Source organism: Equus quagga, chromosome 9 (genome assembly GCF_021613505.1).
Source record: "Equus quagga isolate Etosha38 chromosome 9, UCLA_HA_Equagga_1.0, whole genome shotgun sequence".
Classification (NCBI taxonomy): Eukaryota; Metazoa; Chordata; class Mammalia; order Perissodactyla; family Equidae; genus Equus; species Equus quagga.
The window spans coordinates 14,094,341-14,150,698 of NC_060275.1; the positions used below are offsets into that span (position 1 = coordinate 14,094,341).

At 39.4% G+C, this 56,358-nt stretch overlaps 2 protein-coding genes across 2 annotated transcripts; both read left to right on the forward strand.

Moving 5' to 3' along the window:
• The first annotated feature begins 14,596 nt into the window (after positions 1-14,596).
• Positions 14,597-23,121, forward strand: LOC124244878 (serpin B3-like). Its single transcript, XM_046671870.1, has 8 exons — positions 14,597-14,633; positions 15,893-16,083; positions 16,702-16,758; positions 17,995-18,123; positions 18,867-18,984; positions 20,076-20,215; positions 20,492-20,647; positions 22,280-23,121. The coding sequence occupies exons 2-8, from the start codon at positions 15,919-15,921 to the stop codon at positions 22,685-22,687; spliced, it is 1,173 nt and encodes a 390-aa protein (XP_046527826.1). The 5' UTR covers positions 14,597-14,633; positions 15,893-15,918; the 3' UTR covers positions 22,688-23,121.
• Positions 23,122-48,197: 25,076 nt separating this feature from the next.
• On the forward strand, positions 48,198-55,990 carry LOC124245088 (serpin B3-like). The gene is made up of 8 exons (XM_046672238.1): positions 48,198-48,245; positions 48,848-49,038; positions 49,636-49,692; positions 50,953-51,081; positions 51,841-51,958; positions 53,063-53,202; positions 53,500-53,655; positions 55,162-55,990. The coding sequence occupies exons 2-8, from the start codon at positions 48,874-48,876 to the stop codon at positions 55,564-55,566; spliced, it is 1,170 nt and encodes a 389-aa protein (XP_046528194.1). The 5' UTR covers positions 48,198-48,245; positions 48,848-48,873; the 3' UTR covers positions 55,567-55,990.
• Positions 55,991-56,358: the final 368 nt, after the last annotated feature.

Genomic DNA, 56,358 nt, shown 5'->3' on the forward strand with positions numbered 1-56,358 from the left:
GTGTGTGTGTGTGTGTGTGTGTGTGTGTGTGTGTGTGTGTGTGTGTGATTCTGCAGAGGATAAAGCTATCTCAGGACATAGGAACCCAGGGCCAAGCCCTTCCCTTCTAGAATCTTAACATCTAAGACTATCCTGTCTCTGTTGCTGATAATTATCTGCCCGGATGTATGGAAACCAGAAACACTCATAATCCAAAATATTGCCCCAAATAATTCATGTTTCACTTGAGACTAAGAATGCAAATGCTTCCTCCCCAGGAAGAACTTTTTTACCTATATTTTTTGTCTAACACTCATTTTAAGAAAAACAAAAGCAGCCATTTTTTTAGTATGCTCTGAGTTAAACATTGATCAGACTAAAGTGAAGTTCAAGGTTAGATAAACTGCACATGACAGGTGGAGCGATGTCTGCATTTTCACCTCCTGGAAGTGATGTTCATGTCCATTCCCAGGGTGGCACATCAATGACCTCAAAGGCCATGCCAAAGCAGCTATTGCACAGGATCCTAGCATCTCTCTACTTCTGCCACTGGGGATCTCTGCATCCCAACACCCAAGATCCATGCATCCCAACAGCCCTGATTCCTTAATCTCCAGAGAAAATCCCCGATTACACAAATGGTGATGCTGGGGAGGTCAAGCTCTCCATCTCAAGGCCCCATCTTCCTAATGCACATCTGCAGAAATACAGAGAGTGAGATAAGTACTCAGAGGTCCTGGGACCTTCTGTTGACCCCCAGAGGGGGACATTGAAGGGAAGTTTGTACATATGTCAAGTTTAAAAACACTTATTCTGCTGACACCTCCTGCAGTGACAGACTTAGGGTGCAGCAATGAGTGCAGACTGCCTCACAAATATAGCATCATAAGTGATTATTTTCAAACCCCAGAAGATTGGTGTGCACAAGCTTAGGAGCCAGAACTTTTGAACACCTTTGATGGGCTTAATGCACACATTGGTGTACAACTTCCTTGAGCACTCAGTCCAAATACTGACACGAGACATAAATCAAAGAGGGAGAAAAATGCCTCTCTGACCTGGAATCCACCAACATTTTAGAACTGATAAAATGACAGCTTAGATTCTAATATGGTGGCTAAGGACAGAATGGCCACGATTTGGTTTCCAAGCAAAGTTAGAGAATGATGCTGTTGATAACGATAACGATGATGATGACGATGATATTGATGGTGGTGGTGGTGGTGGTGGTGGTGATGTGATAGTGATGGCAAAGAAAACAGCAGATAACCTCTTGGATACATACCTTGTTCCGATTCTTTAATAACCACATACTCTATTTATCCTCACATAGCTCAGTAAAGAAGTAACTCTTATAAAACCCACTTTTAAAATGAAGAAACCATAGGGCCAACCCACTGATGTAGTGTTTAAGTTGGCATGCTCCGCTTTGGTGGCCTGGGTCTTGCAGGTTCGGATCCCAGGTGAGGACACAGCACTGCTCGTCAAGCCACACTGTGGTGGCATCCCACATAAAACAGAGGAAGATTGGGACAGATGTTAGCTCAGTAACAGTCTTCCTCAAGCAAAAAGAGGAAGATTGACAACAGAGGTCCGCTCAAGACAAATCTTCCTAACAAAAACACAAAAACAGAAACCAAGACTCAGAAAGATGAACTACTCAAAACCATATATCTATTCCCAAAGCCCAGATTGATATTCAGTTTGTCAAACTCTAAAGTTGGCACACAGGAGGAGGCTTTAGACATGGAAATGAACAAAATTGGTTTTTCTTGCTTACGTTTTGGACTGTAATTCCCTCTTTATTTCTGAATCAATTATTTTCCATTATAATTAGATAGTGGATCATTTCATAGGGAGTAGCCACCAATAGAATGTTAGAAGTGATAGTAGAGATCGTTTATACAATTCTGTGCTCATTTAAGCAGCAATAAAACAAAATTCCCAAAAAATTAAGTATCATCTTTTCAATCACAGTTAGGTCAAGGCAGAGCTGGGATAGAAACTCCAGCTTCCTGACTCCAGGCCTGCTGTTCTTCACTTTGCTTCCTTCCCTCCACCAGGTTGATGAATTTAATGTTGCATGTGATGCTGCCCACTCAGGTAATGATCTGTCATCCTCAGAAAGCTCTGACTGCAGAGGCCGGGGGTACCCATTCGCCGATCACTGCCCTTTGGCCATTGTCAACAGACCCACTGCTGATTGCACTGCAGTTCATGACTCACTGATGATGTGGGAGCTACACATTTCCACTTCCCTTAGGACAGTTTTATTCTTCATTGATAACTTGCCATTAGATGCTATCTCCTTGCTCCTCCAATAAGTTGGTGTATAAAACACTGGATATAAGATGCGGTGGAATGAGGAACTAATCAGACTTTTGAGCACTTGCATTTCCAGACATTGATGTAGATGCTGAGCATGCAAAGATGACTATAGTTAGTAGGGGAGACTCTTATAAACAGAAAACATCATTACAACATAGTTAAGTATGAATGAAATTCACCAAGCACTCTGGGATGACTGGACTGGGTGAGACATATTGGGAAGGGCAGAAAGTACTTCCTGAAAGGGGTTTCATGTGACCCAAACCCAGAAGTGTCTCATTTATGTATTTCAAATCAATCATGTCAATGTATTTGTTTATAAATTGAATCATACCATAAACTGTGTCTAATTGTACCTGGGAACTCCTTCCTGTTGCTGAAGTTCACAGATCAAGCTGTAGATGAGAAACTTCCTTGGTCAATTAAGGAAAAGAAAAAAATTAAAGAGGGATTTCCCACATGAAAATGGCTCTGTTCTCAGTATCTTTCTCCTCATTCTCCTTTGCAAGTCATAATAAGCAAATAAAAATATCTCTGTGCATTCCTTTTTCAGCAAAGTTCAGAGGCAGGTATAATTCATGGTCTCATGATTCATGGCAAGGCTGCCAAAGGTGAAAGCAGCTGGGGGTGAGCAGGAAGCCCTGGAGGAAGAGAGGAGAAAAGCAAGAAGAGACAGGAGGGCTCAGCAGCAGAGATTTCAGAAGGCTCAGCAAAATTACATGTCTCACAGGAAAGAACTTCACCCTGAATACAGAAAACAGCACGTCTTCTCTGGAAATAACTGGACCTGGGCACACCAGGTCAGCATCAGGCAGCTTCCGGGACCTCAGGGGCACAGAGGGGTGAGTCACCCAAGGGGTCACACAACTTCCAGCTTCTGCTGTGATGGAGAAAGCTGGAAGAGTGCTGCTCCACTAACAGAAAAATCTGGATAACACGCAGATTCTTGATGCCATCAGAAGGCCATGGTTCCAGGGACACCACCCAGCCTGAAATCTAAGGAAAGACAAGGCCCTCCAAGAGGAGACAGATTGAGCACTGACTTATCTGGGGCAGAACATGGAGGAAGACAGGACCCCAGACCAGTGCTGAAGGTCAAGTGAGGGTAGCACAAGCGTAGAGAACCCTGGGAGCTGCAGACACAGGGGGAGGTTATACACACTGAGTCTTCTCCACACAGGTTCCTTGGGAGTTCAAGAGAAAGACTGGGGGCAAGACATCCTCAGTGGTATGAGTCTGGAGGAGAGAAGGGGTGGCCAAGGCAGAAAAGGCAAGAAGCCCCACGTGATTCTTCTCCACAAGAAACAAATGACCTTAAATGCTGAGACATGGTAGTAACCCTCTCTCCCAAGGCAGAGGTGATAACACGTGACCGAGTAAGGGACAAACTAAACACCCTCTTCTCCTTGGAGACTGGCATGAAACTCTCCCAGGCCCCAACCCTGAGAAGAGAGACAGAACAACTCCCCTTCCCTCAGCCCAGGCTAACCCCAAAAGCTCCAAGCAGGCAGAAAGGGCCCCTCTGAGGTCAAAGTGCATAAGGAAGGCTGATAGTTGAGGGTGGAGCAAGAACATGGGGAAAACCGTCCAGCAATCAGGCCTCTACCCTACACGAGGTAACGCTAAGGAGTTAAAGCCAGGACCACATTGAAGGCAACCATCACAACAACAAAATCCAAACACAGCTCAAATCCCATCTAGAATGACTCTGTATCCCACACTAATTGCAGAGCAGAAGATGGTGCCTCTTTACGCTGCGCAAAAGGAGCTGGACAGAAAGAGTCCATATTAGGCAATGCCACTTATATAATGTCCTAGAACAGGCAAAACTAGCTTGTGGTAACAAAACTTGTGATAACAGAAAGCTGATTAGTGATTTCCCAAGGCTGGATTTGGGGAGGAAATTGATGGTAAAAGAGTCCAAGGAAAATTGCTTGTTGCAATGAATGCTTGACAACTTGAATGAGTGGCGGTCACAGAGCTGCTTATATTTCTCAAAAGTCATTGCACTTTTATAATGCAATGTGTGGAAGACAAGTGCCTCCAGAGGAGAGACGCAAGCACTGACTTGCTTGGAGCAGAACATAGAGGAAGATAGGGCCCCAGACAAGCACTTTATGCTTTCATGTAAATTACACCTCAATCAAATTGATAAAGAATCAGGAAGAGGAGAAGATTTGCATAAAGCACACACAGTACCTATTGTCTTTGAAACAATGTGGAGGGGAAACATTGTTTATTAAAATCTATTTTTAAGAATAATCCCATACTTAGGAAAAAATTTGAAAAGATGTATTATTGCATTATGTATCATTACCATTTCAACTCACCTAATTTTAAATGATGTGTACTCAAAGGAGAGATTCAAATAAATCTTCAATTAAATGTTTTTACTAATTCATAAAGGACGTTAGTTGAAAATGGTGTGTGTGTGGGGGTGGTGGGTAGTGGAGAATCCATATACAGATATGATTGGGGGCCACAACCTTGATTCATGCTAAATTTCCAGAAGTTTTAGAAATCATTGCTTTTGCATCACAATGTCTATCTCAACATAGTGGGAAAAGCAAATAATGTCTTGGGTTATTATGAAACTGGTTCTGACCCTGTGGTCTGGCACCACCCGGGGTCTGCAGATGACTCAAGAAGAATCCTTTGTTCAGATATGATCCCTGGAAGAGTCTACTGGATTAGGAATTCAGAAAGTCGATAGGGAACTTAAGCAAAAACTATGCCCTGAAAATATTGAGGAAGAAGTCAGTTTGCAGTGGGTGAACAAGGAGAAATATGGAATATAGGCTCTCAGAAATTTGAATGTCAAAAGAAGATTATATGTATGGAGTGACTAGCAGAAAGTGATTTGCTTGCTTGCTTAAGAATGAGAGAGAGTTTCAGTGTATTTACGCCAGGAGAGCGCTCCACTACAGTTAGAGAGGTTCATCCGGAAAAAGTGTGGCATTAATGAAAGTAAGGTTCTAGAAAAAAATAGAAGCTGGAAATAAGAGGACAGGGAAAAGAAGGAAGGGTGAAAGGGCATGTAAGTCTGAAGTTTAGAGGATGGTGAAAAGTTGAAGTAGAAAAAATTTTTCTGTTTTTCTTTAATTAAATAAGGAAAAGACATTAATTGAAAGTGATAAAGCCACAGCATCAGAAGAGATTTTGATAAAGGAAAAGAAAATTTAAAGAATCTTTAAGGGGAATGTAAAAGAGAGTTGACCTAACATAATAAAAAGAAGAGTTTAAGTCAAAAAGCATGGCTGTGTGTGTGTGAGAGTGCTAAAATATACACAAGATGAAATTTACCATGTTAATCACGTTTAACTCTGCAATTCAGTGGCATTAAGTACATTCACGGGCTGTGCAGCCATCGTCAATACGGTGGTTCCTCAAACTGCTTTCCACAGCTGCTACACCATTTTACATTCCTATTAGCAATGCACAAGGGTTCTGTTTTCTACACATCTTTGCCACACTTATTTTCTTTTCTAGGAATTTGTAAATCTTCTTTGGAAAAATGTCTATTCAAGTCCTTTGCAATTTTTCAATTCAGTTTTTCTTTGTTGTTGTTGAGCTGAAGGAGTACTTGATATATCATGGATATTAATCCCTCATCAGATACCTTACTTGCAAATGTATTTTCCCATTCTGTGGGGTGCTTTATGCTTTCTAGATAGTGCCCTTTGATGCACAAAAGTTTCTAATTTTGATCAAGTATCAATTCCTCTTTGTTTCCCTCTTTTCGGTGGCATATCAAAGAAATCACTGCCAAATCCAATGTCATGTTTTTCCACTATGTGTTCTTCTAAAGACTTTACCATTTCTGCTCTTACATTTAGGCTTTCCATCCATTCTAACCTAGAGTTTGAATATGGTGTAAGGTAAAGAAAGGTCCAAGCTGATGCTTTTCCATGTAGAAATCCAGTGTTACCAGCACCATTTATTGAAAAGACTGTCCTTTCCCCCATTGAATGGTCTTGGCTTCCTTGTCAAAAATCATGTGACCATGTATGTAAGAGTTTATTATCAGGTTTTGTATCCTGTTGCATAGGTATATAGTCTATTTCTATGCCACACTGTTTGAATTACTGTAAGTGTGTAGGAAGCTTTGAAGTCAGAAAATGTAAACTTCCAAATTTGCTCTTCTTTATCAGCATTGTTTTGGCCACTGGGGATGCCTTGAGACTACACATGATGTTTTGATGGCTTTTTTCTATTCTAAAAAATGAAATCATTGACATTCTGACAGAGATGGCATTGAATCTGTACATGGATTTGAAAAGCGTTGTCATATTAGCAATGTTATGTTTCCAATCCATGAACACAAAATATCCTTCCATTTCTTCATGTCTTCTTTAATTTCATTCATAAATGTTTTTTCGAAGTTTTCCATCTAGAGATATTTTGGCTACTAGTTAAGTTTATCCTTGGTATTTAATGCCTTCTGATGTTATTGTGAACAGATGTGTTTTTCTTAATCTCTTTTTCAGATTTTTCTGGTTTAGGTATTAAAATACAACTAATTTTTGTTTGTTGATTTCCCACCTTAGAAACTTCCTGAATTATTTATCACTTCTAGGAGATTTTTTGTGGAATCTTTAGGATTTGCTACATATGAGAACATGTCATCTGTGAATAGACATCATTTTACTTCTTCCTTTCCATCTTGAATTCGTTTTATTTCTTTTTCTTGTCTAATTTCTCCGGCTAGAACTTCCAGTACTATGTTGAGCAGAAGTGGGAAATGCAGGCATCTGTTCTTAGGGTAACTGCTTTCAGTCTTTCACTATGGAGTGTGAAGTTGCCTGGGATATTTCATAGATATGCTTTGTCATGTTGAGGAAATATCCTTCTATTCCAAATTCGTTGAATGTTTTTATTTAAAAAGAAGTTTAATTTTGTCTAATGATTAACTACGTCACTTGAGATGATCACATGGTTTTTGGCCCTTCATTCTGTTACTGCGGTATAGTACATTGATTGATTTTCCTATGCTGATCTATCCTCGTACTCCAGAAATAAAACCTAGGTCATGAAATATAATCCTTTTAATATGCTGCTGAATTCAATTTGCTGGTATTTCATGAGGAATTTTCTATCATATTTATAAGAGACATGGGTGTGTAGTTTTCTTCTTATAGTGTCTAATCTTCCTTTGACATCAGGGTAATGCTGTCCTCACAGAATGAATTATTCATCCCTATTACTCTTCATTCATTCATATTCCTCTTCAGTTTTTGGAAGACTTTGGAAAGACTGGTGTCAAGTTTTTACATATCTGGTAGAAATCAACAGTGAAGCCATTCTAACAGGACTTTTTTGGTGGAGGAGAAGTCATGACTTTTTAGTGAATACAAAAGAATACCACATTCCTTTTCACAATCAGATGAAATGAAATCTATTCACCACCCTGTCTATCAAAGATGGTATTCTCTTCCTGGGCCCTCCCTCTCTTAATAAATACAAGAACCCAGGATATTTATCCAGTTTGGGTGTGGAGAGAGATAGTCAGCCTTCGACTTGCTTTAACAAGGAAAAGCCAGCCATCTATTTTGTCCCCAGGAAATCTTGTACTACCAATTGCTGTTGCACCCTTGGCCACACAGTGTCACTAGCACTGTGGCCTGGATGTGCTGCACTTGGTAGCACACAGCAACACCGTGGCCTGGATCTGGACCCATGAAATAGGGATCTCCAAACCCTTTGCTCAACTATAACTCCTAACTTTTGTTTAAACCTAACACGTTTTTCAGTTGACGTCTAAAATTTTGTCCATAAGATAATTAGTTATAAAGGATATAATTTATGTCATGAGTGTTGCTATGTTCAAATAAGCTGTTACATCACTCTTTTAAATGCATCCTGTGAAAATAACAATATGATACACATTATCATCCCTTTTTAAAACACGCAAACAAGCCCTTCAACTTTTGGATATTTTACAGCATTCCTTTTTACATGGAAATTATATTTCCTTTCCACTTTCTCCAGGAATTTCACCATAATTCACTATTTTTATATATGAAAGCCTTTTATTGATAATTTTGTCATCCTTTGCTCCAGAAAGTGTTTATAAATTTAAAATATGAAATATTCTTATTTCCCATCAACATATTGCTCTACATGTTTAAAGCCTCTTTTGGATTGAGTTATCACTATACTTACTGTTAGAATAAAATTGAAAAAAATCAAAATAAATACATTAAAAATTTGATAAGTAATTATTAAACTCAAAAGCTAATTTTTTATTGGAGAAGCATTTCTTAATAAGAGGAATCAGAGCAAATTTTCTCTGTGTTTTTTTAATTAAGATAAATGTATACTACTAAAAGTTCATGGGTTCTGCGTGTAACATAGAATTTGTTTGGATTTTGTTAATAGCACCATTAAACACTTTTAGAGATGAAATAAAATGAGGAGTCACTTTCACAGGAGGATATATTCATGACGAGATTTGATCAAATAGATTTTATAAATTAATTGAGTCAACTACATCAAATCTGAAAAATTTCATAGGTGTTATTCAATGTACCTTAAAAATATACAACTCACTAAAACATCCCAGTGATTTCATGTCTCCTTGTGCCTGGGATAAGTATTAGGAGTACCGGAAAAGAATTTGTCACATGTAAATTCATGAGCAGAAAAATCATAGTGTTCAGTAGCCTTTGAGATGCTTTTCTGATCTAATCTCCAGAAAAACGAAATCTTTACGATAGTCAAATCTTCAAAGAGGCTATGTTATTACTGAAAAGTTGGCATTATTCTCATTACCACATTAACTTGACTTATATATATTTGTAATTCAGGACAACTTAATATGAGCTAAAAAAAAAATTCCCACCTGAAATTCCATCCTTCACAGTTTACAAGAATCAGTATAAAATGGGAGAACACAGAAGTCTTCTAGGTGGACCTGTAGTATCTTGACTAATCATTAAATGTGAGTTTGTCTTTGTTGCTCCTGGGCATCTCACTGAAATAAGATGAGGTGGGTGACAAATTTGCTTTTCTTTCCTGAAATGTGGAAGAATTGGGAAACCTGCCACTGTGAACACTGGATATTTTCAGGCAGATAAATTTTGGAGAAGAGAGCATATGCGTTTGAGATTTAGATATTCTCATACAATGGGACAGTCTCTGTGGACACCTTTAGCTTTAATCTAATTTGAAGGTCACTGTTTTACTGTCTTATCTTTTTTTCTGCTGAGGAAGATTTGCCTTGAGCTAACATCTGTTGCCGATCTTCTTCTTCTTTTTATGTAAGCCATTGCCACAGCATGGTCACTGACAGATGAGTGTTATGGGTCCACACCAGGGGACTGAACCTAGATCGCTGAAGTAGAGCACACCAAACTTAAGAACTAGGCCACTGGGGCCAGTCCAAGACAACCGTTTTCTTAGAAGATGTTTAGGTTAGAAGAAGCTTCCCTTCCCCAGATACACTCAGCTATAATGGTTCCATGACCCACCATCCACTTAAGTGGCATTCATGCTCTCTTTCTCTTTGTTCCTGTCTCTCTCTGTCTTCCTCTCTTCCACACTCTATCACACTCTCTTTATCTCTAGCTACCCTCCTAACTTTCCTCTCTCTGTCTTTCCTTCCCTCTCTACCTCCCTACCCTCATCCTTCTTCCTAGTCTTCCTCCCCACCTCTCTCTCTATATATAACCACACACACACCATCTGACCAATGGGGCTGGGTCAGAAGTGGTCCACAGCAAATCCACACCCATGTAATCAAATTTCTTTATCCCTCTAGAACTTTGCATCTCCACTGACACTCCAGAGACAGGCATCCACAATAACTAATATTACCTTTATATAAAGGGCATATTCAAATAGATAAGGAAACATCATGGATCCAGGGAACAACAAGAAAGAGACCTGACAAGATTTTCACAAAGGAAGAGATTCAACTAAAATAGAGATGTAAAATAAAACAAGAATTGAGTCTATTTGTTTCCTATGAAATGAAAGTTTGAAGCCACCCAGCATACTGGAAGCAGTTAGGATAAAGAGGAAAACCATAAAAGGATGGAGAGACAACAGATTACCTAGTGAATATTAAGAAGCAACACACAAGATGGTAAGTAGGCACATGTAGTATACTCCCATGGCCCCAAACTTAAAGCAGGGCACTGAAGACAGGGAAAGAACAACGGTAAGAAAAGTCAGTGGGAATAAAAGAAAGAGAAAGCCAGTTCTCCGGCTTCACAGTGTGAAAATGTGGGAGTGAGTTGCTTCCCCTGAGAACAGATCAACAGACACACAGTCATGGGGAAAATCCGTATTTCAGATAAAGCAAAGAGAAAGAGGGAGAGTTCTAGGAAAAGAGATAGCCAACAGTGGTCTTTCTCAGCAAAAGAACAGAAATGCCAACGTGGATCAATTGAGGTCGGGAAGCAGTTATAAAAAATCAGTAAGGAACAGCGTTGGATTTGGTTGAGAGCATCAAGTACAACTGTCCTGCCTGGTAGTAGAGGCAAGGAATGGGGGAAGGGAGTAGGTAATATGAATTTGTCTCGTTCTTCCATGATATACCTACATACGAGACCAATTTACTAACATCTTTTTAAATCTTCATGGAATGGCTTCCCCCTGTGAAAATTAAAAAGAAATACTAATTAACCCCATTCTCACATTATTCAATGCATGCATACCTATATCTACATCCATACTTGCAGGAAATACGGTAATTGGATGATATTCTATTATTGGATGCTTGAAGGATCTTCTGAACCAAGCAGTTTCCTTGTACACAGATACAACCACATACTTTGTAAGAAGGAAGGAATAAAATGCCCCCTAGGATTCGCAACTCAAGTGCTGACAGATCCTCACACACTCACAAGGAAGTATGGTTTGGGGAAACCAAGGAGATATTTCTTAACCAGTAGCAGGATGGTTCCTGAAAGTGCAATTTCCTCTTGAGTTTTATTGGGTGTCTGGATTCCCAGAAAAATTGATGTTGGTGTATATTTAGCAATACCCAAAGACATAAATTGGCAAGGATTCACTAGCAAAAATTTCTCAAAATTCTGAGTCTTCTGTGACACTGTATGACATCAGGATGTCATAATCCTGCCTATTACATGCCAGGAGCACTTTTCAGAAACAGAAAAGAACTATGAAATGATTTCTCATTGGAACTAACTCAAGCTCTCTCTAAATTTTAGCAAACTCCTGGTCTTTATCAATGAGTGCATTTTACTCAAAGTCAATCAATTTAAGCATAAGAAATCTTGGTAGCATAGTCTCAGGAGAATTCAGCCTTAGTCAGAAGTTCCTTTGAAGGCCAATTTAGCCTAATTTCTCACTAAATGTCTTCTTTCTGTGCCCAGGCTAAGCTTCTTGCTTCAGTCCTATAGGGGTCAGGTCCCTCTCTCTTTGAGTCCAAAGAAACTCATCCTGCCACTGCTCTAGGGACTTCCACTTCTATCTTGTTGCCATGGCCTGTGATGCAACCTAGACTGAGAAGCTCCTATTCCTTTTGTTTCTCATTTTTCGTCCTGCATCTTTTCTCTTGTTGTGCTCTTCTACCTTTGGATGTATTCCTTCATCAAATCTCCAGTAGTCTACGTCCTGCCTTACCCCCACCTCGTCTCAACTCAAGGATCTTTCACATACCAATCTCATTCAGGGATTCACAATACATATATTGATAGAAGAGATCTAACAGCAGCATGGCTGGCGGGTGAGTTATCAGACAGAAAATATCTTCAGTTTTACTTAGAAAGATCTCCTTCACCGTCCAGCTCTTACCTCCATCCTCTGTGCTTCCAGGAACTTGTAGTAGGTGAATCTTCCTGTGAACACATGATGTGCTAAGACAAGAGACCGTACTCATGACAGGTGTCAAAAGACCCAAAAGAGTAACAAGAGCTGGAAGGGGTAGAGAAATCAGACTTTCATACATTTTCCCATCATATGCTGGAGGGAACTTAAAATGGCCCAGCCACTGTGGAGAACAGCCGGGCAGTTCTTCAAAATCAAACACAGACTTACGATATGACACAGTGATTTCACTCCCAGGTATGCACTTAAGAAATTAAAACTCATGTCCACACTGAAATTCCTACATGAGAGTTCATGTCAGCATTTTCACAATAGCCGAAGAGTAGTCACAACCTAAAGGTATGTCCACACATGAATGGATAAAAACAAAGTGAAATACCATACAAGGGATTATTATTTAGCCACATAAAGAAACAAAGCATGGACACATGCTGAAAAATGAGTGAACCTTGAAAATATTATGCTAAGTGAAAAGAGCCTGATACAAAAGGCCACATACTGTGCAAATCCATTTGTATGACATGTCCAGAGATACAAACCCAGAGAGACAAGAATTAGATCAGTGGTTTCCAGGGACTGGGTGGAGGGCAGGACTGCGGAGGGGGCTTTTTGGGGGAGCGATGAAATTGTTCTGGAATAAGACCATGGTGACGGTTACACAACTTTGTCAATGGACTAAAAACTAGTTACTGGTACATTTTAAAAAGGTGAACCTTATGGTGTATGAATTATATCTCAGTTAGAAATTCGGTCCCCAGTGCACACACCCCTACCCCTGTGGTAGGGGAGATAATAGGATGGATGCCCTGGAACAACAGCCCTCTCCCCAGCCACAGCCAGGCCTCACGGGAGAGTGCAATGTGAGGAAAGACACCTCCTCTGTCCACCTCCGTTCCCTCTCAGAGTTTCTCATTTACTCAACCCCAGCTTGATAGAGCTGTTTGGGAGAATGGAGGATTGGGCATGATTTCACACTCTCTCTGAGCCCCACACTCAGAGGAAATCAGCCCAAATCCACTCCCACTCACAGTTCTTGTTTTTCTCAGGATGGAGCCCAAGATGGTACCTGAAAGGCCAGCCTTCCATCCTGGTGACTGTGGGACCCACAGAGGAGAGTTTGGGGGGGCTTAGCATTTGACCCATTCCCACCCCTTTGGATTCTGTCCAGGAATCATCTCTACTGAGAGTGCAGCAGAAAACAGTTCTCTGCATTTAAACATAAGGAGATGTGTCTTTGTAAACCCAGAGTCTGTCTGACGCAGTTGGGGTGGTGGATCCACATGCAGGGTCCTGAGCCAGACTGTCTGCCTGGATATCTCACAGTGCAATTCACCACAGTAGAAACCTGGGCTTCTGTCCAACTGTATTGTGCTTCACTTCTGTCATCTGTGAAATGGGGATAACAAAGAGACCTGCCTCAATGAGATGTTAATAGTGGAATTGGGTGAATACATATCCCTGCTCAATAAAAGTGTTTTTAATATTTTTTTAAATATTATTTTTTTAATATTTTTTAATATTATTCTGCCTGTGGGAACACTATGCCCATGAAGAGAATGAGGCCACAGGGATAGCAGAATTAACCATGGCATTCAAACCACACCTGGTTCTACTGTTTCTCACAGACATTTGACTATAGTGTCCATTCCACGAATCTGGGGATGTTGTGCTAAAGAGCAGGGTGGCAGAGAAACGCCATGATTCTGGAGCTGGAACAATTTATTTTTTAATTCATATTTACACCAAAAATACAATGTGGCCATGCAAAATGTCACTATCTGAATCAATTGTTGTTCTCATTGTGAGCTGGTTAACACTGCAAGGTGAATAGTTTCCCACTCATTCAAAAACGGGGCAAGTCTGGGATTGGCTGCAAAGATGCAGGGGAGCTAACAAGGAGGACCAATGTCAAGGTACAGCCTTTAGGGGAAAGCAACAGATTCCTGTTCTCCATGTACTGCTGTGACACCTCGTCAGTGTCTCTCTAGACTGAGAATTTGAGCTCTTTTCCTAGTTATACACAATAATTGCTAAAGAAATCGACAGGTTGAACAAGTCGTTTTAGAACATTAAGTAGAAATATAAGCTTTTTAATTGTTTGTGTGTTAAGTGGGCCTTAAAGACTATTCAACATCTAGGTAAGAAAGATTTCCTTAAGGATTATTTCCTGGTGAGTGGAGCCTGGAGCTGGGCAGAAAGTTGGATTTTACCTTTATTCTCATTGGTGTTAGAAAGGCGCCTCCATGCATTTCATATGAGTCAATGATTGCCAGTGACTGCAAGTCCACAATTTTTTCTGAAGGTGAAAAGGAAGTACAGGAATAGAACAATAAGCATTTTTTTCCTCATAAATATTTCACATTCATGGAGTTGACAGCCTGGTTAAGAAATTAAAAGTTGATTTACTTGAAATACCAACCGCACCAAGCAATGGGAGGTGGCAAGAGAGAGGTATATATTCAGGATCTCACCAGTCACCACACACAGGCTTACAGGCTCCCTGCCCACCTCTGCTTCCTCCAGGAACACAGGTAAGCACTTCTCGCTGCTCCAACTTAACAACATGAATCATTATTGAAAATAATAGTGATGTCTTGTATATCATGAATCTGTTCATTCTGTTCATTCTGATTGTGATATTGAACCTCATGTGAGTTCACTCACCCATCATGCAGGAAACCAATCTTTGACACTGGATGTAGTGGAAGAAAGTAGGAATTTTATTGCAAAGCATTGAGCAAGGGTAATGGGCAGCTAATGCTGTAATCCTGAACTCCCTGAGAAGCTATAAGCAAGGGGTTTTGTTTGGGGTTTTGGGGTGGGGGAGCATGTGGCCTTGCTGGTTGGCACTTTCCCATCAGCCTGTGTTTGGTCTTGTGAGGCTGCTTGTAGGTAGGAGGAGGCAGAGATAAGAGAATCTGCAGAAGGATGTCTTTGGTTGTTTGCCTCCATGATGGATGGTGGATTCCAGTATCAGGAAACTGAGGAGTTGGGCTCTGGGAAGCTTACGTTTCTTGATATTCTCTGGATATCAGTTTCCCTGGAATAAAACTTTAAAAGACCCATAACTACCCAAAATATTAGCATGAAGCCACCTTGGTTCTAACAATTTGTAACTTCTGTTGGCCTCCTGAAGCTCAGGGATAAAAAGGTTTAACATAAAAATTAATATTTACAAGTTAATGTAATTTAGAGAGGCAGGGGAGGGGGCTGAGTGCTTTTCGGCTTTAACCCCATATGTGCTCGGTTTGATGTAGGGGAACTGATAGGGTCGGTATCAATTGTATTTTACTTCTTACGCCAGGGAAAAATTAAAACACATTCTTCATCTGATTTATCCTTTTTCTAACGTACTTAGTTCTGATGAAGCAAATGCTCCTTTAGGAGCACATGTGGTGGAGGAGAGGGTGTCTGGCACTACAGAGACTTGGAGGAAAAGGCAGAGAGGTGCCTCATAGGAGCTGGTTGCTTGTGATCAACCTGGGTCACGGTCTTGTTATCTGTTATAAGACATTTTCTGCCCCTACCTAGTACAGCCATTGAAGAAAGAAAGATGAAGATGTTCCATTAACTTTTCACAAAAGTTTTTTTAAATAGTAATTTTGATAATCTTCTAAGGATGAAATGTATACATGTACATTGAAAAAGGCTTGAAAAGTAAAACAATGAAAAATTTTAGCTCCCAGAATCCCATAACCCAAATAAAAGTCATTTCTTCTAAGAAAATTTCATTACAGACTAACGCTCCCTTCAGTAAACTCATTATCCAATGAACCTGATGCTTTTGCAGGAGTTCCAGATCACACCAAGGCCGCCATGAATTCACTCAGTGAAGCAAACACCCACTTTGCACTTGATCTGTTCCAACAGTTCAAAAAATCAGAGAAGGACAACATCTTCTATTCCCCTCTCAGCATCACATCAGCATTAGCCATGACGTACTTAGGGGCCCAAGGAAATACTGCGCTCCAAATGGGCAAGGTAGGTGTCAGCTCCCTTTACATTCACCTGTTTAGACTGATTTCTCTGTTGGCTTGTGTGCAGATGCTCACAGATCTGGTTGTCCCCAAGGGTAGCACAGGGGGCTGAGCAAGAATTTCCATGACTGAGTGAGCACTTGGCTGTGAGAGGCATGTGCCCTACCCCCCTGCTCTGCCCCATCTGCTTCCCTGTGCCTAGATTTCCTTTGGGAGCTGGGATCAACTCCTACAATTGCCCAAAACCAGAGGTGAGGCTTAAATGCCAGAGCACTTGCAGAAGTGATGCACTGACTTAAATCCATGGGAAACATCTTCACATGATTCCTCTGCCGTGAATGAATAATGAATTAGGATTCTTTGAAGTGGCTGGTGATCAACGGGTGTTGCTGCAGTTTTTCAAGGAACAAATGCTTACACTGAAGTTTTCTTTTTTCTTTTTCCTTTATTTCTTTAGTGTTTTTTTTTAATTTTGGATTGCTGGGGGGGGGGGCATTGTTTTGGTTTTTTGTTGAGTTTCTTTCTTTCTTTCTTTCTTTTTCTTCTTCATTCTCCTTTTCTGATTCCTCTGAAAGACAGACTTTTTAAGTAAAGTTTTCTTGTCCCACTCCCTCTCTTCCAGGTCTTTCACTTTAATAAAGTTGCAGACAACACAAGGGAAAGATCTACAACTACTCACGTGAGTCACAGAGCACTCGGGTCCAGAAGCAGAATCACATATCCAAGAGGGTCAGAGTTTAAACTGGCAATTTCAGTGAAAAGTCTAGTTTTAGGTGAAATTTTGGCAAAATGCACTGGACAAGCAGAGTTGTTTCTCATTTCATCTTACATACTTATTTATTTCATATTTTTGTTTCCTGAGAGAAGATCAGCATAGAGACTAACAGCATGGCTTCTGGAACTGGAAGACTAGCTTTAAATTCCTGCTCTCCTCTTCACAAACAGGGAACATGGGCAAGCACAACTGCTCTGAGTTACACCTCATACCAGTAAACTGGCAGTAATAAAAGATCTGCCTCAATACATGTAAATACATGCAAACATTACAACAGTGTGTGAATTCCTGCAAACACTGAAAATGTTATGTGTTATTATTATAGAATAACAATATATATTAATCAAAACAATGTCAATAATATAATAAAATTTTAATTAAGCCATAGATATTAACAGAAATAAGTACACATCCAAGTATATTCTGCAAAATAGTTTTTTGAGCTATACAGTTTAAAGCCTTGATAGTCTAAAATTGTTTAGCTAGCAAGAGGAAGGTTCTGGATTCAAAAATTGGCTCTGCTACCTTGTATTTCTTTGGAGAGGTAATTTAATTCTCTGGGCTTTCTTGTTTTCATTTGAATTCAAATGAAGACTTACAGATACCAATGCGAAGCCTTAGCAGTGTACCAGGCACACACTCTTCCTAACTGGGAGTGTGACTGTTATGAGTGAAGAGACATAGATAACAGTCGACAGGTCTCACCTGAGAATACCACCGAGGAACGTACTGGGCTTCATGTCATGACATCATTGAAATACACAAATTCAGTGTTCTCATATCATTGATGGCTGTTAAAATGAAAATGGTTCTAGCCCTTAAGGAGCTTAAGTTTAGCTGGTAAGCTTAACCTAACCATATGTACTAACTGGAAGACAATCCAATGATGGAATGGTGCTGCATCTGTAGCTCAAAAGAGCAAAGACGGAATAATTTAGAGTGGAAACAAAGAATTTCTTGGAAGACATTAAATGTAAAACTTTTGATGATTATTTGAGGGAAAATACACCAATATCAGGGAATAATGACAAATGTCATCTGCAGGGTTACCAAACTTTAGGTACAGATCTAACAGATTTATGTGGATTTAGTATTTACATTGACAGAGAATGCAATGAGCTCACTTTTTGATGTTTGAAGGTTGAAAAGTTGGGAAATGTGCATGACCAATTTCAAAAGCTTTTGACTGAATTAATGAAACCCACTGATGCCTATGAGCTGAGCATCGCCAACAGGCTCTATGGAGAAAAGAAATTTCAATTTCAACAGGTAAGTTTCACTGGCCTGCCACACGTTTAATCTGCATCCTAGGTCCCCTGTCTCCCAAACACCAAATGGAAGAGAGGGAGCAGATGAGCCTGGCTTACTCCCGTGGGAAGCATTTACCCAGGGTGCAAGGCTCCGTTGCCACAACTATACACAGTGAAGTGTTCTAGAGCCTAACGCTCCCCCAAGAAAGTGTGGGTTTAGAGATTACTTTATGACCAATGGGCAGGTTCAGTAGCAAAGTCATGAGTGCCCCAATCATCTCACACCCTTCAGTGACACAGCGCAATGACCCAAGAAATATATGGTTGATGGGATACTGATGAGATGGGAAGGCTTGATGTGTCCCAGGGGTAAGCTGGGGAAATACCAGGGAATGCTGAATGCCCACAATGTAAGATATAAGCAAATGTCAGAACCATAGGGTGGATATTACTGGAGAGGAGTCTCAGAAGCACACCATCTCATTCAGATCAACAGCTTTGCAGTTTGCAACCTACAGCTTTTTCTATTCCCACCTTTGTCAGATGGTATCACATTTCAGAGACCTCAATCTTGTGCCAGCCTGTACTTCCCTTTCAGATTACCCACAAGCACTTGTATTAAAATACGCAGGGGAAAAAAGTAGATTTCTTAGGAAGCTGGATGCCTGTGCTATATTTTCTTAAGATTGGAAATAACTAACTTGAGAATACATAGTTAATAATAAATTACTCAATTCCTCCTTTCTTCATCCCATGTCAAAGGAATACGTAGAAAATGTTAAGAAATTTTACCTTGCCGGTGTGGAATCTGCTGATTTTATAAATGCTGCAGAAGAAAGTCGCAAGAAGATTAATTCCTGGGTGGAAAGCCAAACAAATGGTACAGTATGGGAGACCACTTATAAAGAAATACATAGAGTCCCCCCTGGGCATACACCCTGTGCTTGAGACTGCATGGAGTGCTGAGAGGGCTAAATGAAAAGAGTTTGCTGACAGGATGGAGGAGGGCACTGTAGATGGTATAATGTTCCAGGTCAATGTGGAGGGAACCCAAGAAACATGGTATGGGTCACAGACCAGCTATGTGGAAACACAGCTGGGAATCTGTGTTTGCTCATGTCCCTGGATAACAGGATTTTTATGGACCCCAAGTCTCTGCTCAGACCCCATCTTGGGTTCACATCCTTTACTTTAAAACAGAGTCTTAACTTCTGTATGTGGTTCCATAAGGGAAACATTAGAAAGGGTTCCCATCTCCTTTGTTAATTGGCTAACAAGCAGCTCTCCTATAAACTCCCCTCCTTGCCACCTGCAGCTGGAGCTGCCTGCCCACTTCTCCATCCCCCATCCTGCAGGGACTTTCCCAGCTGTCTTCCCCATCCAGGGCAGAGAGCTTGACAAAGTCTCCATCCTATGAACCCCTATCCTACCTCCCACTCCCTTTAGAGGCCAAACCCAGAGCTATTCAAAGTGGAGAAGAAAGAGGAAGACATCCCAGGGAGTGGGGTCTAGCAGTTTCTGATAATAGACTTTGTGCCATTTGTCCTAAAGAACAGTCAAGGCCTACTTCCTGTGAGTAGTGATTCCAAAGTTGAAAAAACAGAAAGGAAGGGAGGGAGGGGGAAGTGAGGACAGAGGTATGGAAGAACAAAGGAGGGAGGGAGCAAGGGAATGGATTTGTGGAAAGAGTGTCTGAAATCCATTTGTCAATATTCAGTGTGAGAGAGCTGAAGACCCTCACAGACAGACTCTGAACACCTTTCCAATGAGATGAAGGGCCATCCCTATCAGGGGTAACTCCATCTGGCTGGTGCCTTGAGGAAAGGGGCACCTCGTGAGCTATTAAGATCATGGAGTCCCCACAGTTGTGACTTGTGTGAATAATTAAAGATCAGTTGTAACTTTCAAAGCATCTTCCAGACAAACCACTTGTACTTTCATGACAGACCTTTGCTTTTCTTTCTTTTGCAGGAAAAATCAAGGATCTCCTTCCCTATGGCTCTCTCAGCTCTGCCATTCTGGTTCTGGTGAATGCAGTCTATTTCAAAGGGCAGTGGGACAAGAAATTTGATAAAAAAAGAACTGTGGAGGAAAAATTTTGGCTGAACAAGGTATTGTCTGTAATTTATTTATGATAATGTAGTTATACCTGGAATGTTCATTTAAACTCATATCTTATAGAATGTACAGCTGCAGCTAGAAAACATAATTTGTTGGCTGTATCTTCTTGTTTCATTTTTGGACTTTCTTTAGTCAAGAATACTTGAAGAAACACTTCCTCTAGTTCACAGACTTCCAAGATCATCTCATAGAAAGAAGATGTATTTGGTGTCTCAACAGTATTATCTTTCTTTGATTTATGCCTCACTTGGCATTTGTTACTGCAGGATACCAGCAAATCCGTGCAGATGATGAAACAAACCAGATCTTTTAACTTCACTGACCTGGAGGACATGCAGGCCAAGATCCTGGAAATGCCATACAACGGTAAAGATCTAAGCATGATATTGCTGCTGCCTAATGAAGTGGATGGTCTGAAGAAGGTAAAGTGCTGTACCTCCAATTCTTCCTTCTTTTGCCTAATTTCCTAGTTAACACAATGCTTGTATGCATTGTTTGTGGAAGCAGTACTCACAGGTGGTGGCTGGCAGAGCTCAAGTACAGAGTACATCATTTCTCTCTGCATATAGCCTAAAAGAGAATTGTTAAGGAGAACCTGGCAATATGTCATATTCCAAAAAATAAATATCCTATGCATCACAGTGTGATATGGAAGAAGATATAGAAAATCTTAACATCACAGGTCCCATTAACATTCTGATGGAACTATGCAATGTGACTTTCAGAAAAAAAATAAACCTAGGCACACACATTATATTTTGCAACCATAAGAACTTGTGATATATTCCAGTGTTCATTTGAGGATAAGGAAATTAACACTCATGTGTAGGTGACGCGTGGAAATATTTGCAAGCTCACTCATAAACAAGACAAGAAAATTAAAACAACAAAGTCTACAGTGGACAAATAGATTTATCTTGATGCCTACTTTTCAATTTAGAAGTATCCTGTAACAATTAGCTCAAAGGTCACTCGGACTCTGATTGCTGGGAGTCAAACAGCAAAACAAAACAAAAAGGAATCAGAATTTTCCCCTTAGCATTGCTATAATAGTTAAAAGTAATAGGTAAAAATACCAGTAACAATATCTGGCGTATTAAAGACATTCCAAAAATAGCCATCTGCAATTATTATAATAGTTGATTATGATGCTCAAGTTTCACTGAACTTGCCTCACTCAAAATATATATTGTGGTAACCCTGAAAATTGGAGATCCCCGGTGAAAGTAATGTGGCAACATATGTGAAGGGCCATTACAATATTCGTACACCAGCTCAGCAATCCTAATTGTCAGTGACACCCCAGGCCTGGGATTGGATCCTAAGCTAACTAATGTAAACAAGGCAAAAGCTTTTGGACAGAAATGGCTCAAAATAATGAAAAATTCAAAACAAGGAATAAAGCTGCATCTTTGTATCACCAATAGTTTTACTTAGGGATTCGCACAGAGTCAATGCTTAAAGTATATTAATTAAGTAAAGATATACACATTGAATATTAATTTAATACTAGTACTATGTAACTATTTAAATTTGATTAGAGAAATATATATCTATATGGTGAAAGTTTACAAATAAGTCAAGCAAGAAAAAGAAGTAAAAATAAAGTTTATGCCAAAATTGAACTATGTAAAACATTATGCACACAGAGATATTAACAAGAGAAGTCTATCTGAAAAGGGAGCATGCAGTAGGCAAGCAGCATAACTAATGGAGACATATATGTCATCTCTTACAAAATAATTTTATTTAATGATTCTATAGTTGCACATATATGTATGCATACATATCTATACATCTTTGCCTATATATTTATGTATACATATATGCAGAAAAATAAGAGTCATGAATATATAAGTGCATTCATTTGATTGTATGATGTATATATTCATGACTGTTATTTTTGCCTCCTCAATAAAATCTAATAAACTGAATCTTCTGCACTTACATTTGCTATTAATTAAAGTTTTCCCACATGATTCAGTCAAATGTTAAAGTTGTGTTCAATGTCCACTGAGACTCATGTCACTTGTTCCTTTTTTCCATTTTTATAGCTTGAAGAGAAACTCACTGCTGAGAAATTAATAGAGTGGACAAGCACACAGAATATGAGCAAGAGACTTGTGAATTTATATTTACCTCGGTTCAAATTGGAAGAGAGCTATGACCTCAAGGATATAATGATGTCGCTGGGGATGCTGGATGCCTTCAGTCCACAGGATGCTGACTTCTCTGGCATGACTGGGAGCCGGAGTCTCGTGGTGTCTAAAATCCGACACAAGTCCTTTGTGGAGGTGAATGAGGAGGGCACAGAGGCTGCAGCTGCTACGGCCATAGGACTTGTTACTGCAACATCAACATCAAGTTATGAAAGTTTCCACTGTGATCACCCTTTCCTGTTCTTCATCAAGCACAATAAGACCAACAGCATCCTCTTCTTGGGCAGAGTCTCTTCCCCATAGATGCAATTAGCCTGCTACTAATTTAGGAGGAAGTTCCCAGTAGTGCCAATATGTTGATTACTGGAAAAAGACAAGTTCTCTTTAATTCTTTGTCCTTTTCAATCTTATAGTTATCACTAAGAACATAACGGTTGAAATTGTATGACTGACTATCTCTCTCTTTCTATGAACACATGTAAACCTACTTTATTTCTCCATGACAATTCCCCCTTGGATAAAATGTTCAAGGTAAGATAAAAAGATATTTCAACACTCTATCTTCTCCTAAATTTGAAATATCATATCTGTTATTTCAAATACTATATCTATTAATCAAACTTATTAACCTAGACAACCCCATTTATTTGAATTTATGTGATGTCTGGGACCTTACATCTCTAAACTTTCAATTTTATGAAATACATTATCAATAAAGCAATGACTTTCTCATATTATTTCTTGATTTTCCTCTTTTTTTCTTTCTCTTCAACAAGTGGCCCACCACATACAGGAAAGATAATTCAGAAATATATTACACATATAAAGAAAATTCAAAAAAGAATTAGGGCATGATGAGGCTGAAGAGTAGGCTGGTACCAGAACATGAAAGACTTTGTAGCCCATGTTAAGAACGTTCTATTTTATCCTAAAATAAATGGAAAACCATTACAGCTTTTGTTCATTTATTGTCCAAGGAGGAAACTGAGATCATCAAGTCTGCATCTTTAAAATATATCTCTGGCTATCATGGTGTAAAATGACTAGAAGAAAGAGCAGTGTGGACACAGTGAGATTAATTTGCAAACCATTAGAGTGTCAGGAGTGGAGACTGAGAGAAACAGATACCTGTGAGAATTATTTAGGAAGGAAAATCCACAGAATTCTGGCAACACATTATATATGACAGAAATGAGAGACAGAAGCCAAGAATGATGCCCAAGTTTCTGGCCTAACCAATCAGTTGGATAGAAAAAGATTTTGTTTTGGGGAGAAAAGGAGACCCTGGGTTTAGGTTTGTGTTGGTTGAATTTTAATTTCTTTTGAGACGTCCAAATGGAGTTGTCTGGTAAGCACTTGAATATATGAGTCTAGAGTGCAGATGCAGGATATGATCTGAAGCTCTAAACTTGTGATGCTAAATATGAAAGTTTTAGAATTATTGAATAAATGTAGTAAATTTAAAAAATTGGAGGAAAAAATTTAAAAAGTGGCTAAAAGTAAGAATGAAATCCTAGAGAGAGAGTATAAAGTGATAAGAAAGGAGCACCCAGAACTGACCTTGAAGTATGTGAATATATGAAGGTCAGGAATTGACGATTTTTATTTTCTGGAACACAGCTTTTCTTAGGGGACTGTATTCATTCCACATCCTTCCCAGTCAGTCCTAAATTCCTGCTGATTTCATAAACCTTGAGTTTTGGAGGACTGGAGCAAGGTTCAAATTTTCTTCATCAGAATTCAGCAGCCCAAGAACAGAGAAGAAGAAGGAGATGTTTCAACATGTAAGTGTGAGACTTGGTCAAGGGAACTGACAGACTGGCAAGAGAGCGGATAACATGAGTAAACCATGCAGTGAACAGGCTGGGAAGGGAAGACAAGGCAGGAGGCAGTTGCCTGATGAACAGAGAGGCAGTGGGGTAGTTAACGAGGTTGAAGAACAGAAATGATGGGAATGAGTTTATGAGAACAATCAGAGGTTCAGAAATTTAGCCAGGACCTGGGGTTTTGAAGCGTATTTTAAAATAGAAAATTATAGGTAGTAAATAAGCTCAGAGTGTCACTATGGGTATGAATTAATTTTTATTGTTCAATGAAGTTGAACCTGGTATAGAGTTTTGGAGGTTTGAAGAACTGAGTGTTAGAATGCCTTTAGATCATAACTTTCAACTACTTGTTATTTTAGTTGGGTTTTCAAAAGGAACTCTATAAAAGCAAACAAGTTAAGACAAAGGCTCATGGACATTTGAGTCATATTAGGTCGAGGAGATGGTTGGCATCTACTTCTGAGAACTGAAAAACTTTGCCTGTGTTCTGGGCCAGTCAGAGAACCAACTACCCCTGCACTGTGGCCACATGTAAGAGAAATTGAAGAGAAATTCAAATTTGTATCTTTATTTGTAAAGTAATAGACTATATCATTCAATAAAACTGAATGCAATGAGTCCACACTGATAAAATAACTAAATGACTAAACTAAAAGTCTTTTAAAAAATGGATATTTATGTGCTTTCAATGTTCCTCTGCACAGAATACCTCTTACATCTATTATAGTGGCCAAAATTTAAATGTAAAAGCAGTTTAGAATCTTAAAATAAAAAATTTTTTAAAAGACTGGCCATATCAAGTACTGGACGGAATGTGGAGCAACAAGAACACTCATCCACTACTGTGGGAATACAAAGGGTGCGACCATGTTAGAAATCACTTTAGTAATTTCTTTGAAATTAAACCTTTACTCACCATATGATCCAGCAAATCCACTCCTTCATATTTACCCAAGAGAACGGAAAACATGTGTCCCCAGACGGACCTGTGTACCAAAGTTCATAGTACCTTTATTTACAACGGTCAAAACCGGGAAATAACTCAAATTTGCATCAGCAGGGGAATGCATAGACAAACAATGGAATAAGACTCAGCAATGAAAGGGAAGAAACTCCTGAATCCTGCAGCAACATGGATGAACCTCTCAAACACTATTCTGTGCAAAGAAGCTGGACAGAAAGAGAACGGATAATAGAATTCCACATATATGACATCCTACCTGTGGTGACAGAAAGCTGACTAGTGCTCTCCTGGGGCTGGAGGTGGAGAAGAAACTGATTGCAAGAGTCCAAGGGAAATTTCTGGTTGAGATGAAGGCTCTACAACTTGATTGAGTGGTGACTACACAGGTGTTTACATTTGTCAAAAGTCATTGACATGTATGTTTAAAATGTGTGGATTTTGTTTTATGTAAATTACACCTCAATAAAGAGGACAGGGAAGAAGGAAGGGGACAAAGAGGAAGAGAATTGTACAAATCGCCCATAGTCACATTGTCTCTGGAGATATTTGAGCAAGAAAAACTTCATTAAATATGTTTTTAAGGGAAACATCATTCTTACCAACTTCTGGCCAATCTTCAATTTATTCATATACGTTTAAATACATTGAATAATGTGTTAATAATATGTCAATATCCCTGTCATATGGAGCAAGAAGCATCATGAAACTGCACATTAAAAAATAAAGTTTTGTGATGTGATCTACCAAGTTGTCTTACTGATTAAGATGTTAAAAATTACCATATTTAAAATTTAGTTTGAGATTTGAAAGAGTTCAACAAGAAAATTCATTACCAGATATTTTTCCACTAAATGTCGCTGGATAAAATACAGTATTTAAAGCTACTTTTATGTCAGTTTTTGATATAATTTTCAATAGACAAAATGAAAGCCAAGAGGCCAGCCTCAGTACCTAGTGGTTAATTTCAGCACTCTCCATTTCAGGGGCTTGGGTTCACAGATTCAGATCCCAGGCACTAACCTACACACCACTCGTAAGCCATGCTGTGGCAGTGACCCACATATAAAACAGAGGAAGATTGGCATAGATGTTAGCTCAGGACTAATCTTCCTCAAGCAAAAAAAAAGAGGAATATTGACAACAGATGCTTGCTCATGGCTAAGCTTCCTCGACAAAAAAATGAAAAAGATGAAAGCCCAGCCTCACAAACTATATGTGTCGTATAAGTGGAAGGATAGACACTTTCTTTCCCTATGAAACAACATTTTCCTTTTCTGGGGAAAACCTTCAATGTATAATCTGTTGGCTCCATCTGGCTCTGTCAGAATCATTTCTGTTGTATACCCACAGCACACACAGGTGGCCAGCAACTGTGTGAAGAATAAATGATTGAGTCATTCCCTGTAAGTCACATAGGAGCCTATGGTTTGTCTTATAAGAACTCATTTGTATTTCTACTATAAAAGACATGCCAAACATCCAAAAGTGCACTATTGGCTTCACTGCGTGTAGTGTAGTGTGAGCCATAAGAACATTTATTCTGCACCTACTATGTGCAATGCTGGATTAGGCAGTGACTTCTCAGATATAGGGTGACAAAAAAAACCTAAACAAACCAAGCATCCTGAATACCAGAAGAGGGGAACCAAATTCGGAACACAAGCAGGCCAGAACGTGGAAAAATGCCCAAATGTTGATGGTCGAGGCAGACTTCAAAATCTGGAACGAGAGTAGCATTATATATGCAATATACACATGGAAATACCTGAGATCACTCAAAAAACAGCTGAGTTGGTGGGCAGTCAGAAAACTAGAAATCCACAAAACTTAAGGATCCCAAAAAAGAGGGAAATTCAGAAATTCAGCAAGGCATTTGAAATAGACACAAGAGACCAGAACTCACTGAGGGTCCCACCTTCCTAGGAGGCTGTGTGTGTGTGTGTGTGTGTGTGTGATTCTCCAGAAGATAAGGCTATCCCAAGGCATGGGAACCCAAGGCCAGACCCTTCCCTTCTGGAATCTTAAGGTCTAATGCTATACTGTCTCTGTTCCTGATAATTATCTGCACAAATAGTGGAAACCAGAAACATTCATAAAACAAAATATTGCCTAAGGTAATTCTCATTTCGTCTGAAACTAATAATGCAATTGCTTCCTCCCTAAGAAGAACTTTTTACCTATATTTTTTTGTCTAACAATAATTTTAAGAAAAACAAAAGTTGCATTTTTTTTAGTACACTCTTTTAGACATTGATCAGACTAAAGTTAGGTTCACCTTTAGATAAACTGCACATAACAAGTGGAGCAATGTCTGATGTTGATGCCCATTCCAGGGGTGGCACATCAATGACTTCAAAGGCAATGCTGCAGCAGCTACTACACAGGATCCTTAAGTCCCTCTACTTCAGGGATCTCGGCATCCTAACACCCCCAAGCCATGCATTGCAACATCCCTGATCCCTTATTCTCCAGAGCAAATTCTGGATTGCACAAATGGTGATGCTGGGCAGGGGAGGGGGGGGGGTCATCCTCTCCATCTGAAGCCCCCATCCTCCAAATACACATTTGCACAAATATGGACAGTTAGATAAGCTCAGAGGTCCTGGGACCTTCTGCTGACCCCTAGAGAGGGACATGGAAAGGAAGCTTGAATGTATGTCCATTTTAGAACCCGTTTTTCTGCCAACACTCCTGTGATGACAGGCTTTGAGTGTGACAATGAGACAAAATTGGCTTGGAGATAAAGAATGCATCACTAATGGAGGATCATAAGTGAATATTTGCAAACCTAGAGAATTCCTCTGTCCATGCTTACTGAGTCAGAACTTTTGAACACCTTTGATGAGCTTAATACAGCTTTGTGGAACACTCACTTCCAAAGACTGACATGGAGACATAAATCAAACAGAGAGAAAAATGCCTCTCTGACTTGGAATCCACCAATTTTAGAACTGATGAAATGACAGCTCATACTCTAATATGGTGGCTTAGGCAGGATGGCCATGCTTCGGTTTCCAAGCAAAGTTAGAGGATGCTGCTGCTGCTGCTGCTGCTGATGATGATGATGATGATAACTTTGATGATGGTAGTGGTGGTGATATGACAGTGACAGCAAAGAAAATGGCAGCTTACATCAATTGAAAGTGGCACCATGTTGCAGATTCTTTAATAAGTTCACATTCTATTTATCCTCACAACAGCTTAATAAAGTAGAAACTTTCATAAAACCCATTTTTAAAGAAAAGAAACTACATTCAGAAAGATGAATTAAACTACCCAAAACAATATATCTATTCCCAAAGCTCAGATTTACACTCAGTTTATCTGACCCTCAGGCTGGCACACAGGAGGAGGATTTAGAAGTGGGCATGAACAAAATTGGTTTTTATTGCTAAAGTGTTTGACCTTAATCCCCTTCTCTATGTCAAAACTAATTACTTTCCATTATAATTAGATAATGGGTGATTTCATAAGGAGTAGCTGCCAATATGATGTTAGAAGTGATAGAGATCATGTATACAACTCTCTTCATTTAAGAAAAAAAAACAAAATTCCCAAGAAATTAATGGCCATCTTTGAGATCATAATTAGGTCAGGGCAGAGCTGGCATAGAAACTCCAGTTTCCTGAAAACAGGCCTAGTGCTCTTTGCTTTGCTCCCTTCCCTCCACCAGGTTGATGAATTCAATGTTACATGTGATACTGCCCACTCAGGCGCTATTCTGTCATCCTCAGAAAGCTCTGACCGCACAGGTTGGGGGTACCCATTCCCAGATCACTGCCCTTTGGCCATCGTCAACAAGCCCAGTGCTGATCGAACTGCAGTTCATGCTTCTCAGATAATGTGGGAGCTACACATTTCCACGTTCCTTAGGACACTTTTATTCTTCTTTGATAACTTGCCATTAGATGCTGTCTTCTTGCTCCTCCAATAAGGTCGTTGGATAAAACACTGGACGTAAGATGTGGGGGAAGCAGCCACTGATCAGACTTTTGAGCACTTGCCTTTCCAACATTGGTGTAGATGCTGAGCATGCAAAGATGACTACAGTTTGCAGTGGAGACTCACATAAACAGAAAATATAAATACAATATACTTAGTACTATGAATGAGTTTTACCAAGCACTCTGGGAGGACTGGATTGGGTGAGACACTTTGGGCAGAAAATACTTCCTGAAAGAAGGTTTTAAGTGACTCAAACCCATAAGTGTCTGATTACATATTTCAAGTCCAGGATGTCAGTGTATTGATTCGTAAATGGAATCATACCATAAACTATGTCAGTTATCCCCAAGAACTCCTTCCTGTTGCTTAAGCTCACAGATCAAGCTGTATACGAGAATCTTGCTTGGTCAATGAAGGAAAAGAAAAAATTAAAATGGGATTTTCAGCATGAAAATGGCTCTGTATGTCAGCATCTTTCTCCCCATTTTCCTTTTGTAAGTCATAATAAGCGAATAAAAATATCTCTGTGAATTCCTTTTTCAGTAGAGTTCAGAGGCAGCTATAATTCCCAGTCTCGTGATTCATGGCAAGGCTGCCAAAGGTGAAAGCAGCTGGAGGTGAGCAGGAGGCCCTGGAGGAAGAGAAGAGAAAAGCAAGAAGAGACGAGAGGGCTCAGCAGCAACAGATTTCAGAAAGTTCAGCAAAAATACATGTCTCACCGGAAAGGACCTCACTCTGAACACAGAAAACAATGTGCCTTCTCTGGAAATAACTGGCACAGGAGCTGGGCACACCAGGTTGGCAGCAGGCAGCTTCCTGGACCTGATCTGCGTCAGGAGCACAGAGGAGGTGGGTCACCCAAGGACTTACACAACTGCCAGCTTCTGCTGTGATGGAGAAAGCTGGAAGACTGCTGCTCCACTCTAACAGAAAAATCTGGATAATACGCAAATTCTTGAAGCCATCAGAAGGCCGCCGTTCCAAGGTGACCACCCAACCTGAAATCTATGGAAAGACAAGTCCCCACAGGAAGAGACACACAGGAGTGCTGACTTGCCTGGGGAAGAACACGGAGCATACAGAGCCACAGACCAGTGCTTTATGCTTTTATGTAAATTACACTTCAATAAAGTTAATAAAGAATGAGGAAGAGGAGAAGATTTGTATAAAGCACATATAGTAACTATTGTCATGGAAGGATGTGTTCTTCTAAAAATTCTAGAGTTTTAGCTCTTACATTTGAATCTGTGATCCATTTTGACTTATTGTTTGTATACAGTGTAAGGTAAGGTTGCAAACTGGTTCTTTTCCATGTAGATATGCAGTGTTACCAGCATCATTTATTAAAAAGACTGTCCTTTCCCCCATTGAATTGTCTTGGCGCTCTTGCCAAAAATCATCTGTCCATATATGCACAAGTTGATTTCCAGGTTTTCTATTCTATTCCACAGGTATATAGTCTGACTCTATGCCAGGCTGTTTGAATTACTCTATGTTTGTAGGAAGCTTTGAAATCAGGAAATGTAAACTTTGAAATGTGTTCTTCATCAACGTCGTTTTGGCTGCTGGGGATGACTTGAGACAACATGTGAATTTTAGGATGAGTTTTTCTGTTTCTGAAAAGAAAGTCATTGGAATTTTGAGAGGGATTGCATTCAGTCTGCACATGCATTTAAACAGCATTGTCATATTAGCAATGTTACGTTTCCAATCCATGAACACAGGATATTCTTCCATTTCTTTATGCCATCTTTAATTCCTTTCATCAACATTTTAAAGTTTTCAGTCTACAGGTCTTTTGCATACTAGTTAAGTTTATTCCTGGTATTTAATTCATTCAGATGTTATTGTAAATGGATACGTTTTTCCTAATCTCTTTTTCAGATTTTTCTGGTTTACAGTATTCAAATCCAAAAACTATTTGTATGTTGATTTCATATCTTGGAAACTTCTTGAATTATTTATCAGTTCTAGGAGATTTTTGTGTGGAATCTTTAGGGTTTTCTACATAAAAAATCATGTCATCTGTGAATAGAGACCATTTTATTTCTTCCTTTCCAGCTTGAATGCCTTTTACTTCTTTTTCTTGCCTAATTGCTCTGGCTGGAACTTCCAGTACTATGCTGAGTAGAAGTGGGAAATGCAGGCATCTGTTGTCAGGGCAACAGCTTTCAATCTTTCCTTTTGCAATATAGTGTTACCTGTGTGTATTTCATTAATATCCTGTATCACATTGAGGAAAATTCCTTCTGTTATTAATATGTTGAACGTTTTATCATGAAAAGTGTTGGATTTTGTCTCATGATTTTCTACATCATTTAAGATGATCTCATGGTGTTTTCTCCTTCATTCTGTTAACGTGGTGTAGTGCATTGATTGATTTTCCTATGTTGATCTGTCTTTGCATTCCAGAAATAAATCCTACTTCATCATGAGGTATAATCCTTTTAGTATGCTGCCGAATTCAGTTTGCTAGTATCTTAAAGGGAATTTCATACCAACATTTATAAGATACGGGTCTGTAGCTCTCTTCTTGTAGTGTCTATCTGGCTTTGACATCAGGGTAATGCTGTGCTCATAGAATGAGTTAGGAAGTGCTCCCTCCTCCTCAACGTTTTGGAAGAATTTGAGAAGAATTGGTGATATTTTTAACTATCTAGTAGAACTACCCATTGAGTCCCTGTAGCCCAAGGCTTTTGTTTGTTGGGAAAAACATGACTTTTTAGTGAATACAAAATAAGACCTCATTCCTTTTCATAATCAGATGAAATGGAATCCATCCATCATCCTGTCTATTAAAGATGTCATTCTCCCTCCCTGGATCCTCTCTCTCTTAATACGTTTAAGGACCCAGGATGTTTAGCAAGTTGGGATGTGGAGGGGATGATCAGCCCTATACTTGCTTTAAAGAGGCAAAGCCAGAAATTTTCTTTGTCCCCAGGAAACCTTGGACTACCAAGTTGTTCTTGCAGCCATTGCCACACAGTGTCACTACCAGTGTGGTCTAAATGTGCTGTACTTGGTAGCACACAGCAACGTCATGGCCTGTTTCTGGACCCTGCAACAGCAATCTCCAAACTTTTGCTCAAAAATAACACATAACTTTTGTTTAAATTTCACACATTTTTTAGTTGACATCTAAAATTTTTCCAGTAATATAAATCGTTATAAATAATATAATTTATGTCATATGAGTGTTTCAATTTTCAAGTAAACTTTTATCACTCTTAAATGTATCCAATGAAAGTAACAATATGGAAGCCACCATCACGCATTTTTAAAACACATGAACATGTCCTTTAACTTTCGAATATTTTACATCTTCCGTTTTACATGGAGATTATTTTTCCTCTCCTCTTTCTCCAAAGAATTTTATGCTAATTTAATAGTTTTTACATTGTAAAGTATTTTGTTGAAATTTTGTCAGCCTTCTTTCCAATGAAAATGATTATAAATTTAAAGGATGAAATATTCTTATTTCCCATGATCATATTGCTCTAAATGTGTAAAAGGTCTCGTTTGAATTCAGTTATCACTACACTTACTGTTAGTATACAATTGAAAAGATAAATGCATTAAAAATTCGATAGTTATTAAACTCAAAAGCTAATTGTTTTATTGTATTCAAGTGACATCTCTTCTCTTTTTTTGCCTGTAAACAAAGTTTTATTAAACCATGATCATTCATTTTCATATCATGGCCACTTCTGCAGACTTGAGTTGAAGCCATGTGTTTCTCTAAGCCTAAAGTATTTACCACCAGGCCTTTTACAGAAAAAAATTTACCCTTCTCTGTAGGATAAAGTGCACTGATTTCTTTTTGTTTGCACGTTTTTTGGTTTTTGATTTTTTTATTGCAGTAACATTGGTTGATAACATTATATAAATTTCAGGTGTACATCAGGATATATTTCAAATTCTGTGTAGATTACATCATGTTCACCACCCAAAGACTAATTATAATCCATAACCACGCACATGTGCCTAATCACACCTTTTACCCTCCTCCCTCCACTACTTCCCTCTGGTAACAATTAATCCAATCTCTGATGCTATGGGTTTGTTTGTCATTGTTTTTATCTTCTACTTATGATTGAGACCATATGGTATTTGACTTTCTCCCTCTGACTTATTTCACTTAGCATAACACCCTCAGGGTCAATCCATGTTGTCACAAATGGCCAGATTTCATCATTTCTTATGGCAGAGTAGTATTCCATGCTGTTTAGATACCACATCTTCTTTATCCATTCGTCCCTTCATGGGCACCTGGGTTGCTTTCAAGTCTTGGCTATTGTGAATAATGCTGCAATGAACATAGGGGTGCATGTATCTTTATGCATTTGTGTTTTCAAGTTCTTTGGACAAATCCCCAGCAATGGAATAGCTGGATCATATGGGAGATCTATTCTTAATTTTCTGAGGATATTCCATACTGTTTTCCATAGTGACTGCACCAGTTGGCCCTCCTACCCTCAGTGTATGAGGATTCCCTTCTCTCCACATCCTCTCCAACACTTGTTGTTTCCTGTCTTGTTTACTATAGCCATTCTGACTGGAGTAAGGTGATATCTCATTGTGGTTTTGATTTGCATTTGCCTGATAGCTAATGATGTTGAACATCTTTTCACATGCCTGTTGGCCATCTGTATGGCTTCTTTGGAGAAATCTCTGTTCAGATCTTTTGCCCATTTCTTAATTGGATTCTTGGTTTTTTTGTTGTTGAGACTTATAAGTTCTTTGTATATTTTGGATATAACCCCTTATGTGACAAATGGTTTGCAAATATCTTCTCCCAATTGTTAAGTTGTCTTTTTGTTTTGTTGATGGTTTCCTTTGCTGTGCAGAAGCTTTTTAGTTTGATGTAGTCACATTCTATTGTTTATTTTGTTTCCCTTGCCCAGTCAAACATGGTACTTGAAAATATGGGGCTAAGACTGATGTCAAACAGCATACTGCCTTTGTTTTCTTCTAGAAGTTTCATAGTTTCAGGTCTTACGTTCGTGTCTTTAATCCATTTTGAGTTGAGTTTTGTTCATGGTGCAAGACAATGGTCTACTTTCATTCTTTTTCATGTGGCTGTTCAGTTTTCCCAACACAATTTCTTGAAGAGACTTTCTCTTCTCCATTGTATGCTCTCGGCTCCCTGGTCGAATATTAGCTGTCCATATATGTGTGCATTTATTTCTGGGCTCTCGATTCTGTTCCATGGATATGTGTGTCTGTTTCTGTGCCAGTACCATGCTGTTTTGGTTACTATTGATTTGTGGTATATTTTGAAATCAGGGAGTGTGATACCTCCAGCTTTGTTCTTTTTCCTCAGGATTCCTTTGGCTATTCGGGATCTTTTGTTGTTCCATATAAATTTTAGGATTCTTTGTTCTACTTCTGTGAAAAATGTTGCTGGAACTTTGATAGGGATTGCATTGAATCTATAGACTGCTTTAGGAAGTATGGACATTTTAACTATGTTAATTCTTCCAATCCAAGAGCACGGAATATCTTTCCATTTCTTTGTATCTTCTTCAATTTCTTTCAACAATGTTTTATACTTTTCAGTGTGCAGCTCTGTCACATCTTTAGTTGAGTTTACTCCTAGGTATTTTATTGTTTTTGTTGTAATTGTCAATGGGATTGTATTCTTAATTTCTCTTCCTACTACTTCGTTGTAAGTGTACAGAAATGAAACTGACTTTTGTATGTTGATTTTGTATCCACAACTTTACTGTATTCATTTATTATTTCTAGAAGTTTTTTAGTGGATTCTTTAGGGTTTTCTATGTATAAAATCATGTCATCTGCAGATAGTGACAGTTTCACTTCTTCTTTTCCAGTTTGGATCTCTTTTATTTCTTGTTCTTGCCTGAGTGCTCTGGCTAGGATTTTCAATACCATGTTAAATAAGAGTGGTGAATGTGGGCATCCTTGTCTAGTTCCTGTTCTTAGAGGGATAGCTTTTAGTTTTTCTCCATTGAGAATGATATTAGCTGTGGGTTTGTCATATATGGGCTTTATTATGTTGAGGTATTTCCCTTCTATATCCATTTTGTTTAGAGTTTTTATCATAATTGGATGCTGTGTCTTGTTAAATGCTTTCTCTGCATCTATTGAGATGATGATGTGACTTTTATTCTTCATTTTGTTAATGTGCTGTATTACCTTGATTGATTTGCAGGTGTTGAACCATCCCTGCATCCCTGGAAGGAAACCCACTTGATCATGCTGTATGATCTTTTTAATGTATTGTTGTATTCAATTTGCTAGTATTTTGTTGAGGGTTTTTGGATCGATGTTCATTAGTGATATTGACCTGTAATTTTCTTTTATTGTTTTGCCCTTGTCTGGTGTTGGTATCAGGATAATGTTGGCTTTGTACAATAAGTTAGGAATCCTCCCCTCCTCTTCAATTTTTTGGAAGAATTTGAGAAGGATGGGTATTAAGTCTTCTTTGAATGTTTGGTAGAATTCAGCAGGGAAGCCGTCTGGTCCTGGACTTTTGCTTTTTCGGAAGTTTCTGATTAGTGTTTCAATCTCCTTACTGGTGATCTGTCTGTTAAAACGCTCTACTTCTTCTTGATCCAGTTTTGGAAGGTTGTATGCTTCTAAGAATTTATCTACTTCTTCTAGATTATCCAATTTGTTGGTGTATAGCTTTTCATGGTATTCTGTTATAATCTTTTGTATTTCTGAGGTGTCCATTGTAATTTTTCCTCTTTCTTTTCTGATTTTATTTATTTGAGCCTTCTCTCTTTTTGTCTTGGTGAGCCTAGCTAAAAGTTTGTCAATTTTGGTTATCTTTTTAAAGAACAAGCTCTTGGTTGCATCAATTTTTTCTATTGTTTTTTAGTCTCTATGGCATTTATTTCTGCTGTGGGGGCCTAGAATTGGCCACCCAAAGATAATGTCTCTTTGGCATGAAGATTTTTGGGGGTCTGGTTACTTTTAATAAAAGCAACTCTGAGGAGCGGAGTTTGCTTGCCCTTTGTTGGGAAAGATTTACATTTATAAGGGAAATCTCCATCTGTAAACGTGCCTCCCTCTCTGTACCAGGAAGAAGAAAGGGGATGACTTTATCTCTAGAAACTCTTAATCAATACCAAAGGCAAGGACTTAAATCTACATAATAATCTTACTCCTGTTTCTGGTAACCTCCTGTAACTGACTCCCCCCACCCCCAACATCCTCCTTTGTCTTTAGCTGGATATGATATTTAAGGCGGGGGCTTCAGCCATTTGGCGAGTTGTTCAGCTTGCCTGACCTCTCCCATGTATACATGTTATAAAGCTTTGTTTCATTTTCTCCTGCTATTCTGTCTCATGTGAATTTAATTTGTTCTCCTGCCAGACGAACCCAGAGAGGGTAGAGGAAATGTCTTCCTCCCCTACACTGTTCTGATTTTTATGATTTCCTTCCTTCCTCTGATTTGGAGCTTAGTTTGTTCTTCTTTTTCCACTTCCTTTAGGTGCACTGTTTGATTGTTTATTTGGGATTTTTCTTGTTTGTTGAGGTAGGCCCAAATAGCTATAAACTTCCCTCTTAGAACTGCTTTGGCCGTTTCCCATAGATTTTGGCATGTAGTATTTTTATTTTCATTTGTCCCTAAGTAATTTTTTATTTCTCTTTTGATTTCTTCATTGACCCAATTGTTGTTCAGTAGGATTTTGTTTAATCTCTACATTTTTGTGGCTTTTGTGATTTTCTTCCTGTAGTTGACTTCTAGTTTCATACCCTGTGGTCAGAAAAGATGCTTGGTATTATTTCAATCTTCTTAAATTTATTGAAACTTGTTTTGCGGCCTAACATGTGATCAGTCCTGGAGAATGTTCCATGTACATTTGAAAAGAATGTGTATCTACCAGCATCTGTGTCAGCACGCCTGTACTAGGTCACAACAATGCCGCTGCCAATGTCTCAGTCTCCAGGGAGGTCTCACCTCTCACCCAGATGCACCCAAAGCCTGCCAAGTGAGTCTCTTTTCACCAAAGGACTGTGCAGTCTTCTTTCTGGTGATTTTAGGCTGCTCTCTGAGACGGGTGAATTTGTGTTTGGGCCTTCAGAGAGCTTGGTTCTTTCAGCTTTCATCCAATAACTTTTCTGAGGGTATCCCCCATCGCAGGTAATAGCCAGTGAAGCCAGATAGTACCATACTCATCTCAGTTGTGCTGAGTCTGAAGGATGCTCATAGGATTAACACACTCCGGTTAAGGTCCCCAGTCCTCCAGGGAAGGCTGCATACCTTAGGGTGGTTCCTGCCTGGCTGGCTGTGAAGCTCTGCTGCTCATGAAGCTGGCTTTTTTTCTCTACAGAAGGAATTTCTGACTCTTCTGCCTCAGTCAGGACTGTCCCTTGTTGTGGAGGTTCTTTTCATCCAGTTTTCAGTTTTCTCTCCAGGGTAATTTTTCCAAAAATAGTTATAACCTGGTTGTGTTAAGGAGGAGGTGAGTTCAGAGTCTGCCTATGCCATCATCTTGACAAGATCTCTCCTCTTGACTTCTTCATTGACCCAATCATTGTTCAGTAGAATTTTGTTTGATCTCTACATTTTTGTGGCTTTTCTGATTTTCTTCCTGTAGTTGATTTCTAGTTTCATACCTTTGTGGTTAGAAAAAGTGCTTGGAAAGAATTTGTCACAGGTAAATTCGTGGGTAGGAAAATCATATTTAGTGTTCAGTAGCTCTTGAGATGCTTTTCTACTTTGGTCTCCAGAGGAACGCCATCCTGACAATAGTTAAAGATTCAAACAGGCTGTTATTATTGAAAAATTGTCTACTCCCACCGCCACCTGCCTTAATTTATATTTATTCTTAATTCATAACTATTCAATATAAGCTAAAATACTTCCCTTCTGACATTGGACTATTCACAGTTTAGAGGAGTTGTTTATAAAACAGGGAAGGCAGAAGCCTTACAGATGGGCCTGTAGTATCCTGATTAATCACTAAATGAGGGGTTGCCTTTGTTGCTCCTGGAAATCTCACTGAAATAAGATTTGAGGTAGGTGGAGAATTTGCTTTTCTTTCCTGCAACGTGGAAGAATTGGGAAACCTACCGCTGTGACATTTTGTGACATTTGTGACACTGTGAAAATGCCACAGGACATTTTCAGGCAGATAAATTTTGGAGAAGAGAACATACGCATTTGAGATTTAGACATTTTCATACAATGAAAAAAGTCTCCATGTACACCCTTGATTTCTCTAACTTGAAGACCACTGTTTTAGAAGATGTTTTTGTTAGAGGAAGCCTCTCCTGCCCAGATACAGTCAGCTGTAATGGTTCCATGACCCATTATCCACTTACGCGACATTCACTCTTTTTTCTCTCTCTCCCTGTCTCTCTCTGTCTTCCTCCCTTCTACACCCTCTCACACTCTCTCTTTCTATCTCTAGTTTCCCTCCTTACTTCCCTCTCTGTCTTTCCTTTCCTCCCTGCCTCCCTACTCTCATCCTCCACTTTGTCTTCTTCCCCACCTCTCTCTCTCTCTCTGTAACCACACACACACCATCTTACCAAGGAGACTGGGTCAGCAGTGGTCTGTACTTAATCACATCTTGTTTTGGAACTAGCCCTCCTGTAAGGACTTGGGAAGGGCCATTCTCATGACATGTCAATTTCCTGTACTCTGCTCTCAATGTCTGCCCTGGAAATTAGGACTTTACCTCCATGGTCTCTCAATTGCTGCCACCAGAAATGATACAGAAAACAATGAGGAAGCCAGAGTGCAGCTCCTCCTAAGCCTGTTTCATGAGGCCTTGGGCGGATAAGTACCACAACAGCCATGACCTCAATCACTCTGTACCATTCTGGCTGGTCCTTCAAGACTGCTGAAGTCCCTCCTACTGCCAGTGCCATGACTTTCCCATTTGCTCTAACAGTCCTAATAACTACTATCTTGGCCCCATTCCTCCCAATAGATAACCATGAGGAAGTACAGCCTGATGACTATGGATTTCCCAGTGTCTGGTCTGTTCAGACTTATTCATGACCACATGGTGACAAATGTGTGTCTTACAGTTATGGAAAAATAGCTGGATGGTTTCTCTCCAAACTCTTACGTAATTTTTAGTTTGGATAATCAGATTGCTGTCTGCAGTAGATTGAATAGTATGCCTCAAAAATATTAGTCTACCAAGTATCTCAGGGTATGACCTAATTTGGGTATAGAAACTTTGCAGATATAATAGTTAACGTGAGGTAATACTGGCTTAGGGTGGGTCCTAATCCAGGGACTGGTACCCTTATAGGAAAAGAAGAGACACACAGAGAAGAAGGTCATGTAAAGATGGAGGCAGAGACTGAATACACAGCCAAGGAACACTAGGAAATACTGGAAACAAGAAGAAGCAAGAAACAATTCTCTCCCAGCACCTTCAGAGGGAGTGTGGTCCTGATGACATCTTGATTTAGAGTTCTAGCTTCCAGAAGTGTGAGAATATAAATTTCAGTTGCTTTAACCACCCAGGTTTTTGTACTTTATAAGGGCAGTCCTAGGAATCTAACACACTACTTGAGAGTGGAGGAGGAGTCCTCTCTCATATTTTCTTCCCTACATTTCTGAATTCTCTTAATCTACTGTAGCAAGGAGCTAGTATTTCAGCAATTAAAAAATATTTTTAAAGAAGTAAATATAAACATCATTGGAACAATATTGTAAATCGAGTTAATATTGATCAAAATTCAATTTAATGCCCTGAATTTCAGGAAGAACTCTGTTTACATAAAGTACAATTAATGAACATGTTTTATCAAGTGATGCAACTGGGAGACTGAAGGAGGTAACGATAAATGCTCCTGGAAGTCATGAGGAGACACATGTTAAAGGTAAGATCATCTTCAGGAATACAGAGGAGGGTTCCAGAAGTAATGAAATGGGAAGTATATGATGATGAGATGGGCTCAGATCTTTGGCTCAGGAAATGAGGTTAGCAAGTCACTTCTCACCCAAAAGTAGAGGAACCTTGGCAAAGCTGCCTTGTCACTAAGTTCCTTCTTCTGTCATTATGCTAGAGACCACTCACTTAGTCCACTACCGAGTCACAGAAGATAATGAAGAATCCATTGTATGGAGAATGGATCACTGAAGAAGCCTTAAAAATAAGGTGATCAAACTTTACTTAACCATCCCTAAATTCAAAATGAATCTTCAAGAAACATTCATCCAAATGTAAGCAGCTAACAGTCAGTTATTCCTGGTTACAATGTCAGACTTGGTGAATAGAGAAAAATATCTCTCTTTGTGTTCCAAAGGCATGTTTATTCTACTGAAACATTAACACAGCTCCATAACAGGAGAGGTAGAAGGCAGTGTAATTTTTCTGATACCATCAGAAGATATAGAATTTTTATCTAAGAAAATTTTAACTAAGGACTGATTAAAATAATGTAAAATATCAACCATCAAAATGTTAAATATCAATCCAAATTAATGGACAGCAGGGCTGTATGAACAGCCCTAGAGATGGGAGATGTCAGAGGAGGGATGGAGCACAGAGGCGGGAGAGAAGGAAGGGAAGAGCCCTAAGCTGAGAGAACAGGACCTGGAAACTCCTGGATTGGAGCTGTACCAGTGGATGGATGACCAGGAAGAATGTAGAGAGAAGAATGCCTGTGGGAGACCCTAGGAAAAGCAAAAGCCTGCATTACAAGGTGGCAGTGGAAAGGGAGTTGAAGACAGGAAGTCAGAGATGTAGAGGAGAACTGAAGATAGAATTCCACGGAAGACAAGTCAACAGTGACAGATAGTTCAGAAAATTCACAGGCAAGGACTGAAAAAAGGGCTATCAGGAGGCTATTAGGAAGTCACCAATGGGCTTTAACAGGATTGTTTAAGAGGTATAATGAGGTTAGACCACAATGCATGCAGCAATAGATGTGAAATCTGCACTCATCTGGCAGAACCTCAAGCCGGAAAGGGCAAACCACACACATTCTCGATGTGGTTCAGTGTTTCTTCAGACAAATCAAATATAGAACAGATGGTTCTCGATGCTCATTATCATCAATCACAAATAGAAACCATAGAATACCCACTGACATTTCCACATTTCTCAAGCACGCATGCCCCCTCATTTCCCAGAATTACATTTCAATCATCAGTCTTCCTACTCTTCCCACCAAACAAACGATAGCTACACATCAGATTTCAACATGTTTTTCTCCGCTGGACATTATATTTGGAGATCTATGCTCTCTCATACATGAATATGGGTCATTTATGTTCACTGCTGTAGGATATTTTATTGTATGAACCTAGTGTAATTTATTCATGTTCTGCTATAATACACATCTAAGTTGGTTCTATGTCCTTCCCTTGCCAACTGTACTGCAGTTGCTGCTCCCATACAAGTCTCCTTGAGCACACCATGTGAGTATATCAAGGGCATATATTTAAATAGAGAATTGGTGAATTGTAACAACATATTGCCAAATAGTCCCAAAGTAGTTGTACTAACAATTTCATTAGCATTTTATCAGTAATGCTCTTCTTCCACATACCAACAATCCTAAGTATTGAAGAATTGTCAGTATTACTGATGTTAATCTCACGGATATTTTCATTTCATTTTCCAGACCTAGGAAGATCAAGCATCTTATCACTGTAAAAATATATTAGTCTTTTAGGACTTATTTGTCAAGATCTATGATAAATATTTTTCAAATTTCAGTTGGAATTTAATTTCCAAGGCCCATCATAAGTAATCAGCAGATCCCACATTCTTCATAATCATTGTTGTCACTACAGCAAGTAAGTGCCACAGCCACTTGATGCTCCAACACGTTGTCTTCCACTCTCACTGCATGTTTTGCCTCCAACCCTGATAATCTGATGCTGCTGTATGCTGATACTAGCGCCCCATTTCTTCTTAGCAAGAGTTTCTCAATATGTGAGCAACCTGATTCCAGAATTCCATTTGAAGATGTTTTCCTAAAGCCATTTACTTACAGTGTTAGTCAAGGGCCTCACAAAAAACAAATGACATAGTCAAAATGGGGAATTAAGGGAAGTTTAATATGGGGACTACACAATGTATGGTCAGGATTAAGAGAAACCAAGAAAAGCTAGTGACCATCCCAGGGCTAGCAACAGTGGGGAGACATTGCTACCCCTAGACCTAAATGGCAAGGAGAAGAGTGGTTACCAAAATCCAGAGAAGGTAGCTGTAGTGCAGAAAAGGCAGCCCAATAGGATCTGTGGCCCTTAAGGAAGACAGCTACCCCTTGGCAACTGACCTGAGAGGGAGCTAAATGACTCGGCACCCTGACCTCCCTCAGCTACAGATATACTCTTGTTGCTTTCCAAGGGACAAATGCAAGTGTTTGTTAGAGGACCAGACCCTGATTATGAGTCCCTACAACCTTCTGGGTCCACAGGAGGTTGAAAGAGTAAGGATGGAATTGGAGAAGCAAAATAAAGTCCCTAGCAAATCCACATGCCGTGTAATGAAATTTCTTTGTCCCTCCAGAAATTTGCAGCTCCGGTGGTAATCCAGAGACAGGCATCCACAATAATTAATATTACCTTTATATAAAGGGCATATTCAAATAGATAAGGAAAGATCATGGATCCACTGAAGAAAAGGTCAGAAAAAAATGACTTTTTTCACAAAGAAGAAAATTAGACTAGAGTGTACGATAAAACAAGAATGGAGTCCATTTGTTGCCTATGAAATGAAAGTTTTTAAGTCACCCAGAATACTAAAAGCAGTTAGGATGAAGAGGAAAACCATAAAAGGGTATAGAGGCAACAGGTTACTTAGTGACTATTAAGGAGTGACATACAAGATGGTAGGTGGGAACGTAGTGATGTACTGCATGGCCCAAAACTTGAACTAAAGCATTGTTTACAGAGAAAGAACAATGGCTATAAAAGTCAGTGGGAATGAAAGAAAGAGAAGGCCAGTTGCCTGGTTTCACGGTGTGAAGATGGAGTGAGGAACTGCCCCTGAGAACCAATCAAGGAATATGCAGTCTTGGGTAACATCCATATTTCAGATAAAGGAAGGAGGAAGAGGAGGAGTTCCAGGAAAAGGGAGAGCCAGCATGGGTATTTCTTGGCAACAGAACAGAAAAGCCAAGATGAATCAGTGTCTGTGTGTGTGTGTGTGTGTGGAGGGGTGGTAGTTATAAGAAATCAACGAGGGACAGGGTTAGATTTGGTTGAAAGCATCGAGTAGGAGGACTGTCCTGGCTGGTATTGGAGGCAAGGAATGGGGAAAGAGTGGAGGTAAGATGAATTTCTCTCAGTCATCCATGATATAACTACATATGAGACCATTTCCCTAACTAACATCTTTTCAAATCTTCGTGGAATGGGTTCCCCCTGCGAAAATTAAAGCAAAATTAATTACCTCCATTCTCACATGATTCAAAGCGTACATATCTGTATGTACATCTGTATCTGTAGGGAATACAGCAATTGGCAGATATTCTTTTATTGATGCTTGAAGGATCATCTCCGCTAACTGGTTTCTAACAGACAGACAGAACCACATACCTGGTAAGAAGAAAGAAATAAAAGTTCCCCTAAGATTTGCAACTTAACAATGCTGACAAGTCTTCACGCCCTTCACAAGGAAGTATACTTCAGGAAAACAAAGGAGATGTTTCTTAACCAACCTATAAAGGGATTAGAAATAGCAGGGTGGTTCCTGAAAAAGTGATTTCTTCTTGAGTTTTACCATGTGTCTAGATTGCTGGAACAAATTGGCACATATTTAGAAATAAAAACATAAGTTGGCAAGAATTTACATGTAAAGACTTCTGAAAATTGCTGAGTCTTCAGTGACACCATATGACATCAGGATGTCACAATCCTCTCTATTAAATGCCAGGGGCACTTCTCAGAAACAGAAAAAAATGTATGAAATGGTTTCTCATTTGGACTAACCCAAACTCTCTTTAAATTTAAGCAAACTCGTGATCCTTATCAATTAGTGCCTCTTCCTCAAACTCAACCTCTGCGTGACAAATCTTGACAGCTTAGTCTTGAGAAATCAGCCTTGGTCAAAAGCTTCCTTCTATAGGTCTGTCCCCTTGAAGGCCACATATCCCACTTTGTCACTGTAATTCTTCCATGCCAGGCTGAGCTTCTTGCTTCTGTCTGTGGGGATTGGGTCCTTTTCTCTTTGAGCACAAAGAAACTCATCTGGCTGCTATTCCAGGAACTTCAGCCCTATCTAGTGACAGTGGCTTATAGTGCAATCTTGACTGAGACACTCCTATTCCTCATGTCTGTAATTTTTCATCCTGCATCTTTCCCTCGGCATTTTCTCCTATCTCTTGACGTACCCCTTAGTTGATCAAAACTCCATTAGTCCACAACCCCCTCACCCTATCCAGTCTCAACTCAAGGATCTTTTGCATGACAACCCCATTCAGGGATCACTATGCATATATTGTTAGAGGAGACTAAGAGCAGCATGACCTGGGGATGGGGGATCTGGCAGGGAAAATCTTTCAGTTTTAGAAACCCAGATCATCTTCTCCCTTCTGCCTCCGACCTCCATCCTCTCTGCATCTGGGACCTTGTAGTAGGTGAATCTTCCTGTGAATTCTTGGTGTGCTGGGACTAGAGACCCTACTCATGGTTGATATTAAAAAGGACCCACAACGATAACTAGTGGTGGAGAAGCGTAGAGAAACCAGAACTCTTATACATATATTCCCACCATATTCTGGTGGGAGTGTAAAATGGTCTGGAACTATGTCCATACAGACGGAATCTAAAAAACATAATAATAAGAAATTTAAAAAATAAAATAAAACTTTAAAAATCAATCTTTGGGACTGGCCCCATGGCCGAGTGGTTAAGTTCGCGCACTCTGCTGCAGGCGGCCCAGTGTTTCATTGGTTTGAATCCTGGGCGTGGACACAGCACTGCTCATCCAGCCACGCTGAGACAGCGTCCCACACACCACAACTAGAAGGACCCACAACTAAGAATATACAACTATGTACCAGGGGGCTTTGGGGAGAAAAGGGAAAAAAATAGAATCTTAAAAAAAAAAATCAATCTTGAAGATACAAAGAACTGATTAAGGCTTGCCAAAGGTAAGAGGTGGGGGGGGCAGTGAAATGGGTAAGCGTGGTCAAAAGGTACAAACTTCCAGTTATACGATAAATAGGATCTAGATGGAATGTGCAGCACAGTGACTATGGTTAATCTATATTCTATTATATATTTGAAAACTGCTAAGAAAGTAGATTTTAAAGTTCACATCAAAAAGAAAAAAATTTGAACCATGTGTGGTGATGGATGCTAACTAAACTTATTGTGGTAATCATTTCACAAAATATATGTTAAATCATTATGTTGTATACCTTAAACTAATTCAATGTTGTGTCAATTATATCTCAATTTAAAAAATAAAAATAAGCAAAAGGAATTCGTATACAAGAGTTCATATCAGCATTATTCACATATCCAAAAATTGGACTCAACTATAATGTCCACTGATTCATGAAAGGATAAAAAGCTGTGTTATATCATACAAAAGAATATTATTTAGCCATGAAAAGAAATAAAGCACCGATACATGCTACAACATGGATGAACCTTGAAAATATTATGCTGAGTGAAAGGAGCCTGATACAAAAGGCAACATACTGTGCAAATCCATTAATGTGAAACATCCAGAAAGACAAGAAGTAGATTAGAGGTTTCCGGGGACTGGGGTGAGGGGAGAACTGTGGAGGGGTTTCTTTGGGGGGTGATGAAATTATTCTGGAATTAGGCCATGATAGAAGCACAACCTTGATGAAAAACTAGTGACTGGTATATTTTAAAAATGGGAACCTTATGGTATATAAATTAAATCTCAGTTAGAAAGTCGGTCCCCAGTAGAAACACCCCTACCCCAGAGGTAGGGGAGCTATGGGGCTGGATGCCCTGGAACAACAGTCTTCTCCCCGGCCGCAGCCAGGCCTCCAGGGACAGTGCACTCTGTGGCAAAATACTTCCTCTGTCCACCTCCTTTCCTTCTCAGAGTTACTCATTTACTAAATCCCAGCTTGATAGAGCTGTTAGTGGGAATGTACAGTTGGGCATGATTTTACGCTCTTTCTGAGGCCCTGACTCAGAGGAAATCACCCCAAATCCACTCCCACTCACAGTTCTTGGTGTCTCAGGATGGGGCCCAAGATGGTGCCTGAAAGGACAGCCTTCCCTCCTGGTGACTGCGGGACCTGCAGAGGAGAGTTTGGGGGCTGAGCACTTGATACATCCCCACCCCTTCGGATTCTGTCAAGGAATCATCTCTGCTGAGAGTGCAGAAGAAAATGGTTCTCTACATTTCAACATAAGGAGACCGTCTTTGTAAACCCAGCGTCTGTCTGACACAGTTGGGATGGTGGATCCACATTGCAGGGTCCTGAGCCAGACTGTATCCCTGAATATCACACAATGCAATTCACGACAGTAGAAACCTGGGCTTCTGTTGAACCTCTGTGTGGCTTACTTATGTCATCTGTGAAATGGGGACAACAAAGGGACCTGCCTCAATGAGTTGTTAAGATGTAAATGAGCAAATAGATATCCCTGCTCAATAAAAGCCAGTAGTTTTTAATATTATTCTCTTTATTGGAACAGCATGAAAATGAAGAGAATAAGGCTCCCGTGACAATGAACATAACCATATATTTATCCAAAGAACATGAAAACACTAATTCAAAAAGAAAATTCATCCCTATGTTCATTGCAGTATTATTCACAATATCCAAGACTTGGAAGCAACCTTAATGCCCATCAACGGATGAGTGGATAAAGAAGTTGTGGTATATATAACAATGGAATGCTACTTCTCCATTAAAAAAAAAGACAAAATCATGTCATGCAACAACATGGATTGACCTTAAGGGCATACTGCTAAGCAAAATAAATCAGATGGACAAAGACAATTCCCATCTGCCTTCACTCATATGTGGAAGATAAACACACAAACACACAGACACAGAGAACTGATTGGTGGCTACCAGAAGGGAATAGAGTGGGGGAAGGCGAAAGGAGGGAAGGGGCACGTATGTCTGATGATGGATGACAGCTAGACTTTTGGTGGTGAATACGTTGCAGTCTATACAGAAGTCTGAACACCTGATCACCTGTGCACCCAAAATTACTAAATGTTAAAACCAACATGACCTCAATGAAAATTTTAAAAGGAAGAAATTAACCATAGCATTCAAAGAACACCTTGTTCGCATTTTTTCTTATGAGCATTTGACCCAGACGTTCATTCACTGAATCTGGAGGTGATGTTCTAAAAGACAGGGTGACAAAGAAATGTCATGATTCTGGAGATGAAATGATTCATTTCTGTTTCATATTAAAACAAAGTTTAGACTGCTGCCATGCAAATAATCCCTGTTTGTATCAATTGTTCTTTTCATTGTGGGCGTGTTAACTGCAAGGTGAATGACCTTCACACTGACCTTAGAAAAGCAGGAAAAATCGGGGACTGGTTGCAAGGAGACTGGGGAGGTAACAAGGAGCTCTTCTGTCTAGGTACAGCCTTTAGGAGAAGGCAATGGATTCCTGTTCTCCATGTACTGCTGCGACACCTCAGCAGTATCTCTCTAGGCTGAAACTTCGAGCTATTTTCCTGAATATACAGAGTAATTACAAACAAAACCAACAGGTTGAACAGCACTTCTAGAACATTAAATAGAAAATGTAAGCTTTTTAATTGTTTGCATTAGAATGAGCCTTAAAGACTATTCAACATCCAAGGGGAGAAAGAGGGTTATTCCAGGGGTTATTTCTGGGTGAGTGGAGCTCAGAGCATGAGAGAAAGTGGGATTTTACCTATATTCTGACTGGTGTTTAAAGGCACTTCTGTGCATTTCATGTGAGACAATGACTGCTGATGATTGCAGGCCCACAATTTTTTCTGCAGGTGAAAAGGAAATACAGTAACAGAACAATAAGCATGATTTTTTTTCTCATAAATATTTCATGTTCATGAAGATGAGGCTTAGCCTGGTTAAGAAATCAAAAGTTGATTTACTTGAAATTCCAGCAGCACTGAGCAATGGGAGGTGGCAAGAGAGAGGTATATATTCAGGATCTCACCATTCACCACACATAGGCTTACAGGCTCCCTGCCCACCTCTGCTTCCTCCAGAAACACAGGTAAGTGCTTCCAGCTGTTCCAGCTTAACAGCATGAATCATTTTTGAAAATAATAAAATGATGTCTTTAATATTATGCATCTATTCATTCTGTTTGATTGTATTTTAATTATTCTGCTAGGGAAAAATTGAAACACCTTCTTCATCTGATTTATCTGTCTCTAATGTATTTACTTCTAGTGAAGCAAATGCTCCTTTAAGAGCACATTTGGTGGAGGGGAGGGTGTCTGGTACCCACGGAGGCTTGAAGGAAAAGGCATAAAGCTGCCTCATGGGAGCTGGCTGGATGTCATCCACATGGGTCGTGGTCTTGTTGTTATAAAACATTTAATACCCAGGCCTAAGACAGCCGGAGATGAAAGAAAGACAAAGAAGTTCCATTAATTTTTCACAAAAGTTTTTCTAAAGCGTAATTTTGATAATCTTCTAATCATGAAATTTATACATGTACATTGAGAAAGACTTGAAAAGTAAAAAGGTGAAGAACTTTAGCTGCCGGAATCCCACAACCCCCATATAAGTCATTCCTTCTAAGAAAATTTCATTATAGACTAAACTTACCTTCAGTAAACTCATTATCCAATGAACCTGATGCTTCTGCAGGAGTTCCAGATCACACTAAGGCCGCCATGAATTCACTCAGTGAAGCAAACACCCACTTCGCACTTGATCTGTTCCAACAGTTCAAAAAATCAGAGAAGGACAACATCTTCTATTCCCCTCTCAGCATCACATCAGCATTAGCCATGATGTACTTAGGGGCCCAAGGAAACACTGCGCTCCAAATGGGCAAGGTAGGTGTCAGCTCCCTTTACATTCACCTGTTTAGACTGATTTCTCTGTTGGCTTGTGTGCAGATGCTCACAGATCTGGTTGCCCCCAGAGGTAGCACAGGGGACTGAGCGAGCATTCCCATAACTGGGTGAGCACAGGGCTGTGGGGGGGCATGTGCCCTCCCCCAGTGCCCTGTCCCATCTGCTTCCTTGTGCCTAGGTTTCCTTGGGGAGCTGGGATCAACCCTACAATTGCTCAACAACCAGAGGTGAGGCTTAAACGTCAGAGCACTTGCAGAAGTGATGCACTGACTTAAATCCATGGGAAACATCTTCACATGATTCCTCAGCCCTGAATGAATAATCAGGATTCTTTCAAGTGGCTGGTGATTAACCAGCTTAGCTGTAGTTTTCAAGGAACAAAGGCTTACACTGAAGTTTTCTTTATTCTGTTTCCTTTGGTTCTTACTGTTCTTTTTATTTTCGGTTGGTCTGGAAGTTTCTTCTGTTTATTAGTTTGGGTTTATCTCTGGGTTTCTTTGTTTCTTTTTTTAAATTTCCCACTGTGGACAGATCTTTTGAGTAAAGTTTTCTTGTCCCGCTTCCCTTCTCTTCCAGGTCCTTCACTTTAATGAAGTCGCAGACAACGCAAGAGAAAGACCTACAACAGTTCATGTGAGTCACAGAGCATTTGGCTCTAGAAGGAGAAACATATATCCAAGAGGGTCAAGGTTTAAACTGGAGATCTCAATGAAAAGTCCATTTTTAGGGGAAATTTTGGGCAAAATACACGAGATAAGCAGTGTTGTTTCTCATCTCATATTACATACTTATTTATTTCATTTTTTTTTTATTCTTGAGAGGAGATCAGCATTTGCATAAAAGCATTGGTTCTGACACTGGAAGACTAGCTTCAAATTCCTGCCCTGCTATTCACGAACAGGAGAGGTGGGCAGGCACATTTGCTCTGCAAAACACTGACCTCTTGCCAGTAAACTGGCAGTAGTGAAAGACCTGCCTCAGTACATGCAAACATTACAACAGCGCCTGGGTTATGGGAAACCCTAATAAATGCTATGTGTCATTATTATCGAATAACAATAATCATAGTAATCAAAATAATGTTGCTAAGACAATATAATTTTAATTAGCTCATAGATGGGATTAACAGAAATAAGCATACATCTAAGTATATTTTGGAAAATAATGAATGAAGTCTACAGTTTATAGCCTTAATATTCTAAAGGGTTAGCTAGCAAGTGGAAGGTTCTGGATTCAGACAGGCATATGTTCAACTATTGGCTCTACTACCTTGTCTCTCTTAGGAGAGGTTATTTAATTCTCTGGGCTTTCCGGTTTTCATCTGAATTGGACTAAAGGTTTAAAGTTACTGATGTAAAGCCATAGGAGTGTACCAGGCACATACAGTTCCTAACTTGGAGTACGACCATCATGAGGAAGAGACATAGATCGCAGTCAACAGGTTTCACAAGATAATACCACCTGGGAGTGTACAGGGCTTCATATCATCTCATATCATGGCACCATTGAAATACACAAATCCAACATTCTCATAACACTGATGGCTGTCAAAATGAAAATGGTTCTAGCCCTTAAGGAGCTTAAGTTTAGCTGGCAAGATTAACCTAACCATTTTTACCAATTGGAAGACAATGCAATGATGGAATGGTGTTGCATCTGTAGTTCAAAAGAAAAAAGACAGGATTATTTAGAACAGAAGCAAATAATTTCCTGGAAGAGGCTGAATAGAAAACTTTGGGAAAATATTTGAGATAAAATACACCAATATCAGGAAATAATGACAAATGTCATCTGCAGGGTTACCAAACTTTAGGTATGGATCTAACAGATTTACATGTATTTAGTACTTACATTGACAGAGAATGTAGTGAGCTCACTTTTTGATGTTTGAAGGCTGAAAAGTTGGGAAATGTGCATCACCAATTTCAAAAGCTTCTGACGGGATTAAAGAAATCAACTGATGCCTATGAGCTGAGCATCGCCAACAGGCTCTACGGAGAAAAGAAGTTTCAGTTTCGTCAGGTAAGCTTCACTGGCCTGCCACACCTTTAATCTGCATCCTAGGTCCTCTGTCTTCCAATCACCAAATGGAGGAGAGTGAGCAGATGAGCCTGGTTGACCCCTATGAGGAGAATTTACCCAGGGTGCAAGACTCTGTTGCCACAACTACACCCAATGGAGTATACTAGAGCCTGACCATCGACCAAGAAAGTGTGGGTTTAGGGATGACTTTATGACCAAAGGGCAGGCTCAATAGCACAATGAGTCATGAGATACCCCTAATGGTCTCACACTGTTCAGTCACATAGTACGAATTTTGGTGGGCAATGGCCCAGGAAATGTATGGTGAATGGGATACTGATGAGATGGGCAGGCTTGATGTGTCTTGGGGAAATACCAAGGAATACTGAATGCCCAGGATGGAAGATAGAAGCAAACGTCAGAACCTTAAGAGTTGATATTACTGGAGAGGAGTCCCAGAAGCACACCATCTCCTTTGGAGAAACAAGCTTTGCAGTTTGCAACCCACAGCCTCTTCTGCTCCTGCCTTTGTCAGATGGTATTGTGCTTCAGAGACCTCATTCTTGTGCCAGCCTGTACTTCCCTTTCACATTACCCAAAATGGTGTTGTACAAAAATACACGTGGAGAAGAAAATGTAGATGTCTCTAGAGTCTTGATTCCTGTGCTATATTTTGTTAACATTGAAAACAAGCAACTTGAGAATACACAGTTAATAATAAATTGCTCAATTTCTCCTTTCTTCCTTCCCATCTCAAAGGAATACATGGAAAATGTTAAGAAATTTTACCTTGCCAGTGTGGAATCTGCTGATTTTAAAAATGCTGCAGAAGAAAATCGCAAGAAGATTAATTCCTGGGTGGAAAGCCAAACAAATGGTAGAGTATGAGTGATCACCCATAAAGAAACACATTGAGTCCACGCTCTGAATGAACCCTGCGCTTGACACTGCATGGGGTTCTGGGAGAGGGAGAAGAGATGAGGTTGCAGAGAGGGTGGGGGGGCACTACAGATGGTGGAATGTTTCAAGTCAATATGGAGAGAAACAATGGGAACCCAGGAGGGGTCACAGGACCAACTGCCTAGAAAAACAGCTGGAGATTTATGTTTGCTCGTGGCCACGGATGACAAAATCTTTGTGGACTCCAAATTCTGCTCAGACCCCATCTTGGGTTCTCATCCTTTACTTTAAATCAGAAGCTTAACTTCTGTATATGGTTTCCTAGAGAAACATTAGATATGGTTCTCGTCTCCTTTCTTAACTTGGAAACAAGCAGCACTCCTGTAAACTGGGCTCCTCGTCACCTGCCGCTGGAGCTGCCTGCCCACTTCTCCATCCCCACATCCTGCAGGGACTATCCCAGCTGTCTTCCCCATCCAGGGCAGAGAGTTTGACAAACTCTCCATCCTGTGAACCCCTATCCTGCCTACCACTCTCATTGAGGCCAAACGTACAGCAATTCAAAGTGGAGAATGAAGACGAAGATATGCTAGTGAATGGTTTCTGATGGCACAGGGCAAATGCTTCAGATAATAGAGCCCGTGCCACTTGTCCTAAAGAATAACCAAGGCCTACTTCCTCTGAGAAGTGAGCTCAAAGTTTAAAAAAACAGAAAAGAAGTAAGGGCGGGAGGAATGATGACTGGAGGTATGGAAGAACTGAGGGAGAGAGTGTGAAGGGAATGGATTTGTTGAAAGAGTAGCTGAAATCCATTTATCAATATTTAGTGTGAGAGGACTGAAGTTCCCCACAGACAGAGACTCTGAACACCTTTCCAGTGAAAAGAAGAGTCATCCCCATCAGGGGTAACTCCATCAGGCTGGTGCCATGAGGAAAGTGCTACCTCGTGAACTATTAGTCAAGTAGTCCCTAAAGTGGTGACTTGTGTGAATAATTAATGATCAGTTGTAACTTTGAAAGCATCTTTTAGACAAACCACTTGAACTTCTATGATGGACTTTTGTTTTTCTTTTTATTGCAGGAAAAATCAAGGATGTGTTTCCCCCTCACTCTCTTGAGTCCGCCATTCTGGTTCTGGTGAATGCAGTCTATTTCAAAGGGCAGTGGGACGAGAAATTCGAAAAAAGAAGAACTGTGGAGGAAAAATTTTGGCTGAACAAGGTATTGTCTAAAATTTTTTATGATGACAATGTAGTTAGTTACTTATGGAATGTTAAATTTAAACTCATATCTGATAGAATGTACAACTGCAGGTTGTAATAAAATTTACATGGCTGTATTTTCTTCTTTCATTTTTTTGACTTTATTTGGTTGCTAATACTTGAAGAAACTCTTCCTCTAATTCACAAATTTCCCAGATCATCTCTTAGAAAAAGGATGTGTTTGGTATCTCAACAGTATTATCTTTGTTTGAATTATGCCTCACTTGGCATTTCTTTGCCACATTAATTACTGCAGGATACCAGCAAATCCGTGCAGATGATGAAACAAAAGAGTTTCTTTAATTTCACTGAACTGGAGGACATGCAAGCCAAGATCCTGGAAATACCATACAAAGGCAAAGATCTAAGCATGATGTTGCTGCTGCCAAATGAAGTGGATGGTCTGCAGAAGGTAATAGCTTCTACCTCCAATTCTTCATACTATTGCCCGATTTCCTAGTAGCACTCTGCTTGTATGGGCTGTTCATTGGAAGTGGTGCTCACAGAGTGTTGGTGATGTCTGGCAGCGCTCAGGAATACAGTACTTTTCTTCTCTGCATGCAGTCTAAAGGAGAATTGTTAAGGAGAACCTGGCATCATACTACATTCCATAAAATAATTATCTCAAGTATCACAGTGTGATATGGAAGAATATATAGAAAATCTTAACATCAGATGTCTCATTACTATTCTGATGAAAATATGAAATGTCAGCTCAGAAAAAAATATACCTAGGCACACACCTATAATATTTTGCAGCCATAAGATCCTCTGATATAGTCCAGGGTATTCATTTGAAGAGAAGGAAACTAAGACTCAGATGAACATGACACATGGAAAATATATGCAGGTTCACTCATAAACAAAACCAAGAAAATTGAAACAACAATATGCACCATTTTGCATGCTAAATCACAGTGGTTTGGGGACAGTGGGCAAATAGATTTACCTCGATGCAGACTTTTCATTTTAGAAGTACTCTGTCCCTAGGAGCTCAAAAGTCATTCAGTGCCCCATTCCTCTAAGTAAAAAAAAAAAAAAAAAAAGGAAATTTTACTCTTAGCACTGCTATAATGGTTGAAGTTAATGTGAAAAATATCAATAACAATATCTGAAATAGTAAGGATATTCCAATAATGGCCCTCAGCAATTACTATAATCGTTGATGATGATGCTGAAGTTGTGGTGAACTTGCCACACCCAAAATATATATTGTGGCAACCCTGGAAATTGGAGATCCTCAGGGAAAGTAACATGGCAATGCATGTGAGGGACCATTACAATATTCATCCTCTAGTTCAGCAATCATTATCAATGACATCCCAGTCCTGGGATTTGATCCTAAGCTAACTAATACAAAGAAGGCAACAGCTTTTGGACAGAAATGGCTCAAAATAATGAATGCTTTAAAAATATCAAGTAAAGATATATATATTGAATATCAATTTAATGGTAATATTATGTAACAAATTAAACTTGATTAGAGAAATATATAACTATATGGCAAAAATTTATAAATAGGCAAAGCAAGAAAAAGGAATAAAAATATGTTGTATGCTATAAATGCAGCATGTAAAAAATATGTACAAAAGGGCATTAATAAGAGAAGACTATTAAAAAATGAAACATGGAGTGGGCTGGCAGCTTAAGAAATAGAGACATATAGTTCATCTCTTACAAAATAATTTTATTTAAAGGTTCTTTTGTTTTATATATGTTTTATATATATAATATACAGTACAGAAGAATCCATTTATTTATAGGTATTATACAGAAGATTCAGTTTATTATATATATGAAAAATTTCTGTACTTACATTTACTGTTAAAATAAATGTTTCCATGATTCACTCCAATGTTAAGGTATGTTCAATGTCCACTGAGAATCACTTCATTGTTCCTTTTGTCCATTGTTACAGCTTGAAGGTAAACTCACTGCTGAGAAACTAATAGAGTGGACAAGCTCACAGAATATGAGGGAGAAAGAAGTAGATTTATATTTACCTCGGTTCAAAGTGGAAGAGAGCTATAACCTCGAGGAAGTGCTGATGTCCATGGGGATGGTGGATGCCTTCAGTACACGGGAAGCCAACTTCCTGGGCATAGCAGAGAGCAAAGGTCTCGTGTTGACAAAAGTTGTACACAAGTCCTTTGTGGAGGTGAATGAGGAGGGCACGGAGGCTGCAGCTGCTACAGGCGGAGTAGTTGGTATAACATCACTACCAATTTATGAAAGTTTCCACTGTGATCACCCTTTCCTGTTCTTCATCAAGCACAATAAGACCAACAGCATCCTCTTCTTGGGCAGAATCTCTTCCCCTTAGATGCAATTAACCTGCTACTAACTTAGGGAGAAGTTCACACTTCTTCCAAAACATTGATTGCAGAAATACTAGTTCTCTTTAACTCTTTTTCCTTTCCAATCTTATAGTTATCACCAAGAATGTAATGATTGAAAGCATACTGTCTATCTCTCTCTTTCTACAAACACGTGTAAACTGACTTCATTTCCCCATGATGATTCCCTTTGCACAAAATGTTCAAGATAAGCTGAAAGAATATTTCAATACTTTATCTTCTCCTAATTTTTAAATATAATATCTGCTATTTCAAAACTCTTATCTGATAATGAAACTTACTAAGATAGCACCCACATTTGCTAGAATTTAGGTAATATTTAGGGACATATATGTCTAAATTTTTTGATTTTATGAAACTCATTATCATAAAAGTGACTTATTCATATTATTTGTTGCTTTTTCCTTTTATTTTTCTTTTTAACAAAGTGAAAGTGGCCCACCATACCTAGGAAATAAAATTCAGAAATATATTATCACATAAATAAGAAAATTCAACATACAAGAGGGCATGATGAGGCTGAAGCATAGGCTCATGCCAGAACGTGAAAGGCTTTGTATCCCACTTTAATAACTTTCTATTTTATCCTAAAATAAATGGAAAGCCATTACAGCTTTGTTCACTTGTTGTCCAAAGGAGAGAATGAGATCATTTTATCTACGTTTTTAAGATATATCCCTAGTTATTAAGATGTAAATGGATGTGAGGGAATAACAGCGTGGATACAGTGAGATTAATGAGTAAACTTAGAATGTCAG

Coding starts and splice junctions, on each gene's coding strand:
- LOC124244878 (XM_046671870.1), top strand. CDS start 15,919: ATGAATTCACTCAGTGAAGCAAACACCCACTTTGCACTTGATCTGTTC. Junction 18,124..18,866: donor AGAAATTTCAATTTCAACAG/GTAAGTTTCACT, acceptor CCCATGTCAAAG/GAATACGTAGAAAATGTTAA. Junction 20,648..22,279: donor AAGTGGATGGTCTGAAGAAG/GTAAAGTGCTGT, acceptor CCATTTTTATAG/CTTGAAGAGAAACTCACTGC.
- LOC124245088 (XM_046672238.1), top strand. CDS start 48,874: ATGAATTCACTCAGTGAAGCAAACACCCACTTCGCACTTGATCTGTTC. Junction 49,039..49,635: donor CTGCGCTCCAAATGGGCAAG/GTAGGTGTCAGC, acceptor CTTCTCTTCCAG/GTCCTTCACTTTAATGAAGT. Junction 49,693..50,952: donor AAAGACCTACAACAGTTCAT/GTGAGTCACAGA, acceptor TGATGTTTGAAG/GCTGAAAAGTTGGGAAATGT.